The 72089-nt window shown below is 35.3% G+C and overlaps 2 protein-coding genes across 2 annotated transcripts; one reads left to right on the top strand and one right to left on the bottom strand.

Annotated features, from left to right (window-relative positions):
• Window positions 1–30555: 30555 nt before the first annotated feature.
• On the bottom strand, window positions 30556–38776 carry LOC145000222 (pleiotropic drug resistance protein 1-like). The gene is made up of 22 exons (XM_078959417.1): window positions 38375–38776; window positions 38072–38281; window positions 37888–37972; window positions 36392–36551; window positions 36229–36305; window positions 36068–36121; window positions 35888–35978; window positions 35487–35788; window positions 35116–35397; window positions 34713–35029; window positions 34440–34600; window positions 34210–34313; window positions 33965–34121; window positions 33564–33796; window positions 33155–33487; window positions 32713–33003; window positions 32225–32308; window positions 32007–32140; window positions 31700–31927; window positions 31434–31605; window positions 31099–31353; window positions 30556–31008 (listed from the first exon to the last, which is right to left on the bottom strand). The coding sequence occupies exons 1-22, from the start codon at window positions 38695–38697 to the stop codon at window positions 30751–30753; spliced, it is 4311 nt and encodes a 1436-aa protein (XP_078815543.1). The 5' UTR covers window positions 38698–38776; the 3' UTR covers window positions 30556–30750.
• A 4484-nt stretch (window positions 38777–43260) lies between these two features.
• On the top strand, window positions 43261–55122 carry LOC145002382 (replication protein A 70 kDa DNA-binding subunit E-like). Its single transcript, XM_078961669.1, has 13 exons — window positions 43261–43318; window positions 52289–52359; window positions 52526–52681; window positions 52804–53071; window positions 53181–53271; window positions 53340–53461; window positions 53554–53638; window positions 53732–53846; window positions 53926–54128; window positions 54210–54330; window positions 54428–54619; window positions 54716–54784; window positions 54871–55122. The coding sequence occupies exons 1-13, from the start codon at window positions 43261–43263 to the stop codon at window positions 55120–55122; spliced, it is 1803 nt and encodes a 600-aa protein (XP_078817795.1).
• The last annotated feature ends 16967 nt before the right edge of the window (window positions 55123–72089 follow it).

Genomic DNA, 72089 nt, shown 5'->3' with positions numbered 1-72089 from the left:
CAACATTGGGCTCCGCCTTTTGAGCTTTTGTATGGGCGGAGATGTCGTATCCCAATCTGTTGGGGCGATGTTGGTCACAGGGTCATGGGTCGGACTGAGGTGGTTCTGTAGACTATAGAGATGATTCAGCATATCAGATAGAGATTGCAGATTGCTCAGAGTCGACAGAAAAGCTATGCCGATTGGTGTCGATCTGAGTTGGAGTTTCAGGTTGGTGACATGGTGTTGCTGAAGGTCGCACCTTGGAAAGGTGTGATTCGCTTCAGGAAGAGGAGAAAGTTAGCCCCTCGATATATCAGACCATTTTAGATTGCTGCCAGAGTTGGAAAGGTTGCTTATATATCGGATCTTTCAGAGGAGCTCAATCAGATTCATAGCACTTTCCACATTTCGCAGCTACGAAAATGCGTATTGGATGAGGATACAGTTGTGTCACAATATGACATTCAGGTTGATGAGAATGTGAACTATGTTGAGAGGCCCATAGCTATTTTAGAGAAAAAGGTGAAGGTTTTGAGGAGCAAGGAAGTACCTCTGGTGAAGGTATGATGACAGCATCGGAGGGGCTCCGAGTGGACCTGGGAGCCAAAGGCTAAGATGCAGGAGCATTACCCAGAGCTGTTTGCTGCATCAGACTTCGTGGACAAAATCTAGATCAAGTGAGCGGAGAGTTGTAACATCCGTGCTTTCAGGTATTTTCAAATCCTTCCTTGGTTATTATCTTTGTCATTTTAGTCCTTGGGAATAGAAGGTTGTAGCCATAGGATGCCTAATGGCAATTTTGTAATTTTAGTCAGGAGGAGTACTCTAAGGGTACATAAGGGTACACTGAGCATACTAGGGTGTGCCCTAGTACGTTGGGCGCACACTTGTGTACGCTGGGTGTACTCATGTTTGGATGAAAACCCTCATATTTAGGTTTTGGGTGGTATATAAGTGTCTTTATAGCTCATTTCTCCCAACATTTTCAGCCTCCATATCCTTAGGACGTTTTGCAAGACCCTAGCCTTGTGTGTGTGAGTTTGAGTGTGTGCGAGGGTTCTTTGTGTTGACAAGAAGAAGAAGAAGATATTCCTTGAAGAACCTTGGTGTGGATTCAAGCTTTGGATCTGAGATCTTCATCTTGGGAAGCCCTATAAGGTAAAAAGCTTTTACATTTACTTGTATTTTCCCTTAGATCCTGCATGGAAAGTTTTATTTGTCCTTAAGTCCCTTTCTTGGTTTTGATGAGTTGAGCTACTGTAAGATCAAAGGATCCATACTTTTAGAAGATTTAGGGTGTTTTAAGTTATAAAAATGCTATATTTGCCCATTTAGTGGTTGCATGCATGTTATAAAGGTCTTAAGTGGTTAAAACAAGCAAGGCTTTTGAGTATAGGGACTTATTGGGCTTGCATAACCATAAAGTTGGAAGCTTTATGGTTTAGGACACCTTTTTGAGTATAGATCTAACTTGGGATGTCTGGACGTGATGTATTAAGAGCTTAATGAAAACGTGCATGGCCACAACGTACGATGGGCGTACCAAGGACTACACCGGGCGTAGGTGGTCAATGACACGCTTTCTGGTCAAGCTGGGTACGCTGAGCGTACAGCTGAGTACGCCTCGCGTACTCAGCCTATTGGGTTTAGCTACTTTGGGCTTCGAGTATTGGGCCATCTGTTGGGCTTTGATACTTGGACCCTAATTAACCATTTGGATATGTGTGTTTTGGGCTAATTAGAGGACCATATCTTTGGGTGAGGCCCAATAAGGGGTTTGGGCCTAATTTGGAAAATTAGGTCAATAATGGGCCTTAAAGTAAGTTGGGCCTTTTGGATCTAAGACTTGGACTTGTGCCTTGGCCCAATTGGGTAAAGGGTAACTGGACAATTAACTTATGTTTGGGCCCTTAATCAAGAGTGGTATTCAATTGTTAATTAGGTGTTTGTTTATTGTGATAGTTCAGGATTTTCGGTGAGTCAGCAGTCGAGGTTTCAGTTCAGTTCGATATTGTGATGTGAGTCATCCTCATTATACTTTTGGGTTAAAGGCACCAAGGCCGGACCATTGGTTTGATAACGTGATATTGCTGATATGCTGAGTATGATATAGTACATGCTAGTCTTGTTATGCTAGTCTGGTAGATCTGTAGGACTACTGGTGAATTACCTGTTTATATGTTTATGATATTATATGTTATATGTCGACATATTGTGTGGATGGGTTGAGGTAGTACTACTTTTTTCTGTAGCCAACAAACCTTGGAGTATGCCAATATGAGCCGAGGTCCAAGAAGGGCATGCTAGACTTATACCAAGGACTCATGAGCATTCCATATACGAGCTGAGGGCCGGGCAGGACATGCCAAACTCGTACTGAGGGTTCAAAGGTATTCGGTCTGTTGACTGATTAGGCTAGGGTGCAAGCCATACATAAGTTGTGGCCCTGTGGGGCAAGCTAGACTTATGTTGTGGGCTCAGGGGTAATCCAATCTATAAAGTTGTGGACCCATACATGCTGTTTTTATATTTGTTCTATTTGTTATGTATCGATATTTTGGGGGAACTCACTAAACTTTGGGATTACAGTTTTGGATTGTGTTTCAGGTACCTCAGTGGACCGTGGGAAGGCGAAGGTGTGACCGTGCACCTCCTTATGTTTTTGTTTTACGATTTTGGGATTTCGGTGATGTGAAACTTATTTTGAAAACAATTTGTAAACAAATGTTGGTTTGAGTTTTTTTAAAAAGTTTAAAATTTTCAAGAATATTATAAATGCTAAACTAAGAGTCTCAACTAAACGACTACTGAGTCTTGTCCACAAGAATCATACAACCATTGGTTCTCGATACGTCGTAACACCTTCTAATAACTAAAGAAATAAGCTCACGATGCTACACATATCTTGCCGTATTCCCATTAATAGCCTAAGGACTCATGACCAGCACCACCGGGTCTAAAGATACTCAACCATTAACCCACTATCTTGCGGGAAACCCATTCAACATCCCTTTCGACGTTAACTGAGCACAACCCAAGCCATACCCTTTAATCACACACAATTCTCTTCACAACGCAGGCTGCTACAAATGCAAAATCAGATGAAAACATGGTCACACTCAACCAGAGAATGAGATAGGTAGTCACATTATTTTTTCAATTCAAAGGTTGTCATACCCTGTTAAAGCGGAAACACGGGATGCGACAATATAAAGGGTCTCAAAGAAAAAGTTAAAAGACAACACCAACCATAGTATTAAAAGGTTTACAGTTTACAATAAGTTTGAGCAACTTTTAAAAGTAATTACAACGTGGTAAAATAGAACAACACATGTAAATGCTCCTACAAGTGTTGTGTCTTTACGTGCCTCTTACTAGGTGATTTCTGAAAAAGCCTGTAAAACGAGCGTCAACTATAAAAATAGTTGGTGACTTCACAGGTTAAAAATAATATTGGTTTCATGAATCGTAATCAAAGTTTTGCTCGAAGGTTCCATAAATAAAAGTACATTGATAAAATGAGTAAATAAGTTTGCATAAACAAAGTTCGTCGTCATCATGAAAAATAAAGTACGTTGCCAAAATGAGATGCAAAGTTCATATTCTCATGGGAAATAAAGTTCATTGCTAAAACGAGTAAACAAGTTTCATTTCTATAATGAGTAAATAAGTTTGTATGTAATAATCTTTGTATGTGCGTAACAATCAACAATGAGTTCACAACCAAGCCTATTATTGATGCCCTATCAAGATCTATGCTTATCGTTCCATAACTGAACATGGTAAAATGCACTCAAGCAATCGGGCGAGTGAGGCGTTGCCAATTCCTAAAAGTGCTATTCATAGTGACCATTGACTCAAAGAGTCAATGGTTGGAGTAAAGTGTAAGAGACTTAAGACGATAAGGCCTCATGGTTCAATTTGCATACAAATACATAGCAAAATATCGTAAAATATAGTAATTAAGTTTGCTACAATTCAATATAGATACATCAAACATAAATAGTCAGGACATGCTTTTCCACCCCGAAACATTTGAAAAACCGAAAATAGGGGGAGGCATGAGTATTCACAATGCATTGAGATAATGAAAATGGTGTCTTGAACTATCCTCCACTTGTACCACTATCGAATCCTACAACGATGTTACATACTAATGAGTCTCTAATTTAAAACTAATACTAATATACGTACTACTATAATAGAATTATGCCAATATTGTGTCAAAATTTAATATTGTTAAGATACGAACATTTTTTTTTTGTGAAATTTAGATTTCTATGAATCAATTTGGTGTATAACAAATTCAAGTGAAATCCTAATTATTGAAATGTTAAAATTTAACATTTTAGGAGGTGTTCTAATGATTAAATATTCAAAAACTAAATCAATTTAGTTCCAAATTTTTTTCCAAACATTGCATTTCAATTTTAACTGAAGTCAAAGACCTTAAGATAAATTTTCTTGAATTTTTGATTTGTCTAACTATTTTTCAAGATTTTAATTTATTGAATAAGCACAAAATCATGGAAAAATAGTAAATGATCATGAAAAATTCTTAGACTTTTTGTATAAATGTTTCACAGTATCCCGTAAACTGGGAAAATTATTAAATGCTAACTTGAATAATAAAACATGGCTTTTGTAATTTAATTGTGTTTTACATCAAGGAATTCTAATTAAATAGAAAATAGTAACTAAAAATCACACAACTTTTTATTTGTGTTCCAATTGTAGTAAAAGACATCCAGAAAATGTTCATGCATTTTAGATATGCATAACCATTTTTCCTATATTCAATTCTCTAAATCATTACAATTTCTTGAAAAATAGCAATTAGTTAAGAAAATTCCCAAAACTTTGTGCACCACTGTTATGCAACATATATAATCTGGGAAAAATATAAAAACTTATTTTCAAATAGTTTAACACAAATTTTCTAATTTTATGTAGTTATTCTATCAAAATAGAGATAAATAGAAAACAGTTTCAAAAATTTCCCAATTTAGACATATAAAAGATGGGGAAAATATAAAAGTTGGTTTCCAAACAATTTTTAAAAGTTGGTTTCCAAACAATTTAGATATTTTTCTTTGTGTTATTTACTTAAATAAGCATTAATTTGCGAATAATTATTAAACAATTAAGAAAAATTACAAAACTTTTTGTAAAATTTATACACAACATGTATAAGCTGGGAAAAATATTAAAATGGATTTTCAAATAGTTTAACACGATTTTTCTAATTTTTGTGTGTTTGTTCTAACAAAAATGGAGATAAATAGAAAAACGTTTCTAAAATTTCCCAAACTTTTTTACCAGTGTTATTAGGCATATGTAAGTTGGGAAAAATATCAAAGGGGATTTTCATATATAGGAGTCTGATTTTCATAATTTATGTGTATTTAATATAAACAAATTAAAATAAATACTAAACAGTTAAGATAATTCTTAAAAAAATTGTAAAATTATCTGATGTTGTATATAATATGGGAAAAATATCAAGATTCATTTGTAAATGGTGGATTCCAATTTTTGAATTTATGAATGTTTAATCTTAGGAAAATAGGAAGAAAATAGAAAACAATAGAGAAAAGTCACTAAACTTTTTATTTAGCTTCCTACTATAACATACGATGTCCTGGTACATTTTCATGAATTTTGGATATGAGAAACTATTTTTCTTAATTTTAGTCCATTAAATACACAAAAGTCATGGAAAATTAGGAATAAGCTATGTAAAATTCCAAAAATATTTTTCTAAGTATGACACATGACCTAGAAGAAGCGAAAATTCTTAAATGCTCTTTTAATATCTCGAAACTTGGTTTTATGATCTATTTAAGTTAATCATAAAGAAAATTAAAAATTATAGAAAACACTAACAAAAATTGATGAAACTTCGTGAAGGATGTTTATTCATGTTATGGGTCACCCATAATTTTTATAGGATTATTAACCTCAGTAAGTATTTTATCTGATTTATGACCTCATTTTCTTGCAAAAATTACAATAAATCAAGAAAAATGAATAAATACACGAAACTTTCCAGATCATCTTATTATATAAATAGGTTTCTAGGAAAAATTATGTTTGTATAGAAACGAGGTTTTAAATATTTTTCTGGATTAAAATCTTTTATGAACATATTTGAAGCTTTTAACTACTTTGAACATCTAACACCCACGCTTGAAGATCATCACATGCATGTTGGTTTAAAGACCATGCATGGACTTGGTTTGTTCAATATGATGTTTTTCTTAAGAAAACTCGGATGCATTGGTTGATGAACATCCAAAACTTATAAAAACTCATTTTCTTGGACTTGACATAGGTTTAGGTCATTAGTTTTCACCATCTAGCAACATGTAGGATGTTTTTGGTGAAAACCTAGCACCATCGTCATTAAATCTGAAGTGCATGAACATGCATATGAAAAATCATGAAGAATGGTGTAGAAGATAAAGAAAGTGCAAGAAAACTTGTAAAAACTTTCAAGAAAAGTGAAGGAGAATCGATTTAACTTCAAGAACACTACAAGATGATGAAGATTTCGAGTTTAAGGAGTGTTCTTTGGTCTTATTTTCCAGAAATTTCATGGGGTTGTGAAAGGCAAGGAAATGGTGTTGATGGAGACAGAGAGAAATGAGAGAAAATGAGGGAGGCAGTGGAGTGTGAGAGAAAAGATATGATTTAGTGTGTGCTGGGAAGATAATTTTTGAATGAGGAGAGAGGGGGAATTTTTTTTGAAGAGGAAAGAGGCTCCCTCTCTTTCTCTCTCTTCCGTTTTTATTAAATTCCAATTTCTTTATAAAAATATCAAATTTTTATAAAATGTGCATTTTAATCTAGTTTTTATTCATAAAACCTTGATTTTGGCCTATAACTTAAAGGTAATTGGTAATGACCTAAAATTTATTTCCTTGGTTATATTTTGCTAATTTTAATTGCTTAAATTGATATTGTAATATTCATAAAATTTAATGGAGTTTTAGGTGTTAAAGTTTATAATTTGAGTTTTTAGGGCTTTTAGGGTTTTGAGATTTAATAAATCTTTGGATATCAAAATAAATTGAATCCTTGAGACTTCGAATTATTTTTAGGTTTACTAACTCTTAACTCTTATTTAAGTAAAAAATAATGTTTGTAATTTACTTTTGTTGGTTTATTGGCATTTCTATGTAGTGATTCCGAGATTCAAGTGAAATTGAAGAATTTTAACTTCCTTTGAAACTTGGACCTAATTTCTACTACTAGGTAGAGTGCATGAAGTGTCTACATGATTCATCCAAAGATGTTCGAGTCAAAGAATGACTTGAATATGGATAGTTACTAGATTAAAGTAGTTATAGAATTCACATATCAATGTGAAATCTAAGTCCACTATCCTTCGATTCTACTTGTTTCCAAGTTTCTAGTAGCTTATAACTTAGCTTATAGTTACAAAGTCTAGTATGTGTCATGCCTATATGTGCAAATAAGTTTATTCAAATATAGAATTGTCTCAAATTTTGACGGTTGTCACAAAGGCTATAATCCAAATATGAACTATGAATATAACTTGAACCAAAGGATCCATTGCTTGTTTGTCCAGACAACATATGTCCCTCACAACAAAATCTAATGAAATTTCCACCATACACACCGATAATGAAACCCATAACCAACCGAATATACTGCATTCTCTTTTCATCACAATCTTACCTAAAGGGTGAAGTACTAGTAAATCTAATGTTTTTTTTGGAAAACTGAACAACATTAACCCAAATTATAGACTCCCAATAACCAATGACATCTCCCAAACTCGAGCAGAACTTGACGATAGGTTGAAGAATCCATTGAATTTCAACTGATACAACTTAACACTTCCAAAGAATCTCTATTTTGATGATGAACGAAATGAACAATGATCGAGAATGTATTGAAACCTAATCCAATGAACCAATACACTACTGAAACAAAACCCACATGGAGTTGAACATATAAATCTCTAAAACTGATTTACCGATCGACAACTGCCCAAACTAGACTATAAATAGCAATCCATACAACGAGCTGACCAATCCCATAACAACCGATACTCAACCTGAGCGATCCAGCGCTTCCTCATCTATTCATTAGCATCCTAAAAGGAACCAATGAATATAACAAGCTCCTATACCAACTACTTCCCACTGCGAGACAAACCCTGTATTTCCTAAACATATAAATCTGATAGCCACTTGTTTCTACACCTCTGAATTAACTAAATCTTGAATTGAAGTGTCGCATACCCACATTAGAGATCCATATGAACCATTCTTTCTACACCATAAAATCAAACAAATTTATGATCCTCCAAGCAGAATACCTATTCTCCCCAACTTAGGGTTCAAACTACCACCCATTGGTGTTACAACCAAAACATATCTCAAACCGGGTACAAATACTGCTTAACTCTTGGAATGTATAACATGCACAAGACGATCTTGCCGATAAGGACCAAGAAAACCCTAAGACATTTTGAATCTCAGATAAAGACCTTAGAAATTTCCAATCATAACCACTTCTAAGATTTAAGAACACTGTGCTGATGTACAAGAAATAATTTTGATAGCCCATTCATAGTACCAATTTTCTATCCCTAAACAAATGGGTTACTACTAACCTCGTCCATAATTCCCTAACCATCAATCAGATACCTGACCTGCCTATATCCAATGAAATTAGAACCTTGATCGCATCAAGGCAACCAATTGAAAAAAATATTGTTGTGTATACCCTTACTGTCATACTGCCAAATATAGTGACTTTCCAATCCATCTACCAATCACTCAACCTCTAGTTGTAACCCTCGATCTGATCATAACAATCACTTCAGTCTTGAGTCCCGCTACTCAACTGGCACTACCATCGAGCAAGGCCCTCAAGACCTGAAATCAACTAACTTACTTAGGTATGCAAGAATCAAACCCAATCTTGTATGGCCACTAAACCCAACCAATCACTAGACTTATCCTCAGCCTGAACAACCATAACCAGAAGATCGATAGAAATAAGAACCCTTCCACAAGTCATGGCTATCCAACCATGCTATCTATCCTCAACCAACTCCTTAGAATCTTCGCGGATTCCCTTGATTCAAGTATAATCTTGTGCTTCCAGTAGTACGGGCCCAATACTACCTTCCACACCTATCCATACATTCCTCAAGAGTCAATCCCGAGTCCCCTATGTTACCTACTTATAATAATACTCCTAATACATGCTAAACAGCGTAGCAACCACACTAAATAACTTCCTAGGCTACCATACATCGTACCTCAGACAATTCTAGCCGACAACTCCTGACGATCCCTACCCTACTACCATCATGCAGTTCTATCATAATTATCATAAGAAAATAATAATGTGGGTATCTTAAGGTACACTTTCTTGCTTCGGTCGATCATACACATCTTATCCTTCTTTGGTTACCTTTAAAAACAATTTGGAAAATAATTTTGAAAACAATTTTGAAACGATTTTGAAAACAATCTTGAAAGCTTTTACAGATCCTTAGTTTGAGACTGGATTCACACTAATGCTCATCAATTTCAATCAAACCAGGGCTCTAATACCAACTTGTAACATCCCAAAATCATGGTAAAATTTTTCATTTTTAAATAAAGAGAAATCATCGTTTTCAAACAAAACCCATATCAAACCAAGTATCGACTACAAATATCCCAAGATCATTGTATCTCAAAATCTTCCAGAAACATTTTATCGAAGGATGTGTACGATCACGCCTTTTGTAACACCCCAAAAATACGAGGCAAAAATTTCGTTTTTAAAACGTGTACTTAGCAAAGCATTTAGGAATAAATCATTCAACGATCATTTCATTTCACAAAAGATATTGCATGTCGGAAAACATTGTCATAATCATAAAAGTGTCAGAGTACAATTTCCCAGGAAGATATCATAATGCGGAATACAAGCAGGTGTGTGATGTACCGCTATCGCACCAGCTCCTTCCCCTTCAAAGAAGAGGTACCTGAAACCAAAACTGAAAACTGTAAGCACGAAGCTTAGTGAGTTCCCCCAACGTACCACATACCATACAATTGTTGGAATAGTGTCTAAGGCTGCAACTATATTAGGCAAGTATTTGATTCGGTTGTGCATGGTCCTTTTGGGTTGCCTTCACCATAGCAACTTGATGGATGATTTGTTAAAAGAGAGTAAATATTATAAGGAATAATATATAGTTATTTGATTAATATAAGTCATAGATTAATTGGAATTAATTTGGTGACTTAAAGAGATTAATTAAATAAGAGGGTATAAACTGTCAATTGTTTGATAGTTACACTTTAGACTATAAATCCTTATCCAAGATAGGATGGACAATTTCTAGGGCTTGGATAAGCCAAAATCGTCGATAGGGTTATCAAGGAAAGGATATGGATCAACTTAAAGTCTAAGTTATCCAATTAGGGTTAAAGCTGTAATCCTTAAGGAGTCTATAAGTATAAATAGACCCTAGGGGTGAGGGAATTCGACACACCATCTAAAGTAGAGATACTCTGGCCGAATTCCTCCCCTATCCTCTCTCCTAAATCATCTTTCTTGCTATTGGTGTTTGTAAGCCATTAGAGGAGTGACATTTGTGACTCTAGAAGCTCCAAGACAACAAGATCAACAAGGAATCCAAAGGTATGGTTCTAGATCTATTTCAATGTTGTTATTTAACCTAATTAGCTATTAGAAGTCTTGGATTCAAAGCATGTTTAATTAGAAAGCCTAGATCCGAGCATTAGGGTTTTGCATGCGCACATAGGAAAGTTCTTATGGCTAAAACCCATCAGTGGTATCAGAGCCTAGCTTGGTTTTCTTTAAATTGTTGCTTGATTAACTGAAACAAACCTGCAAAATTCGATTTTTGGGTTTCTGAGTCATGGACTCGGCGAGTTCCAAAGTGGACTCGGTGAGTAGGCCTGACTCGGCGAGTCCCTTTGTGTACTCGGCGAGTCTGGGCGTCAAGATTAGGCAAAACCGGGATTTTTTCATGTTTATCTTATGGAAACTTACCTTAATCATATTAGATCAACCCTAATCCGATTTTTTGATATATATGACTATAATCTTGATCTAATTAAAGATATTTATCATCTAATAAAATATTTAATTTACTTATATGATAATTGATTAATTATTTTGATAATTATCTTAAAAGAAATCTTGGATAAATCAAATAAAGATAATTAGGATATTAATTGTTAATTGGAATTATTTATTATTTGATCCTCCATGTTTTAAATGTTTAAAACTTGCCCTCAAGTTTTTAAATTTATATTTGTGATTAAAAAGTTTTAATTTAGACAACTTAAATTTCAAACCCTACATTTTAAAAGGTTTAAAACACAACCTTATACTAATATGATATTACTAGAATAATATATATATGTATAACTAAATGCTAGTCCTACCGTTAGTAGGCCTCATTCACGAAACCAATCTATAAGGTGGGTATAAGGTTGCAGCCTATAAAATGGCGCTTAATGGGTGTACACTCACACCCACCGCTTGCTTGATTGGTGGAGGGTCGTTAGCCGAACGGGTAGGATAGGGCAACCTCATCCTCTCATTAAAAGTATAATAAGAAATACAAAGTAACTACACGTTTTAAAAATTTCCCAATCTTAGTTACTTTAGGAAAAGTGAATTGATGCAATCCCATGAAATTACACTTTGCACCCTTGCTAAGAAGTTAGTGGAGCGTGTGTGGTTTACCGGCACACTAATTGGTTCTAAGCAAAGGTGACAAAGGGTGATTCATTGTTTATCATAGTTCGATGGAGCGTGTGTGGTTTACCGGCACATCGAATAGGTGATCGTTACAATGAAGGCACCATGTGAATTTGCATGGTAATTCACACCCGCTTTGTGATCCTCGGCATCCTAGTCACAAACAAGAGGGGCATATCGAGATTTAAACATGCCATTGAATAGTTTCAATGAATCTCATCCGAACCTAGGAATTCTCAATACACTTAGGACTAATAGTCTAGGTTTTGTAATGGAGAATTAGTGAATCGTCATTCATTTACCTTCAATTTATTTTCATGTTAGATTACGGCATCCCTTTTCTAATATGAAAATGTTATTGTTGGATCCTAACCCTAATTTTTCTTATTGGGTGATAATTAGGGATTCTTATTCTAATCTATCTTTGTCCTTTCTATAGATGTCGAACGCAAACAACACTGCTGCTAGTTCTTTCACGTTGATGAGCCTTTGCCAAAAGGTCACCTTCGATGGAACGAACTTTAGCGAATGGATCAGATACATTCGCACCATTACTCGCTATGAGGATAAGGAGTATGTCCTCGATGAAAAGCTTGAGAAAATCAACCCCGAAATAGCTACTCCGGCCGAAATCACCGCTTTTGAGACTCATGAGCGAGATGCAACGAAGGTACATTGCATCATGATTGCCACCATAAACTCTGAATTCCAAAAGTCCTACGAGTACATGTATCCATACGAGATGCATCAAGACTTATTGGAGAGATACCACCAAAACGCGAGACAAGAGCGTGATGAGATTTTCACTAACATGATTTCCGCCAAGATGGTCATGGAGAATCTCTTATCGTGCACCTGCAAAAGATGCAAAGGTATGTCGATCGCCTTCGCAAGTTAAATGTTGACTTTGGGGAAGACTTGACGATCGACATGGTGCTTCACTCTTTGCCTCCGATGTACAACCAATTTAGGATGACCTACCACATGAACAAAGAGGAGGTCACCCTAAGCAAACTCCAAGGCCTTTTGAGGGTCGCTGAGAGCAACTTCAAAGACAAGTCTGTTGCACCTACTCCCAATCCGTCTGCTGCTCCTGTCTTGGCAATTGGTCAAGGAAAGGGAAAGAAGAGGAAGGCTTCATCAAAGAACTATCGCAAGGTTAAAGCCCGAGATGGTGCCTCTTCTAGTGGGACCAAAGTTGATCCCTCTAAGCCCTATCCTAACCCGAAGGAGGCAGAGTGCCACCACTGCCACAAGATAGGACATTGGAAGAGAAGCTGCCCAGAATACCTGCAAGCAATCAAAGAAGGAAAGATCAAGCCATCTTTCGTAGGTATATACACAATTAAATCTAACGATTCTAATCATGCTATTCCTTGGGTTCTTGACACCGGTTGTGGTTATCACATTTGTTCAAATGTGCAACGACTAAGAAGAAGTAGGGATGTGGAGCAAGGAAGGATCAATCTAATCATGGGGAACAGAAGATCGTCGCTTGTTACCAAGATTGGAGTGTATTCTTTAGTGCTTAGGAATAATTTATGTTTAGATTTGAACAATTGTTGCTATTCGCCAGAAATGGCTAGAAACATCATTTCATTTCATGGTTTATATAGACAAGGATTTAGATTTTCTTTCAATAATGAGAATGGTTCTATTATGGCTTATCTAAATAGTGTCTTTTACTTTGAAGCTATACCGTGTAATGGAATATATGAAACTGTTATGATTGTTGATAACTTAGGAAATGATGTTTTGAATATTGATTCTTCCACTAGTTTGGATAAAGCATCCTTGTGGCATTGCCGTCTTGGACATGTCAACAAGAAACACATAGCCCAACTCCAAAAGGATGGAGTGTTGGAGTCATTCGACCTTAGGGAAGATGACACATGCGAGTCTTGTTTACTTGGAAAGATGACTAAGTCACCCTTCACGAATACTTGTGAAAGGGGTGAGGGGCTATTGGACCTAATACATACCGATGTATGTGGACCCTTTAGATCAACCACGAAGGATGGGAACCGCTTCTATGTGACTTTTACCGATGATTATAGTAGATATGGGTATATCTATTTAATCAAGCAAAAGTCAGAAACCTTTGAAAAGTTCAAAGAGTTCAAGAATGAAGTGGAGAATCAATTGGGCAAAAAAATTAAGATGCTTCGATCCGATCGAGGAGGAGAGTACCTAAGTCTTGAATTCCACGATTATCTCAAGGAGTGTGGAATAGTTTCGCAATTGACGCCTCCTAGGACACCGCAGTTGAATGGTGTGGCAGAAAGGTGTAATCGAACCTTATTGGATATGGTTCGCTCTATGATGAGTCGTGCTTCACTACCTATCTTCTTTTGGGGGTATGCCTTAGAGACTGCCGCCCATATCCTTAACCGAGTCCCTACTAAGAAGGTTGCCAAAACACCTCACGAGATGTGGACGGGGAAAGCTCCCTTGTTGGCACACATCAAGGTTTGGGGTTGCGAGGCTTTCATAAGACGAGATACTCACGGCAAACTCGAACCTTGAAGTGAGCGATGTATTTTCATCGGCTACCCACAGACATCCTTTGGATATCTCTTCTATAGACCGAAGGACAATCTTGTCTTTGTTGTGAGGAGAGGAGTTTTCCGAGAGCGAGAACTCATAAGCCAAGGAGATAGTGGGAGGCAAATCGAGCTTGAAGAGATTCAAGAGTCGATAGATGAAGGAACCTCTACCGCTGGCATTCAACCCGAGGAGGAAACTCCGGTTGAACCGATTGACGAGTCCTTACCTCTTAGACGTTCCGATAGAGTTAGAGTTCATCCCCAGTTTTATGGTTTTCATATTACTACCGAAGGGGACACGTATATTAGTGATGGTACACTAGTAAATCTTGATGAACCTAATAGCTATAAGCAAGCCATGGCAAGCCCGGAGTCTGCAAAATGGAAAGAGGCAATGGATAGCGAGATCCAATCCATGTACGATAACCAAGTTTGGAATTTGGTTGATTATGTGCCCGGACGTAAGACCGTTGGGTGCAAATGGATCTTCAAGAAGAAGACCGAAGTGGATGGGAACGTGCACACGTATAAAGCGCGATTGGTTGCGAAGGGCTTTACTCAAACTCCAGGAGTTGACTATGATGAGACCTTCTCACCAGTTGCGAAGATTAAATCTATTAGAGTGATGCTAGCAATTGCCGCATTTCATGATTATGAAATTTGGCAAATGGATGTCAAGACCACCTTCCTTAACGGAAAGTTGGCTGATGATGTTTACATGGCTCAGCCAGAGGGGTTTGTGAATCCGAAGCATCCAAATAGAGTGTGTAAGCTTGAGAAGTCCATTTATGAACTTAAGCAAGCGCCTCGCAGATGGAATCTTTGCTTCGATGAGAAAGTCAAAGAGTTTGGATTTGTACGAAGCGAAGACGAATCTTGTGTATATGTCAAAGCCAGTGGGAGTATAGTAAGCTTCCTCGTTCTATATGTCGATGACATATTACTCATAGGAAACGACGTCCCGACTCTACAGGAAGTCAAGTCCTGGCTCGGGAAGTGTCTCGCTATGAAGGACCTCGGAGAGGCTTCTTACATTTTGGGAATAAGGATAGTAAGAGAAAGAAGTAAGAGACTAATTGGACTTAGTCAGAATACTTACTTAGAGAAGGTACTAAAACGTTTTAGTATGGAAAACTCAAAGAAGGGAGAACTATCGATACAAGGAAATGCCAAGTTGAGTAAGACTTAAAGTCCGAGTACTGAAGCTGAAATAGCAGAAATGAGCTGAGTACCATACGCTTTTGGCTCAATCATGTACGCTATGACTTGTACTTGCCCTGATGTAGCCTTCGCTTTGAGCATGGTTAGCAGATATCAAGGGAACCCTGGCAAAGCACATTGGATTACGGTAAAGAACATTCTTAAGTACCTTCAGAGGACGAAAGAATGGTTCTTAGTCCTTGGAGGGAGTGATGACTTGAAGGTGCGAGGGTATAGTGATGCTAGTTTTCAGACCGATAGGGACAACTACCATTCGTAGTCGGGCTGGGTCTTTACCCTGAATGGAGGAGCAGCAACTTGGAAGAGTTCTAAGCAAGAAACCGTAGATGATTCAACGTGCGAATCAGAGTACATCGCAGCAAGCGAAGCGTCGAAGGAGGCAATATGGCTAAAGAACTTCATCGGTGATCTTGGAGTTGTGCCTGCCATAAAGGAGCCCATGGAGATTTTCTGTGATAACGAAGGTGCGGTTGCCTTGACCAAGGAACCGAGGGATCATGGTAGATTAAGACATATCGACAGGAAAATATCACTTCATTAGACATCGTGTAGAACAAGGACAACTCATAGTTAAGAGGATATCATCAGAAGATAACCCAACAGATCCGCTTACGAAGGGACTGAGTAGGGTTAAGCACTTGCAGCATGCTAGGAGTATTGGGTTGAAGGATGATATTAGTATAGATTAGATAGTATTAGAAACATATAATAGATAAATGTAATTAACATTTGATGATTAAATAAAGGAGTTTTATTTATAAGTAAAGTTACTGTCATATGTTAATTGTTTAACTATTGTTTCACTTTGCATGTTTTGACTTCCAGAATAATTGAATTTATTAGGAATAATCGAATTATTCAAATTGTCCACAATCGTTCATATGTTGGAAGTAGATATGAATGAAGATTGTCATGAATTGGTGTGTAGATTGTCTAAATGGTGTTAGACATAGCAAGGGTTGCTGCAACGTTCATGAGTGCTTATGAACTGGTTTTGAGCATTGGAACAAACCCGCGCTTGCTGGAATCACTTTATGGAATACGATATAAAAGGTGATCGCAAGACGATAATATCATATAGTCTTAAAACCTAGATATATGGTTTATTATTTGTTAATTGATTGTACATTGATAATGCGAAAACGCATCAGTAACTTGGTGTTATAAAACGCATTGTTGTGTATAGTTGGTTAATGAATAAGTAAATGCATATAAGTCGAAGTTTATCTGTAAATTTTATCCTAAGAGGGTAGAAGAGATATCTTGGCCACTCGATGATTTGATTTGACTTATGTGCTGGGCCCGGTCAGAACTGAATTAATGTGTTTGATTAAGTTCTATGTCGAATAAATCGGAGATCGAGAAATCAAATGCTAGACTAACCATTCCATAGGATTGTCAGCATGATATCTAACAGAGGACTGTACGATCCCTTATCTAAAGGACAAGATTGATTAGATCAGAGTTTGATAGCGTCTTTGAGAGCTACGATTGCAAACCGAATTGTACTTGTATAGTTACTAGACTTATCCAAGTGGGAGACTGTTGGAATAGTGTCTAAGGCTGCAACTATATTAGGCAAGTATTTGATCCGGTTGTGCATGGTCCTTTTGGGTTGCCTTCACCATAGCAACTTGATGGATGATTTGTTAAGAGAGAGTAAATATTATAAGGAATAATATATAGTTATTTGATTAATATAAGTCATAGATTAATTGGAATCAATTTGGTGACTTAAAGAGATTAATTAAATAAGAGGGTATAAACTGTCAATTGTTTGATAGTTACACTTTAGACTATAAATCCTTATCCAAGATAGGATGGACGATTTCTAGGGCTTGGATAAGCCAAAATTATCCATAGGGTTATCAAGGAAAGGATATGGATCAACTTAAAGTCTAAGTTATCCAATTAGGGTTAAAGCTGTAATCCTTAAGGAGTCTACAAGTATAAATAGACCCTAGGGGTGAGGGAATTCGACACATCATCTAAAGTAGAGATACTCTGGCCGAATTCCTCCCCTCTCCTCTCTCCTAAATCATCTTTCTTGCTATTGGTGTTTGTAAGCCATTAGAGGAGTGACATTTGTGACTCTAGAAGCTCCAAGACAACAAGATCAACAAGGAATCCAAAGGTATGGTTCTAGATCTATTTCAATGTTGTTATTTAACCTAATTAGCTATTAGAAGTCTTGGATTCAAAGCATGTTTAATTAGAAAGCCTAGATCCAAGCATTAGGGTTTTGCATGCGCACATAGGAAAGTTCTTATGGCTAAAACCCATCAACAATCACATAACATGCATATATCGTTAGGCATATCTGGGTGCCCGACGTACCCCTTCGGTCCTCTCGACCGAATGCTGTCTAGCATAACTGGGAGCTTGCCTCCCCTTCAGTCCTCTCGACCGGATACTGACTAGCATATCTAGGTGCTGGTCTCCCCTTCGGTCCTCTCGACCGGATACTGGGGACTATTTCACCCCTACTACTACCACATAACACACATATCTCATAATCTATCTAGCATGGTTGGGCATGACCGCCCCTTCGGCACTATCGACCGGTAATCTGGGGACTATCTCCCCCTACTGTCACTAGCACATATCAGCTTATCATACTAGCACATAAACATATCACAGGTAGTAGCAACCTTAGATGAATATCACAGAGATAATCATCCATCATACAACTCCTACTGGTGGGCTGACATTGTGGCCGTAGACCCACCGCTACTGGAAGGTAACTCACCTCGTAGTAGTTGCTGATCTGTGTGGGAATAGTCTGTCTGCTGCTACTGCTCCGGAAATCCTCCAGCTGTAATTCCCACCACACACTTAGTCAAATACTGCTAACCACCCTCAGGGTAAATTGTCCATTTACCCTTAACAAGTCATGAGTCAAGTCACAGTCAACTGCCAGTTGACCAGACTCGCTGAGTTGGCTTGCCAACTCGCGGAGTCCCTTTCTCTATACCCAAGTCCAATAGTCCTTCATCTTACACGCTGAGTTGTATGAACAACTCACGGAGTTCGCCTTCATCCGAAGAACACTCTAAGCTGTGACTCGCCGATTTGTATGAACAACTCGTCGAGTTGTTCTTGAGACAAGAAGATTGCCATGAACTTGCCGAGTCATGGCACTGACTCATCGAGTGACTTCATGAGTGAGTCTGGCTTCCAACCCACTGAGTCATACCCTATGACTCACTAATCCAACTCGCAAACACAAAAGGGAACAACCCTGGGACTCGCGACCCGACTCGCCGAGTCTGCCTCATGCAAAAACCATACACACGATTTTGCTTGAATCCAGTCCATGCCATTCATAGATCTGGGTTCCTAGGGCCTGGTTTACAAATAAAGTTTCCAACTTTATGTGTAGATAATCACCAATGAAGGTTTTAGTGCTCAAAGTGCACCAAAAGGGGTAGATCTAGGACTTTCATGCAATATGACTCCATAAAGGCAGTAGATCCAAGCTCCAGGGACTAAATCATGCCTAGATCTAAAGGCTAACAACTTATTACCACTCACAAAGCACAAAAAAGCTTGGAGAATGGCTCAAGAAGGACTTTCATGAAGCTATTAGGGACTACAAGCTTGAAAACAGAGGGGAAACGAGCTATACCTCAAGGAAAATGTTGAGATGTCACAAAAATGCTTGGCCTCCTTCTCCTCTTCTTGATCTACTATTCTTTCTCCTCAAAAACAGGAACCAGGTGCTACACCTTTTCTTTTCCCCGATCATCTGAAGTACTTGAAACGATAACAATTAAACTATAAGCACGAACATAGTGAGTTCCCCCGTAAGTACCACACATAACCAAGAAAAAAAAGTATACACATTTCATGTTGGGTCCGCAACCGCCCGGTTGGATTACCCTAGGCCACAACCTCCGAGTTGGATTACCATACATACTACATACTGGGTTCACAACCTCCCGGTTGGATTGCCCTGTTCCGCAACCTCCCGGTTGGATTGACTTAGGTTTATTGAGTGGCAACACAAAGCAATAAAGTCTCAACCCAACCACACTATGTTAAGATATGCATCAAATAAACATATAACCATTCTACAGAAAAAAGTCATATCTATAGATCAGGCCGCATAACACATCCTATATACTAGGATAAAAATCTATCAGATCACTATAACATAACAACATCCTATATACCAAGATGCATATTCGAGGGGGTCGACATTGGTACATTCAACCCACTAGTACAGTGAGGAAAACTCACCTGAATCACAAAGTCGACTAAAAACTCATGAAACACCACATTAGACACAACTAACAGCTCTCACCGCCAAAATATGGGTGCTAAACACTTCCTAATAGTACACACATGGCAAACCCTAAGTTTACATTCTAAGAAAAATAGATTGACCAAAAGTCAACCCAAGCCAAAAGTCAATAGTTAAAGTCAACAACTCATGATGTCAACTGTTCAGCCTCATGTCGTGACCAACCCTTGGTCACATCATAAGAGCCCACTTGTCACACCCCCATCTGAGGCAACGGAACACGCCGGGCCGTGCGACTAAGTTCATGGATCGCACATAAACTGAATATATAACACATGTACAACAATAAACAAAATAGCATTCGTGTTCCATCTTGATATTTGAATATAAGGTTTATACATATAATAATAGTACATGAATTTCCTTAACAGATAGGCATATAATACACAACAAGTAAACTAGGTCACTTGTAATCCAATCCGTCTTGAATGTATGTTTAGTGATTTCCTGAGAATACATGTAATTTTGAGGGTCAACACAAGGTTGGTGAGATTTACAATTTTCTTCTAAAAAAGTCTAAAAAGTATTATCTTTGTATGTATAACAATAGTTAAAACAGTGTTTGCAAAGAGTCTTTGAAAGCCAAAATGTATCTTTATAGAAGTAAATCCATACTTAAAACCGTGTTTGTAAAGAACCTTTGAAAGCCAAAGTTTATATTTGTATAAGTAAATCCATACTTAAAACTATGTTTGTAAGAATCCTTGAATATACTTGGAAACCAAATTGTACTATTACATAAGTAATTCCATATTTAAAATAGTTTTAAAAGCAACCAAGCCCATGGTTTGTAGTGAGAGGGAGAGAGATTCGAGTTAATGTTTATAGTGAATCCTATAACCGAACTATGTGACTGAATGTACCCCCTACAATGCTTCATTGGACGTTGTAGTAATAATTATAAACACTTATCAACCGCTTCGATTGATCAATCGAGGTTGTAGGTAGCAACTACAGGTGGAGATGTCAATCCCGTGTAGATCTATACATATGTATCTCGCTCCGAAGATTAACAATTATAGTAGTGTGGGTATGCTAAATGTTTAGACTCAAATAAGGAATATAGTCTCACTAAAAATCCCTTAACCAAAGTGTGTGAATAGTTCTCAACCCTAACTTCATTGTGATTAAGTCACTATACATTATGAATTTCATTGTTTAATGTTTATAAAAGCTGAGTTTGCTTGGTAGGTATGTAGAAGTGTAATGTACCCGCTTTTATAAAGATGTATGTTTCTACATAATGAACATATGTACATGTATAACATCTATGTATTTAAACATATAAATATACATGAATAGTAATAGCTTGAATCCTTGAAATACCACATAGTTTTATAACGTGCTTGTTATAATATACAATATCACATAAAACTCATATGTTTTTGTATCATGTAATATATTTGTTGTGTGGACTAGTTATTTCACAATAAAACAACCATAATACGTATATGAAAAGTTTATACTAGTTTATTTTTAACGATATGTTACATTGTTAAATTACATTTTTATAAACTAGGATTATTGTAATTTCGCACAAAAGGATAATTTGTTTGTATACAAAGTATATAGGCACATGTATACCCCCCTCCTGAAATAATTAGAAATATTAAAAAGGGGCCGTAGGCATTAACCCTTGAAGCGTGCGTTCGAGTTGTTCGAAGTTCGTTTATCTTTGGGAAGCTTGATGTGAGAAACCCCAAAGTCATGTTTCTTGAACTTTAAAATATTTTCGGGACTGTTTCATAAAGAATTTAAACTATTGGGGGCTGTTGGGTAATTTAATTAACCAAAATAGGACCGTTTTGGTTAAAATAAATAAAAGAAGGGACTGAAATGATTTAAATTGAATTAATGTTTGAGTCTTGGACTGATATTGTTAAGAAATCTCCATGGGAGGGGCCGTTTGGTTTAAAATACACCAAAGTTTTGGGGAAAGGACTCGTATTGAATAAAAGGGTTTAGTAGAGGGGTTTAATGTGTTTATTTTGTAAAATCAAGATGATTTGGGGCTTTTATATAAAGAAATCTCATCGACGAACTGAGTGTGTTTAATGGTCCAAAATTAATGAAATTAGGGCTTTTTGTGCCCGTTTCCTTTTGTTGATCAGGCAAATTAAAGGAAGACGAACACGAAGGAATGATATAGACATGAACAACGACGACACCAAGAGGGAGCACGAAGGCTCGTAGGCGGATACGATGATTAGCCGACCGATCCGCGAGGAGAGATCATCTCCGGGATTCGATGAGGCCGAAGGGGAGGAAGGGAGAAGCAGCGAGGTGAGAAGGAAGGGAGAGGAAATGGGTCCGAAGAAGCGATGCAAACAGCAACGGCCGAGCAGGCGAGGCGTCGGCGGTCGTTTGTCAATGGGAGGCGTGAGGGGTGAGGCCAGAAGAGGGTTTCGTCAGTCTCGGTGGGTGCATTGATGGAGTGAGGTGCGAGGCAAGTTGCTCCAATGGAGCAATCAAACGACGAATAGCATCTCCGGTGAGGCATCCAACGACAGTCCAAGTGAAGAAGGGTGGTGTGATGGGGCTATTTGCGATCGGTGGTGACAGGTGCGTGGATGGGGGCTGCTCCAACAGCCTCCTTGCTGCTTCTAGTTTTTTCCTTTGTTCTTGTTTTTATAGAAATCGATGCAGGGTAAAAAGGATTCTTCGTTTGGTGTTTGACAAGTAAAGAAGAAGGAGTCAGTGGGTTTTTGTGGTTGCTTCATTTGACAGGAAAAAGAATGAGGGGGATGTACAGTCACTTGTCCTTCTTCTTTGGTTCAGATCCATAAACGGGAAGGAAAAATAATATATCATTTTTTTTGGATAGATTTTAATGTACTTTTATTTGTTCTTGAAGATCAAAGAAAATCTGATCATATCAAGTTTTTAGATGTGAAGGACATGATTTTGATTGTACAGAATTTGACTGTGAATAGAAAGGGTGTTTGTGTGTAAAATTGGGTGAAGAAAGAGTGCAAGCAATCAAAGATTTTGGACATTTTGTCATCATATTTCATGTACTTTGAGTTCAAGATAGCAAGTCATTTAAGTTATGTAGGTGTATTGTGGGTTAATTTTGTAAGCATTGCATAAGTCAATAAGTATGTATTTTGTATATGTGTTGATGTATATTTCTAATGGATTTTATATACACTTCTAGATTTAATAATATTGTGTGTATTTGTTTGAGACATTTTACGGCAAAATACATACAAAACATTTATAAACTCTCATATTAAAAGTTTTCCATGTATGTTTGTAATATATATACATAAACAAACACACACACACACACACACACACACACACACACACATATATATATATATATATATATAAAAGGTGGCGGAGCTTGAACAATTAATTGGGGGGGGGGGGGGGGGGCGAAAGTAATATAAACTAAAATTAATGTTTTTACATAAAAAAAACAAATTGCTTTCAACAAATAATCACCAAAAAACATAGAAATCTGCAATAACATAATAACTCATTGAAATCAAAATAACAGTGTAAAAACAAATAACAAATAACAGTGTCTAAAAACTGTTCAAAATCAAAAGTGAAAATAATACCTAATGTCCTAATATAAAATTTGTAACAAAGTAACATTAAACAATCAACATTGAATTGATTATTGATTTGATTCTCAAAGGCCAAATCACAACAAATCAACAAACAAGAGCATTTGGATTTTGTCAGTCCTAATTTTTAATCTGAGAAATTGAGACTTAGAGCATATATATATATATATATATATATATATATATATATATATATATATATATATATATATATATATATATATATATATATATATATATATATATATATATATATATTTATAGTCTACAGGAGAAATGGCGTAAATTTCAAGTTACTGGGGGGTCTTGGTAGTATATGAACATACCTGGTTGTTGAATTGATTATTGAATATTGATTCCCAAATCACAACTAAACTACAAGACTACAACCTACTAAACTACAGGACTACAACCTACAGGAATAGGAGAACTGCTGAATCAGAAGCGAAGAAAGAATGACCTAACATACCTGATTTGAGTGATTTCCGGTGACACTGTGACACCTTATTTCCGATGAATGGTGACTGTCGATTGGAAATTTGGCGAGATAGTGAGAGGCGAGACCATGCCACACGCGTCAAGACTCCAACGATGAGCGACCAACGAGGCAGTGAGCGACGATGGGGATTAAGGCGGAAGATACGATCGATTCCACTTTGTGCTTCACTCGTTAGGTTTGGATTTTGGAAATCGGACTATAGACTATGGAGAAATCGGGAAGGGCCATTGCCCAAATTTGAAACTAGTAGGCCTATACTAAATATTTTGAGGTCATATTTGCTATTTATGATCCAAATATCAGGGGGGGCCATAGCCCCTCCTGGTCCTACATATACTCTGCCATTATATATATATATATATATATATATATATATATATATATATATATATATATATATATATATATATATATATATATATATATATATATAAAGAATTTGAGATTTATATATAATAAATATCCAAAGGAAAATGATACATGACATATTCACACAAATATGCATATTTTTAGTGTTGTTATGATATATATATATATATATATATATATATATATATATATATATATATATATATATATATATATATATATATATATATATATATATTGTGATCATTTATAGATACATAAATTATTGTATGATTTATAAAATCTATAATAACTTATCTATTGGTGATCACAAGTTATTAGTTACGTATCAATATAAATAACTATACTCGAAAATAAAAATATAATTTTTTCTCTATTGTTAAAACTCACATTTGTTGGATTGGATAATAATATATTATTTCTATAATATAGTAACAATAATTGAAATCATATCGAAATAAATAGTTGAAGGTTTCACGATTTACTGATTCAAAACGTCTGATTTTTTTTACTTTTATAAATATTTTTACTAAAACTATTTCAATTATGAATTTAAATAATAGAATTTGACTTGAGTCCAAAAACATTCTCGGAATTTCCATCCGAGGTGTTTATGTCCCTTAATGAATATAAACGGTTTTAGCGGTTTTAAGAAAATCAGTATTATACTGCTTTTGGATTATTAAAACGGTCGTATCTTTTGCATATGAACTCTGCTTTGGGCATTTTTTTATATTTTCGAAAAAGGGAAACATGTACTATGAGACTAGAATGTTTGCTTTCCTCAGAACTACTTAATACGAAATTTTAGTTTTTCAGACGCATTAACTATGATTGTAGTTTGAGATGTTTGATTTGTTTGTCAGTTTGCACATTTGGACGTAAGATACCATCTAGTATCTTATAATAGTTGCAATGAACTCATTTATTTCTCGTAAGATGCACTAAAACTCAATTAATCAAATTACAAAGAGATTTACCATGAACTTGACCGTTCACAATCTTTGATCTAAATTTCAGAATGCCACATCGCTCGGTCCAATTCCAACTCATATCGACTCAACTCAGCCAACTCAGACATGAAAAGTCAATGGAATTGACCTCACGACGTGAGCTGCCTTCTCTCATGTCGTGAGCTCCAAGAAGCTTAACAGAAAACACGGTCATTCAATCCTCACGTCGTGAGACCCTATGTCTCACGTCGTGAGTACAAATAAAGCCAAAATTCAAGATTTTAAGACCTTAATCCGTTAATCCTTTTACTCTAACTTTCCAAAAGGTCTTATTACTTCGTATTACACTTAAAAATCGATTCTTTATGAGCATGTATGTCCAATACATGCCTAGATCTCATTTGGGACCAAAATAAAAGAAAAGATCATCCAACTTTCATGCAAGTTTCCAAAACTCAACCATTCACTAGACCTGAACTTCATGACACTCTAAAGACCCTTATAAACCCTCTTCTATTTCCCTCACATGTCTCTTTCCTTCTATTTGTATTATGAATGCTTGGACTTTTATATGGAAAGTCAAACTTTACAATTGAAGGTATATACCAAAAACTCCTTTATAATCAAATATAATCTTGCAAAATTGGTGAAAGCACTTGTTTTTTTCATTTTGGACTATAACCAACTTCATTTTATTACGATCTTGTCAATGGTGTTCAATAGAGGGCATAACACTTTCAATTCCCATCAGTTCATATCCCAAGGCTCTTAATTTTGAAACATCATCACTACTCTGCCATAGAACCACTGGTGACCACCGTGAATCACCACCATTAGCCATAATTTGTCAACCAACAACCCCCTTTCCCTTTCCTGTTCCGACAATCAATCAGCACCTCCATTGTTGTTGATGTTGTTGGATTAGGTCTAAGCCCATAACTATAATTGGTATGTACTTGACCCGATAGTAGCATGGTCGATTTGGGTTGCATTCACCAAAGCAATATGTTAGGAAGGATTTTTGAGTGAGTGGTTAATTATGATTTATTAATATATTATAAATACAATATATTAATTGAGGAATCATATTATTTAATTAGTATTGATCAAGAATTAATTTAGTGATTAAACGAGACTAATTAAATTGATACATATGAGTTGGGCTAATGATCTATGATTTGGTTTGTGATTGGGCTTATGGGTTAATCCATGAAGTGTTTATCCAAATCAAATGGATGGATCATGGGCCAATGTGTATGGATTAGGGTTACACATGACCCTTGACATTCTACACACACACACACACACACACACACATATATATATATATATATATATATATATATATATATATATATATATATATATATAAGTCCAAAACTAGCTACCACTTGTAGTTTGAAGAGTAAGAACCGATTTTAAAGTCTCCATAACCTCTGTATATTCCTCCTAATTGTTCTTGGTGTTTTGTGATTCCATTTGAGGCATCACACTATTTTTGCTAAGCTTTCTTGAGGCCAAGTTATTTAAGCTACTACACAAGGTAATATTCCGACTAGTTTTTATGATTCAAATATCACCTTGCATGCTAGTTTAGGCTTCATGCTTTGGAAAATGTTGATTTCATGTATAATTAGAGAAAACTTAGATTCAAATCATTAGGGTTGTATGTGCACCATAGGAATGCTAGAGTATATGAAACCCAACAGTGGTATTACAGCCTATGATATTTTCAATTGTATTGATGCAACTGCGTAATTTTCAAAGTTGAAAAAACTGCAAAACTGGATTCTGCTAGGGCCTACTCGACGATTCCATATATGAAATCGATGAGTAGGTGCCTTATGATGATGAACTCGTCGATTTCATAAGTGCACTCGACGAGTTGGACAGTCAGTAGGCAGAATCTTCGAGTTTTTGGCCTGTTTTGGATTAGGAAAATTACCACAAACTATTTTGGTTCATAAAATTCGATTGTAAATGATATGGTAATGTTAATCCCCATCCAATAACATGATGTTTGTCAAATTCTAAGATAACTACTTGATTTTTGTGAAATACTAGTTATTCGTAAAATTTGAAACTATCTTGAATATGAATCAAATTAGGTCAAATTGGTAAATGATCACCATATCATAATTGGACTACTTAATTTGATCCATATGTGTTCTTTAAAAGTTCCATAACTTGTCCTCAAGTTATGAAATATGAAATGTCCTTATTTATGAATCCATTAACTAATAATGTAAGTTATAGAATTCTAAGAGTCTTGGAAGGTTTCATAACTTGTACACAAGATTGGAATTTGAAAGGTCTCATTCATGCAACATAAAAATTCATAAGTTATGAATTTCAAAAGTCTTGACAAGTTACAAAACTTGCTCTCAAGTTTTGGAAATTGAAAAGTTACATTATTGAAACTTTAATTCCAAACCCTATAGTTTTAAAAGTTTAAAATTTAACCCTTATACTATTATAAGATTAAAGATTAACACGCACGCGCACACACACACACACACACACACATATATATATATATATATATATATATATATATATATATAAGACGATTCAGTTTTACCGTTAGTAGACCTCATTCACGAAGCCAATCTAAAAGGGGGGTATAAGGTTACCACCTATAAAATGGTGGTTTAATGGGTGTCCACTCTCACCCACCGCTCCCTTGACTAGTGGATGGTCATTAGCTGAACGGGTAGGATAGGATACTAAATCTCATTAATAAGTATAATGAAAATTATTAAAGTAACTAAACTTTTTATAAATTCCTAATCTTAGTTACTTTAGGAAAAATGTGAAAATGGTGCTATTCCATGAAATTGCACTTTGCACCTTGTTAAGTCGTTAGTGGAGCGTGTGTTGTTAACCAACACACTAATTTGGGACTGACAATGTGTAGTAAATGGTAGCTTAGTGTTAATCATATATCAATGGATTGTGTGTGGTTAACCAGCACATTGATTAGGTGATTTGTAACATCAAGAGTACTAAGCTAATTGACATGGTTATTCGCACATTGTTTTTGATTCTCGGTATCACAGTCACAAACTTGAAAGGCATAATCGAGATTTAAACATGCCATTGAAATTTTCAATGAATCTCAAAAGAATCTAGGAATTTCAATTCATTTAAAACCTAATCTTCAATTCGTTTTTCATGGTGGAAATTGGAAAATCGTCATTTACCTACATTCAAATATTTTACAATTGGATTATGGCATCCCTCTTCCAAATTGTAGAATATTGTGTTAGGTCCTAGCCTTGATATTCATTTTTTGGTGTTATATTAATGATCATTATCTAATCTAAACTTTGTCTTGCTTTTCAGATGTCTACTTCAAACAATGCTTCCAACCCAATCCTTTCTGGCTCTTTCTCCCTCATAAACTTATGTGGGAGGGTCATATTCGATGGATCGAATTTCAATGATTGGATTCGAAACAGCCGAATGACTATTCGTTATGAGGACAAAAAATATGTCCTTGATAAAGAGCTTAAGGAGATTGATAAATCTACTGCTACTCCCGAACAGATTGCTGAGTACAAAACTCATGAGAGGGATGTGACCAAAGTGTCATGTATAATAATATAATATTAAATATATGGTATGTAATTATATTGGGAATTGAAAAATTTAAGGGTAATTATCAGTGACAAATCTAGAATCGAAAATCACGTGGTTCGTAATTTAATTAAAACCGAAAAAATGAAAGAGTAAAAAATACTAATGGCGAGGCGGGTCGTATAAATAAAAAAAATTAAACATAACTTCAATAATTATATTAAATTTCTTACAATTATATCCTACTATGTCTTATATCTTTAAATATATTCATTGTATAATTATCGATACTTTCCGAAACATAATTTTTTCAATAACTATTGAACTAACCATGTTAATTGTAACTAAGAACAACATTGATTTCAAAATAGTCTCCAACCATAACTAGCAAACATAACATTAAATTTATATCCAGAACATTTTTCGGTAGCAATATAGCAATTTAATATGCTTATATTTAGTACTTATAATGCATAAACAAAATCATAGGGTAAGTAATTAAGTAATATATTGTTTTGTAATCACCTTCACTTGTGATTGATGAGTAGGGGCATCAGTTTTAAAGGCTAAATAATGAGAATACCAATTTAGAACTTTATAAATAATGTAGGTTTTATTATCAATCAAATATTCTTAAATCTCAAATGATTGTATAAACTTGAAATAGAAATGACACAAAATTATGAAGTGTGGGGTGGAGGAATGGAGGTAGGGCCTTTAAAATTTATACGGTAGTTTATTTTTATCTAGTTATAATTTATAATATAAGTAGGAAAATAAGGTGGGTGCTAGGGTAGTATTATGTACATACACCCCATGGTAATTATTTGGATTTGGATAAAATAAGTAATATTCTATTAATACAACTATGTATACACAATCATTCACTTTTATAACGATAGATTGTGTTTTTAAATTTTTATAGAAATATTTTTATTTTTATATCATCTTGGACCATTTTGGTTAATCGATATAAACCATTAACCAACTAAAACCATTAATCAAAACCAATTTAAATCGCTACCCAATGGTTATCGAAATACATTAACCAATTGTAATGATTATGGTTCGGTTTTGACTAATAACTGAACCAAATCGCCCCGTACACATCCCGAAGATTTGCATGTTACCTTGAGAAATGTTCTTGTCCACAAAAAATATGTTTTTGTCCATTTTAGTTCTTTTTTTTGTTTGAATAATCTTCTACATAAAATAATATACGATTATTTTGCATTACAAAATATAGGTTTTTTCCCTTCTAAAAAGTCATTTCACATGCTGCACTACGGAATTTTCTTGACACTATGAAATAGATTATTTAGTCATTTTAGTTTATTTTTTCTAAATACCATTCTGTATCAGAGACCTTGCAAAACCAATTCCCTATGTTTTCTCCCTTCATCTCCTTCTTCTTTGCTTCATGCGTGCCCTAATCTTACTTTCAATTGTTTTAATCGTCCGGGTTAATTGAAGGCGGAGAATTAATGAAGTCGTTACCATTGTGATATTCTGAATAAGAAGTCATCGATCTTTTACAAAGTTTACACGATCAAAATTAAAGGAAAGAATGTTATTAGGGCTATGCATCGTTCTTATTTACAGTGACGATTCCCATTTTCTCAACTCATACAGACATTATGCTTCTACCCCTATAATCCAGGTATACCCAATTGCCTAAAATCTGAAAGCTTGTTGATTCAAACCATCAATACTTATTTTATACAGTATATTAAAGAACACACACATCACACAACTCAAAATTTCTTCCATTCATTTCGAATACATACATACATTCTACTATTTTCACATATATTTATCAAACGACTCATAACACTCTCTATTCAGTAGGACATAGCTAAAACATGATACAAGTTTGTTGATTTACATACTGCTGATACCCATGAGTTCATCTTCGATGAACCTCATGATCTTTTGATTCTTTTCACTAGCGTCTTTGAAAATTAAACGCCTTGATAGAATACGCGAAAATGAACCCAAAAAGAACAGTGAATCCCACAATAATCACCGCCACATATTTTATAAAATCATATTCAAAACCATAGAAATCATGGATAAACTCTCCAACGGTTTCACCTGAATCAAGTCTATCAGTTATATCCCCAAATTGTGAAGCAACTAACCCGTATAATGTCCATGCAATTGGACATATATAATAATACCATCTCCACCATATGGGTATCCTCTGTTTGAAGTTTGAAGTAAAAAAGTTAGCCACTTTGTATAAAATTCTAATTAAAGATAAACATTATTGTTTGAAGTTTGAAAAACTTACTGTTTTTGGAACAATGAACCCTGAAAAAAGATTCCAAATTGCATAAAATGCTGATGAGATGATAGCAGCGAAGTTGTGATTTGGTGTTACTGCAACCGTCATCATTCCATAAAATGTGAAGTATAGAAAGGTGAAGTACATGAAGAAAAGATACCAAAAGAACTTGACTAGTGTCCACTCGAAACCAATCATTGCATATACAATGATCCCATATACAATAGTTTGAACAAAAATGTATGGGATCTCAATCACAACCTGTATAACACATAAAATGTTATTGTGTAATTTTGCACTTTTTTACTAATGGAAAATGAGTAGAACATTATATGTTATACCTGTCCAAAAGCATATGGTAAAGCTGAATACATCCCAGCTGCTCTTTCCCTATAAAAAACTGTTCTTTCAATAGAAACAACTGGTTGCACTGACGTGGCATTTTGTACACCAATAAAAAGTATAGCAGCATACATAGAACCCATAGCATTGAAAAGATCTTGTTTCTTTTCCCTATAAGAAATAGGAAAAAGTTTAACACAAGGTCTATTGTTATCTTTTTATCTTTTATATCAACTATTAGTTAATTAATTAATTAATTAATTACCTTTTGGACCCCATATCCCAAAAGATTGTTCCAAACATTAATGCTATAAAAGTTGTAAACAAGAACCTCACAGCAGTGTATGGAGGGTTTCTCCAATAAGACCAATGTTGTTTCCATAAACATGCCAAACATTGTGTCCAAAAAGATTGTGAATATTGAGTGTGAAATTGTATATCAGAAGAACCGGGTATTGGTTTGCTACTTTCCTTTATCATTTCTTTGTTTAACCTAAATGGGTCACCAAACATCACAATTAGAAACATAAAAATTTGGTTAAGTGATGCAAAATTACAAAGTTAACCCTTACTTGTATAGTTCTGAGTTTTTGTACACTTCTGCAAAGTCAACCCCTAGAATTGCTTCTTGTGATGCTGATGTCACCTCTAACATCCATGTTGCCGGATTATAACCATCTTTGATTTTATGCACTCCATCAATTTCCTTCGTTAATTAAAGACCATTTGTTAATGTTTTTTTTTTCAAATATGGAAAAATCAAATAGTTTTGTTTGTTCATTAAACTGACCTCAAAGTACTTGATTAAGTGAGAAGAATGTCGCCCCAATGGACCAACGTATATTTCTTCACCTCCTCTTTTCAAAAGAAATAACTATAAAAAACATCAATTATTTGTATTTAAACTGACTATTGTAATAAGAATGACCATTATAAGTCATGAAAAACTAACTTAAACAGATCATTGGGCTAAAGGTTGTGTTTGGCGTGCCACAAATGGTTTATTTTTTAAGCTTTTTTAAATTATCATGTTTAGCAAACCAAAAAGTAGCTGATAAACTAGTTTTTTAAAAAGCTAATTGGAGTAGCTTTTCAGGAGTTTTTTAATGATTTTCCAAATATACCCTTAATTAATTATAAAAAATATATTATTCTAAATGCCTTTTTACGTTATTTTATATCTTTCAGCTAGTTTATCAACTATTTTTTACCAAACGTTATTTTTTGTTAGCTTTTCAGCTAGTCTACCAAACATAAGCTAAGTAAATTATAACTCACCTCATCAAAAGCATCAAAGATGTCAATACTTGGTTGATGAATAGTGCACACCACTGTTCTACCCGTGTCAACCGTGTTTCTCACTGTTCTCATAACGATGGCTGCTGCTCTTGCATCAAGTCCTGACGTCGGCTCATCCATGAAAATTATAGACGGGTTGGCCACTAACTCTACTGCAATTGTCAACCGCTTTCTTTGCTCGGTTGAAAGCCCATTCACTCCGGGTAATCCCACAAGGGCTTCCCTTAATGGAACCAACTCCACTAGCTCCATCACTTCCTCAACAAACATCTTCAGATAGAAAAGAAGAAAAAAAGAATCAAACACTTCAAGTGTATTTAATTACGACACTTTGAAACCAAAGTCTTGGACTTCTTTTACAGGCATTGAGCCTACAGTAACATCAAATATTCCAAAATAGTATTTCTTGAATTATTTTTACCTGTCTGGTTGCCGAATCAACTTCAGGAGGTAAACGAAGCCACGCGGAATATTGTAAGGACTCATAGATAGTGACATGAGGGGAGTGAATATCAGTTTGCTCACAATATCCTGCTATTCGAGCAAATGTTTCTTGCTTTTTTGGATACCCAGAGATAGTAATACTTCCCTCAATGTATCCACCTGTTTTTCTTCCAGCTAAAACATCCATTAATGTGGTCTTTCCCGCACCACTTATCCCCATTAAAGCTGTGAGAACTCCTGGCCTAAAAGCACCACTCACACCCTTTAATAACTCAAGCCTATCTTGTGCTACACCTTCAGCTTTCATTTCCTGATATAAAACAATATATACTTAGTTCCAAATGTTGACAACTTGTAATATGTAAAGTTAGAATTGTGTAAGTTACCTGAGGCATATCCACTGCATATTTGATATTATCAAATGATATGGAAAGGGGGACAAAAGGTAGAACCATTCCACGTTTCTTGTTTTGATCTGTGTCATTGATACTTCCCACTCTTGATGACATTGGTATTGATGATGGAGCTCTAGCTGATGATCCAATTGGTTGGATTGTTTTCATATCTTTTCTTGCAGCCATGCTTTCTTCAGATAGAACTGTTTGAGAGCTCCCAAAGGCTGCATAAAAAACATGTGATTGTATCAATTTATCATATCATGAGTCATGACATGTTGACAATATTGTAACAAGATTTGGTGATTGAATGAGTAAATTTAAGATAGTTTGTTGACATTATATGTCATGAAATCTATACGTACAAAACAAAAAGTGAATTAAATCCTTACGATTAAGGTATTCAAGAGCCAAGGTGAAGAAGATATTGAAGATGAAAACGTATGCAATTGATACACCTACGGCTATCCAATACCATCTTGCCTCTGGGAAAATTCCACGTGACTTGAGGATAGTGACACCTATTGATTCTGTGGTGTTTGGTAAAACCTATAAAACACATATTTTGTAAATTTTAATAATATATGTCTTGTCTTGATTTACACATTTTGCATTACAACCAATTTTTCACACGTACTTTTGACCAACTTTTTCCAAGGAATTCATTAACAGCCACACCATTTTGTCCATACATCATAGGCGAAAACCAATAACACCATATCCACCAACCCTTAATATCATCTGAAGTGAAAAATGGAAGTCAAATGGTTAAAAAAAAAAAAATCGAAACTTTGTTCTTATATATACAAATCTTGAAAATTGAATGCCGATTAAAGAATCTTGAAGTTATTTTCTTCTTTACTTTACCTCTTGCTAAGATGAATCCACCAAGAACAAATATAGTAAGCAACCCAAATGATCCAAATGTGTTTGCAACAATGATATTTCTTCCCAATGCTCCCATGAATCGAAATAAAGCAGACGACATTTGTTGAATGCAAATGAGCAAAAACATTTGTTTGAAGAACCTACAAAAAAGTGGAAAACGAAAATTGCTCATTAGATTGAAATTAAAAAAAAAAAACAGACAATAATGTGCTAATTATTTTTGTTATATATATATAACATATAAAGTATTACCTTCCAGGATCTGAATCAAATCCTATGACATAATAAGTCATAATCACCCACGTGGCAACTTCAACAATTGTCACAGGGATCTTCAAAACCCATGTAGGTATAGAGTATGCCCAAGCGGGAAAGAAGAGAAGGTCTCTTTGTTTGTAAAACACAGGAAGCTTCATAATGCTCAATGCTAACTCTGAGAATCCATTAAATGTAATCATGACTAATATGAAAAACAAAGCACCCATGAAAATTGTCCCATCGACCAATGTATTTTTTGGCATTTCGGTTCTTAAGAACAGTGTCAATGTAATGGTAGCCATGAAAATAAGCTGAAAGAAAAAAAGTTATTTCAGTCAAGATTTATACAACAATAACAATAGTATCATATTAAGAAAACCGATTATTACTCCATCACCTGTGTCATCTTGAATATATACACAAAGGAGTTTCTTTTCATGAGCAAATACTCTCTAGAAGTGCAAGCTTTTAACAATTCCTTTTTGCTAACACCAAACTTTTTTGTTGTTAAAGCAGCAGGGTGACTTTTACTTCTATCAAATGGAGTAGAAAGTTCATCTCCTAAACTTCTTCCAACATGAAATAACTGAAATGCTTCTGCAAACTCTCTTGATGTCACAAAACTGTATCTATGGTCTCTTCGTGTCCAATATTGCTCTTGATCTTTCCTTGATGTCACCTAAAAAATATGATTTCGGTTATAATTATTATTATTATATTATGAAACAAAGTAATGTTATTGACTTAACATATATAAGATTTACTTACTTCTTGCAAGAAGTCTGCAACTCCTTTTCTTTCGGGACATTTGAAACCCATTTGCTCAAAGAACTCAAGAACATTCTCGCGTGGACCTTGGTAAACAATTTGTCCATCTGAGAGAAGGATGATGTCATCAAATAGTTCGTAAGTTTCTGGAGCGGGTTGGAGGAGTGAAATTACAGAAGTGCCCTGAAGAATGTGGATTGATTGCCTAATGGAATTTACAATTTGAAAAGTCGTTGAACTATCTAATCCAGTTGATATTTCATCCATGAACAATGCCCTTGCTGGCCCCACCATCATTTCCCCTACATTTCAATTCATTTCAACAAAATCAAAATTTATTTTACACTAATATTATAATTTTTTCATTAAGTTTATAATAATTAATTAATTAATTTCTTTACCTGTTGTGACTCGCTTTTTCTGGCCTCCAGAAATACCTCTAAACATTTCATCCCCTACTACAGTATCGGCACAAACTTCAAGGCCTAAAATCTGCAAATTAATGTAAATATCACAACGTAAATTTAGTTTTGATATTTTTCACAAGCTTATTTTATATTCATAATTAGTTAAAATCGTACCTTGATAACATACTCGGTGACAACACTAGCCTCTTGTCCTTCTAGTGATGCTGCCTGTAAAATTCACCAAAAGGTATCCAAAAATTATATATATGCAAGTGGATGATATTTTAAGCACATATATACTATTAATTATCATCAGTCTTTTTTTTTTTGGTCACCTTCATGTAGATGTCAAGATCAGGATCTGGCTTAATGTTTGCTTCCTTTTCTCTCCTCGATAATTCTGCCAACATTTCTGAAAAATTTCCACAATCATATGAACGAAATAGTTGAGTTTTAATTTTGTGTTTTGTTAAACGTTTATAATTGTTTTATACTTACCATAACTTGCTCCAACTCCTTGGCATCTAGCGGAGAAAGCTAATGTTTCTCTTACTGTCATTTCTCCAATATGAAGATCATGTTGACTTATGTAAGCAGATGAACGTTGAGGGACAAATTCGTCCATTCCATGCCCATTATAAGTTACTCTACCCGATACCTGTAATTTTATACGTTCATATATTAGTCTATGAAGTTTCATGTCTAAAATTCGATTATATTTTCAACAATAATCTCCTAATTAATCCATTGCAATCTCCAACCCAAAACACCAAATCCCAATTTTACGCTATTTTTGTTGCCCTTCAAGTTTGAGATAATACACTTCTAGTTAATTTAATTTATAGTTATATTTTAAACGTGGGCAATAATTGTTTCTAATAATTTATTTGGTTATAGTTGTTGATAATAATAATTTAATGGTATTGCAGCATAATATGTATAAGACAAATTTGTCAAAAATGAACTAATAAATATAATGGTTGTTTTTGAAAAAAAAAAAAACTAGTATAAAATTAGGGGGACAAAAAGAATATTCCTGGAATAAATTTTTTTTGGTGTAAAAATGAAGTAATAGGTTAGAGATAAATTAATAATTGATTACACAAAATATTACATAACTTTGGTGCAAAAGATTGTGTTATTGGTTAAAGACGATCTAAAGGGAAGATAAAGCTGTGTTTGACGCGTCATAAATAACTGATAAGTTAGTTTATTTTTCGAGTTTTTTATCTTGTCGTGTTTGGTAAGCCAAAAAATAGTTTATAAGCTAGCTTTTTAGAAGTTTTTTAAAATTTTTCCAAATACACCATTTAATTAATTATAGAAACACATACTCTTACATGTTATTTTATGTACTTTTATATATTTTTGCTAGTTTTTCAGTTAGTTTTATCAAACGTTATTTTTGATCTGGTAACTTTTTAGCTATCAGCTAGTTTTTTATTTAACAGCTAGCTTTTCAGCTATCAGCTAGTACGCCAAACATAGTCTAAGTCGTAGATAATCACATCGGAGGGTTATAAAAAGCACACATAGACTAAAAAAGAGTAAATTACATGAACGGTCCCTATGGTTTAGGGTAATTTATGTGTTAGGTCCCTAATATATTTTTTTAACTCGAAAGGTCCTTACTGTTTATTTTTGTTATGCGCTTGTCCATACTATTTATTTTTGTTACACCCTTGATCGCTGTCTTATCTAAAAAGACTATTATTTAAATAGAGAAAAATAGTGAGATAGATAAGGTAAGGTGAGAGGGTGGGTTAGATGTGTGTTTATTTAAATAAATTATTGTATGTGTGTTTATTTAAATAAATTAAAAAAATTAAAGGACAAAGTACTATTTTTAGGTAAGACAAAGACCGAGCGCGTAACAAAAACAGATAGTAGGGACCTTCCGAATTAAAAAAATAAGTTAGAGACCAAACGTACAAATTACCCTAAACCATCGGGACCATTTGTGTAATTTAGTCATAAAAAAATTACTCTCATACTTTTAAATCTGACCCAAGTTTTCCAGCCAAAGCCAAAAGCAATGTAGTTTTTCCTGAGCTTGGTGGACCTAATAGTAACGCCATCCTGCATAAACAGTTGGTATTATGAATTTATGAAAACAAAATGTTAGCAAATAATATGTTACATATGAAATATATATACATAATCATGTCAAATTCTCACCTTCCAGGCTTAATAATACCACTAACATCATGAAGAATTGGTAGAGGGATCTTTCTACTTGGAAAAAGATGAAGATAATTTAAAGATCCCTCTAAAATATTAACCACAAAGTTAAATATGGTTGGCAGTGCCCTCCCTCCAATATAGGCTTCTGCATCAATGTTCAAATTCTCAAACCGAACTTCAATAGTTGGAAGTTGAAGCCCAACTCTACATTCATTCAAATATTAGAAAAAAAAAAGAACATAAGAAAAAAGAAGAAATATTCCATGAAGTTAAAAGTAATAGTTATCAAATATTTACCGGTCAATGCGATTCTTAAGCTTTAACAAGAACTTCTCATTATCTTCTTCTGCAATTTTTACAAGTCTTTCCAAAAGATTCCTTTTTTCAACTAATCCAAGATTCTTGATATCAATCTCTCTTGGGTTCCCTTTTTCTTCGGTTAATATCCCTCTTTCTAATCGAAGATTTGTTGGAAGTTTTTCAATAGCAGCCCATTTCAATGCTTCTTCATCATCTTCATCTAATGAAGATCGTGAAAAAATATCTCTTCCACTATTTCTCCATATGTTGGAACTACTTATCCTTGCACTGCTAACTCTAAACACATCGCTACCTTCCATGCTTTATTACCACATAGAGGAAATAAAACTAGAAGCTCTTTTGATGAGGCAATGAGAATGTGTTTAAGTTTTTTTTTGGTGGAGTTAGCAATTTTGAAGAACTTGATATGTGAGAATGTACGTATATATAGCAACTTAGTTAACAAAAGAAAGCAATTTGTTATGATGATGTCAGGAATGATATCATACGTATGAAAGGTTTATCTGAAGTAGGTAAGTTTAAAATTACTTGGTCTTAAATCACCATCATCATATCATCATCACAGCACACTAGTCCATTTATTCTGGTTTTTTGCATTCTTAAATCTTTAATTATTTAATTATTGTACTAATCATTTCATGTTAATTATATTAATGATGTGTTTATTAAGGTAAATGGGCAACTAGTTGTTTCTCTTTCTCCTATCTTGAAGCATTCTATCTGTGGAATATAACATAGAAATGCATATTAAATTATAAATTAACGCAGCCCTTCATTAATTACTATACCATGTTCTTGGTCGGCAAGAACCAGTTTATTTAGTTTAATGATTATTTAAAAACTCAACGTAAATGCTTTACAATATGAAATTTTAGCATGAACGAAGCTGAACAATTAGGGGAGTCAACTACCAAATTAAAAAACAACAAGAAAGAGGAAAGATTCCATGATTGGTTCTGTTGGCCTTCTACATTAAAGACTCCTTAACATGTATTTCCTGAGGTATTTAATACATAGCCATAATACAGGACTACATTTCTTCATTCATAATAGCAATATGTAACTTTGAAACTCATATTAATTTCTCATCACACCATACACATCGACATATTCATATCACACCTGCATGAAGACACTCGTATCCTACATAAGCATATCATATGGGAAATTGTGTCGAGATTCGTAGACATTGATCGTTTATACACTTTTTTTTCCTCAAAAATACATATATGTACTCGGTCTAACAAATGTAAACTATCAAATTAGATTTTAAGACATATATTTGAGATTTGTTACATGCTTCTATGTTAGAGATATAATAATAATTAATGGATATATGTCATGTGTAGTATCATAATATGTGGGATATGCTATGAACAAAATCCAAGTTATTTAATACAAGTCATTACATATCACATATAGGTTGAGCTAGCTGTGTGGTACAGAGGCAACACATGTATCTTGGAATATAATAATGCTGATGTGCCCTTGACATTTCAATATCTCCATTGATATTTCTGTTATGAGATCTTGATTTTAGGATAAATAATGCATTTTTAATGTCTATTTTTGGGGGGCCTTGAACGGTGATTAACTTTGTGTTTTGTGCATTTCTTGATTTTGCTTCGGTTCGCTACTAAAATCTGTTTTATTTATAAACATGGTATATGATTACTTGAGAAACTAGGTTAATGAAATATTTGAAATTTTAAGAGCTTGCATTACGTGCAATATGTATAAAGCACGAGTTAGTTCATGTCATCTCTCAAAATTTCTAACGTAATGTAATTTTTCGAGAAAATTTCCGATTTATGTAAATTTTATGCAACCCACTACAAGAAATATCAGTATTAGCGGCGACGCCTTTAGCGGCGACACCGATTATTAGCGGCGACATGTGATTGACGCGTTACATGTCGCCGCTAATAATCGGTGTCGCCGCTAAAGGCGTCGCCGCTAATGATGCTACAGTGTCGATCCGCGTCAAATCAACCCTGTCCGTTCGATCTTCTTTTAATCCAACGGTGAGAAATTGAGGAAAAATGGCGCTGTGTTTTCCCTCCAGGGGTGTCGCCGCTAATACCCTATTGTCGCCGCTAAAACCCTAGCGTCGCCGCTAATACGCGTCGCCGCTAATACTCATCGCAGATAACCCCCCAACTGCGTCACTTTTGTGTTCATTCTGCTTCCTTTCACTCCTCCAAAGTAACCGGCGACTGCACCTCCGACCACCTCGTTTGCGCCATAGGACTCGTCTCCGGCAACCATTACCGCCGGCCACTAGTGGAGCTCCATTATTACCGGCGACCACACTCATTTCCGGCGACAAAAGTTCGATTGAAGGTCTGATTTCTTCCGTATTTTCTATTCAACTTCTGTTTTGAAGTTTTCTTTACTAGTTTAAGTGTTTAATTTAATGTTTTTTGCCGCATCTATTGCCGGAATTGTTGCCGGAAAACTGGATTTCTTACCGGAAAATCGCTAAATTACACTACCACAGGTTCCTTTTCATGAATTTTGAGATTATATATTTGATTTGTATGTTTTTGTATGTTATTTGTATTGTTATTATTTGGAATTTGCAATGAATTGTCGCGGAATTTTTTATGTGTTATTTGTATGTTTTTGTGTGTTTTTTGTAAAGTTATTATTTGGAATTAGGTTGCTATAATAGAAAAATACGTATATTTATGTTTTTGTGTATCTATGTATGTAATGTATGAAAAACAAAGTGTGTATATTACAAAGAGTAATTTTCAAATCAAATTCAATATTTATGTGGTATTTTTATGTTTTTGTGTGTTTTTTGTTTGATTATTATTTGGAATTAGGTTGCTATAATAGAAAAAGAAGTACGATGCTATAATGAATATGTGTAAGAAAATGTTTATATGTATTTGTATGTATAGTGTGTGTATCTATGTATGTAATGTGTGAAAAATAAAGTATGTATATTACAAAAGAGTAATTTTCAAATCAAATTTTTATATTTATGTGGTATTTTAGTTTTAAAATTATTCATAATCATAAATTGCTTTGTAAAACTATTAAATTAAATTTTCTATTATTAGTTTAGATATTAAATATAGTTATAAGAAATATTGTTATTTATAATCATAAATTGTTTTGTAACGGAGGTGATGGCCGATATTATGGGCCTTGGTCACGGTGGTGATGGAGCTGGGGATCCACCATCTCCGGGAGGCTTTGGTCGCGGGCAACATGAACAGGATGGTAAGTTTTGTTATGATATATTTAATAGCTATTTTAATTAATTTATTATAAGTTATCGTGACTAATATTTTTAATTGTATTTTTTCAGTCGAGCTTCCAAAGAAAAGAAGGGGTTTGTCAAAGAATATAGAGCTAGGAAAGTGGATAAGGGCAAACAAGGGAAAGACTGTGGATTTGAATTTTGACAGGCAGATCACATATTCCCCTGTCGGGAAGCCTGCTAATTGGTTCACACATGAAATTGGGAGGTATTTGTGGAACAACGTCCCTTTAAACGTATCTGGTTGGGACAATGTTTCCCCCGCGTTAAGGAATGCGACAATTATGCATCTAAAAGTAACTTGAATAATATTTTATTAGAATAATATTTTAAGTTTCTTTGTGATTGTTATTTAATTAACTAACTTTTTTGTATTTGTAGAATAAGTTTGATTTGGATAAGGTTAACTTGGATCCGGAGCGTGCACAATTGTTGCGGAGTATTGATTCGAGTCTTGCAAAAGTTTACAGAGGCCGAAAAAGTAAAGCTCATTCTTATTTTAAGGATATCGGGGGGCCTGCAGATATCCCAATGGCACTAAAGAACACCCCCCCCCCCCCCCCCAATGGTATGTCACCAGAAAATTGGGCGAAGGCAATCGAACATTTTCAATCGCCCAAATTTTTAAGTCGTTCAGCGTCAAACAAAGAAGTCCGTGCAAAACAACTAGTTGTAAACAGAGGGGGGTCGAGCTCGTACAGTAATGCATGCTTCAAAGAAGTAAGTTATGATATATTTAAATGTTTATTTAAAGTATAATATTTTTTTTTTGTTAAATAGGATATCACTCGAATCGAAGCATTCCGTAAGGCTAATTCCAATCGCCAAGGGGTGTTTTATAGTCCTGCAGTCGAGCAACAATACGTAAGTGGTTAATTTGTATTTTCATATACGTTTTTATATCGTCATGGGTATTTAGTAATATATTTTTATGATGTTTATCATTTTTTGAAAATATAGAATGCTTTACTTCAGGAGATCAATCAACAAACCCAAGCTTCTTCTTCAGCAAGCGGTCTAACGCCAAGTGATACAAGAAAATGTTTTGAAAAAATATTGGGTGTTCGACGCGGACATATTAGAGGCATCGGGCGTAAACCCCCTACCATTGTGTCCATGTATGATCAAGAACAACCGATGACACAAGAACCACCACAATCACAGGTAATTGTTTGTTTAAGTTGAAAAGTATAATGCTATAATGCTATAATGATATGTTGGTAGTTTTTGAAAAATATAATACTATTATGATATATTGGTAATATATTTTGATTTCTTTGTAGGTGGAAATGTTGCAAACGATACTGAAGGACCCGACATGTTCTACGGCATTAGAAGAGTGGTTTCGTTCATTGTCATCACCAAATAATGACGAAAATGATGAGAGTGACGGCGAGGAGTAGAAATTTTAGGATTTTATGAAATGTTTGTTTAGAAGAATACTTTAATTAGGTTGTATGGACTAATATTTTTTATTGTGGATTAATATTTTATAATTGTTATATTGTTTTTGGTTGTGTATGGGTTAAATATAGCTGATTTTATAAAATTGTAGATTTATATTCCATAAAATTGTAACAAAAAAAAAATGAAAAGAGTCTTTTGCAGCGACGCTTTTAGCAGCGACAGGTTTTTAGCAGCGACAGGTATGTATTAGCAGCGACGGATTTTTAGCAGCGACAGGTAAGTATTAGCGGCGACAAGAAGGGCATTAGCGACGACGTATTTGCGGAGACGAGTCGCCGCTAATACTTTTAGCGGCGACAAACCTACTTTTTTGCGGCGACGGTTGTCACCGCTAATATCCGTATTTCTTGTAGTGACCCCTAAACATATTGTGCAACCCTTAAGTTTTAATTCTACGCCTCTAACTACATTGTTTCTTTGTTGAGTTGCAAAGTCTACTAGAAAACAAGTCAAATTCCTATAAAAAAATCCACGGAAACAATCCTGTCGGAAATTTACTACGAAATATCTACGGATTTGGGAAAGAAACCCCCTAAATTTGTGAGGGATTTTGCGAGGGAAACAAACGTACTATAGACAATTTAATAATAGAATTAACTTATGTGTCAGAAAACCAATTTAACAGTAACTAGTCGATAAATTAACTAAGAAGTATTATGATGATTTTAAAATATATCAATTTACTCTATAATTTGTTGGTAAGTTACCTATGGATTACCAACACACACAAACACAAACACACACACAAACACACACACACACACACACACACACACACACACATATATATATATATATATATATATATATATATATATATATATATATATATATATATATATATAGAGAGAGAGAGAGAGAGAGAGAGAGAGAGAGAGAGATAGAGAGAGAGAGAGGTTCATATGTGCATAAACATTTATTGTGCGGACGCTTGTGAAAAGTGTTATTATGTGAAATGACTAAGATAATAGGTTGTTTGGTAATATGAATACGTTCAAACTCACATAATTATTGTCATTATCATGCATGTATTCTTGCTACTTAAATCGTCTATAAGGATGACATGTATTTTTTTATTTTTTTATTTTTATTATTTTTTTATGAATCTCATTTTATCAGAATGTAATCAGAATTTATTCTTCATATTCGTATTTTGTAAAAATTAGAACGAGTGAATAACATTGTATGTGAGCAAGAATGAATGAGAAAACATAATAATATCAATAATTGTGTAACGTTGAACGTATTTAAATTACGAAACAAACTATTCTCTTTATTCTTATAGTATAGTATTGTCTACATATATATATATATATATATATATATATATATATATATATATATATATATATATATATATATATATATATATATATATATATATATATATTCATTTTGAGATGATGATATTTTTTTGTGTGACATGTAGACGCAATCCTAATTATTCTAACAAACTGCACATGTAATATTTTATTCGAATATTTTGAAGGATTCTAAAATTGTTTTAAATAGTTTTACGCATGTAACATCCATAAAAATCACGAAACATTTTAAACTTTTAAAAACAACCCGAAATCATATTTGTTTACAATATATTTTTCAAAACATGTTAAATATCAGAGTTTTCCTAAAATGATAAAGCTAAACACAAAGAGGTGCACGATCATGCCTACGCCTTCCAACGATTTCTGAGGTACCTGAAACATAACCCAAAACTGTAAGCCCAAAGCTTCGTGAATTACCCCGAAAATACCAACACAATAAGTAAAACATGTATAATAACAACAGGCAATGGGTCCACAACTAAAATATTGGATTTCCCTTGAGCCTACATCATAAGTCTGGCTTGCCCTTGGGTCCACAACTTATGTCTGGCTTGCTCCCCGACCAAATTAGTCCTCGGACTGAATACCACTAAGCCCTCAGTACGAGTCTGAAATGTCCTTCCCGTCCCTCAGCTCGTATCTGGAATGATCATGAGCCTTCAGTATGAGTCTGACATGCCCTCCCCGACCCTCAACTAATATCTGGATTGCTCAAGGGTTTGTTGGCTACCGCACGGAGCAATACAACCTCAACTGAACCCACACAATATGTCGATATATAACAGATAATAACATATATAGATACTCAAATGGTATCACAGTTAGTCCTATAGGTCTACCAAAGTAGCATATCAAAACTAGCATGCATATCTATTCCATACTCAGTGTATTAACGAATATCAGGTTATCAAACCAATGGGCCGGCTTTGGTGTCTTCGACCTGGAAGTACAGTGAGGAGAACTCACCTCGCATGCTGAACATAATTGATAAGGTCTGACTCCGAGTCTCAGCTCTCTAACCGATACCTAGTTCCATCAAAATACCCAAAATACCCTCAAGGTCAAACTTGGTCAAAGTCAAAGTTAAAGCCTACTGGTCAAACCCACTAAGACAAATTAGTGAACCCGGCCAAGTCAACTCAACCGAGCTACTCACAAAGCTGACTCATGCGATTACGCGAGGCGTATGCCGAAGGTACGCTTATCGCACGTGAAGCCTCATATTGACCACCATCGGGGTGGCTGACTGAGTACGCGGGGCATAACCTCGCAAACCCTAAATCTTCATTAAGTGCTTAATAGCTTAAGCCCTCAAGCCCATATTTCAGATCCACAACTAAAGCACACCCTAGAGTCATAAAGTTTCCAACTTTATGACTTTACACACCTAATAGGAGCTTAACACAAGGTCTTAATCCATTAAGACCTCCTACAAGATTCATGGAGCAAAACTAACCAAAGGGACTTCATTTTTATGGCTAAGGACCCTTCCTAGGGTCTACATGCCATGCTCAAGATGATACTTTTAGGACCAACAAGATGACATAAAACCCCCATGACTACATCTACAAGATTAAGAGACAACGATGCAAGCTTTACACCTTGAAAGGCTTGGAAATGAAAGATAGATCCCAATTCTAAGTTGCTTCTACCTCCAAGTTGAGCTTGATCTTTTTCGTTCCTCTTCAAATCACACAAACATACTCTTTAATGCTTGAAATTTCCTCATAAGGTGCTTCTAGGGTTTCAAATCACGAAGAGAGGGTAGAGGATGGTTAGGTGAATAGAAATGAGGTCATAAAGATGCTTAAATACCACTTAAACCCTAAAAATTAGGGTTTCCATCTTTTTTTAATATGCTCTGTGTACATGAGTGTATGCTCAGTGTACTAGGGCGCGCCCTAGTACGCTCAACGTACATGTATGCTTAGCATACTTCTCATGCCCAAAATTAGAAGAATGCCACTTGGGCCTCAAGGCACATTCTCTTGGACTTAGGGACCAAAATTCCATATAATAAACTTAAAGGGATAAATTCAGAAATACCTAAACATCAGGATGTTACAATTGATGGGTTTTAGCCATAAGAACTTTCCTATGTGCGCATGCAAAACCCTAATGCTCGGATCTAGGCTTTCTAATTAAACATGCTTTGAATCCAAGACTTCTAATGCCTAATTAGGTTAAATAACAACATTGAAATAGATCTAGAACCATACCTTTGGATTCCTTGTTGATCTTGTTATCTTGGAGCTTCTAGAGTCACAAATGTCACTCCTCTAATGGCTTACAAACACCAATAGCAAGAAAGATGATTTAGGAGAGAGGAAAGGGGAGGAAATCGGCCAGAGTTCTCTTACTTTAGATGAGATGCCGATTTCCCTTACCCATAGGGTCTATTTATACTTGCAGACTCCTTAAGGGTTACAGTCTAAACCCTAATTGGATAATCTTCTCTTAAGGCTATCCAAATCCATTCCTAGCTTCAAACCCCAAGGTTTACTCTACTAAAGCTTCATATTCTCGGCTCTTTGGACCTAGAAGGGTCCAGATTCCTAACTTCAAACCCTAAGGTTTACTCTACTAAAGCTTCATATTCTCGGCTCTCTGGACCTAGAAGGGTCCATATCTATAACACAAACTTGCAAGAGGGGTTTGAGGCATTCAAAACCCCAAAGATGAAGTGATTCAAGCCCTAACCCCAAAATGGAATCTACACAATAGGGAAGGAAAAGGGTTCATTTTTGTACCTCAGAATGAAGCTCCTTTCTTGAATAACTCAGAACAATAACCTTCCTTGGTCCCTCTTGCTGGAACTCTTCTCATTTCTTGCAAAATCACACCAAAAAGCTCAAGATAGCTCTTCCTCTCACTCTACACACTCAAGCTCGCTAGGGTTCTCACTTATGGGAAAGGTAGTCGCAATTGAAGGCCATAAGTGCCTTTAAATATGGCTCGGGCCCAAAGATTTAGGGTTTCTGCCAACAGCGCGGACTCTTCGAGTTGCCTCACCGACTCGTCGAGTCCATTCATTAATCCGAGTCATCAGTTGCGACCTTACTCGACGAGTTGAGGCATCAACTCAAAATAAAAATACTTAAATTATAATATCTGAAAAGAAAAATACTTAAATTATGATAACTGAAAATCCAGATGTTACATTTTGTTTTTTTATTTCATAGATTTCTTCATCAACAAATGTTGCTACAATTAAACAAAAATAAATAGTTTGCTAAAACATAATACAATAGGAAGTTTGTTCTCATTTAGCCATTGAACTTTTAGAGGGAAACAAACATTCGATTTTGTTCACATTTAGTCACTAAACTTTTTTTCGTTATCTATTTACCACTAAACTATTGAAACTGTTCACATTTTACACCGGTCATAAGGGTAAAATGTGAACAATTTCAATAGTTCAATGACAAATAGATAACGAAAAAAAGTTTAGTAACTAAATGTGAACAAAATCAAAAATTTGTTACCCTTTCAAGTCATTATCCATTTTTTTGTTACATTGGGCTTATTGTAGCTTATTGCTATGAGAGTGCCCCTCTCACTTTTAATGATATTTGTTTTTTCAAAAAAAAAAGTGGATTATACACAAGCAAATCAACTAGTTTACCGACCAATTTGAATCTACAAGGAAGCAACCACTATCACATGTTTTACCTTGTCTTCTTTGTGTCTTGATATCCCCTTATCCAAGCACCATTTCATATATTAAACACTTTCACCCAGTATATCTAATAATTTATAGAATAATAAATATTATATAACTTAGCTTTAGAAAGAAAAATCGGCCATCTAAGTTATAAAGATCTATATCTAATCTGCCAAAAGTGTACTTCTACTCGAAAATGTTGTAGGCATAGGCATTTAGTCAACTAAAAATATATGTTTTTATATGAAAAAACAATGATACACATAAAAAGAAACTCGAAAGTAAGTAATACTGTTTTCGTTTAATTTATTTTTAAAATCTAAACATCGCTTGTCTTATTTATAAGAATTATAAACGTTTCATAGTCTCTTTGATTATTTCATTTTTTAAAATATATCTAAATATCATCTTTTGGCTTTTAGTGTACAAAGGATCATACTTTTAGGCAAACAGAATTAGAAGTTTCTTAGCCCCGTGAAAACGTAGTATTGACATTTAATATGAAGTCAAAAAAGAAAGGAATCAAATAAATTGACATTCGTTTAGCGTAAGGTTTGTCGTGTAAAATAAATTAATTGATTTTATCTTATATTCAGGCTGTTATAATCATACCAATAATATTATTATTTCTCTTAGCTGAAGCCAATTTAATTAATATGAATGAAATTTTGGGGATAAGAAGTTTACGACAGAATATAACAAAAATTTGACACCTTATATAAATATAAATTATATAATATATAGGGGAAGATCCATTGAGATCATTTTTTTAGATTGTTAGGGTCATTATTTTAACCTTTGTTTTAAAGCTTATATAATTTTTTAGATTGTTAGGATCGTATTTTTAACCTTTGTTTTAAAGCTTATATTATATGGAAAAAAATAATAAAAAATATGTGAATGCATTAGTTTTTTAACCTTTCTATATACATAAAAGTTTTTTTTATTATGTTTTGTTTGTTTGTTTATTATATATATATATATATATATATATATATATATATATATATATATATATATATATATATATATATATATATATATATATATATATATATATATATATATATATATATATTGCAGATAACGTAAAATATGTACCATAAAAATGTTTTATTGAATTCTTTTTCAACGAATCACTTGCTACATTGATGATGTTGCTAAGTGTATAATTTATTATTTATTTATTTATTTTGTATATGTGCACAACACAAAATATAAACATGTACATTTGAGTTTGTGTATATATATATATATATATATATATATATATATATATATATATATATATATATATATATATATATATATATATATATATATATATATATATATATATATATATATATGCATATTTTTAATTTTTTTTAGATATTTAAAAAGACATCTTAATTATCTAACTTAGCTATAAAAGGCGATTCATAAAAAATTGAAAAAAAAAAAAGTTTTTTCAAATGATGTGTATATGGTACACATTTTATGTTATATGCATAAAAACGAATTCTTTTTTATAAGGTTATGTACATTATAGTAAATATGCAAAACTTTTTAATATGTTAAACATTGTTGTAGCAGGTAATTCGTTAAAATTCTAAAAAAAAAAATTCAAGTAAAATGAGCTCTAAAAGGTGATGAAATTATATGAATAAGATTTTTTATTTTTATTTTTATTTAATTTTAAATTTATTAAATATCAATATGGAAAAAGTTTAAAAAATGATAAAGTATGATATTTTTTTTTTTTTTGATAAAGAATAAACCTTAAAACAACCATTGAAAAACTGATCCTAATGATCTTAATAAATATATATATATATATATATATATATATATATATATATATATATATATATATATATATACCCTAATAAATAACAATTTTTTGACACTTGGCACTTTCATATGCATTTAGACAAATGTCATTTTCTACATTTTTCAATTTTTTTTAAAATTCCACATGTAAATGTATTAGAAAGCCACATGGAATGCAGCTAAACCGTTGAAGACACGTATGTCTACATAAATTGTTTCCTCAATTAACTCCTTATACAAAGCAACAAAGATACGTTTGCCAACTGATTAGTCTTCAATCACGGTGGATTGAAGGATTCGATTTCAAAATCATATCGGTTTCTTTTAACCAAATCTTCTCTGTGTATGGCCTCACAATGTACTTACATGATTAGCCTTCAATCACGGTGGATTGAAGGATTCGATTTCAAAATCCTTCGTCTTTTACTTATAGCAGGTAATAATTTCCAAAAATTACTTTCAATTACATCTATAATACATTCATGAGTCGTTTCTTTTCAATTTCGTTTATACATGCACCACTCGTCTTCTTCACGCTGGAATCAACTGTCTTCAACAATTGACATTATCATCCCAATAACTACATAAGGTTAGTATTATGCCCATTTATATATGCACGATGCATTTCCTTTTGTTTTCAATTATCTTTTTTTTTTAACACATTGTAACAAGACCATTTGTATAATGTCCGCCAACTGTTCGATGTAATGTTAATCTCAATTTCTTTGTTTCAAATGTTCAACATATTATGCCTTCTGTTTTCTTTCTTTTTTATGTTAAGAACGGATTTTGAGTCAACATATAGCATTGATGTATCACATAAACTTAATAAAAAGTAAAAGATTGATAAACAGTTAACAACGTTTGATGTCTTAATTACTATTGAATCTATACAATACCAAATATTATTGCTTATATTGAGTGAACATATACGATTCTACTTTGTCGTATATAGCATTGATGTATTCTTTTTTATCTCTCTGTGTCGATATCCCTTTGTGCCTTTTTAATCAACCCGGATGAGGATGAACTGTCGTTTGTGTGTTTGTAATTGTCATTTCTGTATGAGCAGGGGCAGAATGGTAATTTTTGTTAAATTTGACCGTGTATCATACTAACATTACATAAATTATCACTCCCAACAGTTTGATAATTTTGTGCCTTTTTAATCAACTCGGATGAGGATGAACTGTCGTTTGTGTGTTTGTAATTGTCATTTCTGTATGATAATTTTGTGATACAGTTTTTATTGATATATACATTTGAATCCTTTTAGTTTTTATTGAAATATACATTTGATAGTTAAATTTATAAAATGGGATTCATATAAAAAAAATTTAAATATCACCTGTCGCTTTTAATTTATTATCACATTCATAACATTTATGAATTTTTACATTACATATATAGATAGAAGAATTATGTGGCTTTTTAGTTTTAAAATTTAAATAAAAAACTTTGTAAAACTTTTGTACTAATTGTTTAAAAACAGCATATAGCGTTCTACTTTGTCGTATACATCACTCCCAACAGTTTGATAATTTTGTACTTAGTTTTTATTGATATATACATTTGAATCCTTTTAGTTTTTATTCAAATATACATTTAAAATATCACCTGTTGCTTCTAATTTATTATCAGATTCATAACATTTATGATTTTTTACATTACATATATAGATAGAAGAATTATGTGGCTTTTTAGTTTTAAAAATTAAATAAAAATCCCATAAAACTTTTGTACTGATTGTTTAAAAACAGCATATAGCATTCTACGTTGTCGTATACATCATTCATATATTCATGTCTATCGCTCTGTTTTAATAGTTATGTATGAATAGTGGCAAAATCGTCATAAGGGCAAAATTGTCATATATAGCTATCTTAAGTTTCAAAATTTTCATATTATCTTTGCACTCATCTAATGTAACAATTATTATTATAAGAAACATAAGCAGTAAAAATATAAGCCTATTGCAAAACTAAAACAAAAACAACATTAAGCCTATACATAACACAACTAGATAAGCCTTTAGATTTGTTTTCAATTATAAGGACATTCCTGTCAAAGAGCAACTTGTGATTTTTTTTATCAAGCAAATCTGAAAAAACAACCTGGACAGCTAACATCATATGGATTTACATATATACTTTTTGTTCCTTTTTAATAAGGATAATTCATGCAAGTTGTTTGCACCTAGATCTTTTTTGTTATTGACCACACACTGTTTTTTTTATGTCTCTCTGTATCGATATCTCTTTGTGCCTTTTTAATCAACCCAGTTAATCAACCCGAGTGAGGATGCACTGTGGTCTCTGTGTTTGTAATTGTCATTTCTATATGAGTAGGGGCAGAATGGTCATTTTCGTTAAATTTGACCATGTATCATACTAACATTACAGAAATTTTCGATGCAACTGTAATTTTGAAAAGAAATTTTATGAGTTACACAATCAATTATCTAAACAGGGGAATAAATAATAAATTGTATCCTGATTACTTTGCTTATTATTCTCAAATCTAACGTATACTATCATTCTCAATTTTGTTCATTATATAATCAATGTTTTATTTTTATCTTACAGCTCATGGATCCAACACAAATTACAATGATTAATGATTTAGGCCTCTCAAATGACAACTACACAATTAAAGTGAGAATAATCCAGCTTTGGAAACAAACAACTTGGTCGAAACCACATGAGACACGACAAATCGGAATGATTTTAATGGATGAAGAGGTGTTTAAACTTAATTGGTTTAAACATATTTAATGATTTCAACTTATCATATTATTACTTATACACTATTATGTTAATCATATAGTTCTTTATGTCTTATTTATTTAATTGTTTTTTTTAAGGGTAATAAAATTGAATGCACTGTGGAGAAACAATATGTTATACTGGGAAAAGCACTTGAAGAATATGCTGATGTTTACATTCATCAGCCAACACTTGGTTTATATGTTGATGATGCCATGAAGTTTGTTGACATTAAAAACAAATTGTTTTTTCAATATACCACTAGAGTAAACAAGTGCATTGGTTTTAATGGGCCCTTGAATTCTTTCGCTTTTGCAAACTTCCAAGATGTTATCGATAAGGCGATCCCTTCAACTATTTCTTTTGGTAAAGTTCACAACTTTGATTTCACATTTTACTTCTTATAATATATTTATATAAATTGTCCATGCTAACACTAATTATATACTAACATCTTACATAATGTATATTATAGATGTGATCAGTAATGTTTTTCAATGCTATCCACTGGAACCTGCAACCCAAAAACTTGATAAAAGGATTACATTGAAATTGGAAGATTTAGAGTATGTTTCTTTTAAAACTTGTGTATTATTACTTTAAAAAAATGTTGTTTTAATTCATATACATTTAGGGGACGACAAGTGCTTGCTACTTTGTGGGGAGATTACGCTGAACAAATTGATTCCTATGTATCCAAACAGCGGGTGAATTTTGTAATGATTATTCAATGTGCTAGGTGGAAGGATTACCGAGGTCCTTTTATTAATATAATGTTATATCTTTACCATTTTCAATGTTTATCTAAGAAATGATTTAATCCAATATTTTTTTCATTTTCTTTTCAGGTCGTGTATATGTGAATAACACATATTTAGCAACAAAGCTATTCATTGATGAGCAAGTTGAAGAAATTATTGATTTAAAAAAAAAGTTTGATTATGTTTCAATCAAGTCCTTTATATATTACTATTAAAATAAATTTATTTTTAATTGATAGTTTGCTTACACTTTATTTGTAAACAGGTTTAATGAAAAAGAAAGTGGATCGGTTTCTTCATGTTCTCGTGCTACAACGTCTTCTATGATGTATATTGTACATGATGACTTTCAGATTTCCATGATCCACGAATTAGATGAGGTATATTTACATTATTAAATCTTAAATTAGTAATGCTTAATTTTCCTGATTCAACACCATTGGTTATTACTAATAATAGGGGAGTTATGCCATCATTCTTGGAACAATTAATATATTTAAAGATAATCAAGAATGGTACTACCCGACTTGCAAGAACCGTAAGAGAAAGGTTCATAAAATGCCCATTGATCAGGAAAATCTTTTGGATCATGTGGCTGAGAATGAATCTTGGGTATGTACACAACAGAAGTGCAAAAACCAAGTCATAGTTGCTGAACCAAGGTATAATAAGAAATTTAATATTCTTTCATTATTGTATTTATCTAATTTGTATGGTTTTTATTTGATTTTTAAATACCTTAGTTTTATGCTCAAAATTCGAGTACAAGGCTTGGTAGGAGTAGTGACACTTACTCTGTTTGATCGGGATGTTAGAAGTATTCTAAACATTTCAGCATCAGATTTGATAGAAAAGTATGAAAAGGTATATATTATAAAAAAATCCATTATATAAAATTCATAATTTATTCTAATCATTTCTACATTTTAAGTCTAATTTTGTTTCATTTACTTTTTTTTAGATGGATGACACTGTTGCTTTTCCTGTTGAGATCAATGAACTTATTGGTAGAAAAATGGCTTTCAAAATTATAGTTAGAGGCTTTACCGCTGGAAGAAAATACATTCGTAGTTACAACATATTAAAGATAAGTGATGATGTTGACATAATTTCTGCACTCGAGAAGCTTGAAAAAGCAAACCACATTGAACAGGTTTACCTACAAATAAGTCTTAATCCGTCTACAAATTATGTTTTATATACTTGATATTACCAATCTAAATTGCACTTTACAAACTGTTACATATAGGACACTGAAACTGAGTCTGTTAATGTCGTGGTCTCAGATTTCAACTCTCAGGATACAATTGGTTTTAAGGTATAATTTCCTACTTTTTTTGCCCTTCACTCATTTTACATTACTCCTATGTCAATCATTAACATATGTTAATTCTTGCATTTAAGGGTTCTGCTTCCTTCGTTGCTGATAATACTCCTATCTCTACTTTTCCAAATACAATTTCAATGACTCCATCAACCAACCATGACACCACTAGCCTGCTGTCACCAACCACCAATGTGAAACGTAAACTTGTAGATGTTTACGATCTTGAAGATACTGTTTGTCAGTCATCAACAAAACCTTCAAAAAAATCCATTGGAATCAAGGAAACTGTTGTGTCCACCCAACTATTGATTCCTAAAGTCGAGAAGTGAGATCTTATGAACGTTTCAAACGATTTTCAGTTTTTCGTTTTTTATTTATCATTCAAGTCGAACATCAATTTTTAGATTTTATGGTTTGTCAAGAATACTTTTGTTGTTGGTTTCACATATTCCGTTTTCTTTCTTTTTATGTTAAGAATGGATTTTGAGTGAACATATAGCATTGAAAGCCATTTTTTTTTATCTCTCTATGTCAATATCTCTTTGTGCCTTTTTAATCAACACAGGTGAGGATGAACTGTGGTCTGTGTGTTTGTAATTGTCATTTCTGTATGAGTAGGGGCAGAACGGTCATTTTTGTTAAATCTGACCATTTATCTTACTAACATTACAGAAATTGTCACTCCTAACAGTTTGATAATTTTGTACTTAGTTTTTATTGATATATACATTTGAATCCTTTTAGTTTTTATTGAAATATACATTTGATAATTAAATTTATAAAATGGGATTCATATCAAAAAATAAATAAATAAAAAAATTGAAATATCACCTGTCGCTTCCAATTTATTATCACATTCATAACATTTATGATTTTTTACATTACATATATAGATAGAAGAATTATGTGGCTTTTTAGTTTTAAAATTTAAATAAAAAACTTTGTAAAACTTTTGTACTGATTGTTTAAAAACAACATATAGCATTCTACTTTGTTGTATACATCACTCCCAACAGTTTGATAATTTTGTACTCAGTTTTTATTGATATATACATTTGAATCCTTTTAGTTTTTACTCAAATAGACATTTAAAATATCACCTGTTGCTTCCAATTTATTATCAGATTCATAACATTTATGATTTTTTACATTACATATATAAATAGAAGAATTATGTGGCTTCTTAGTTTTAAAAATTAAATAAAAATCCTAGTAAAACTTTTGTACTTATTGTTTAAAAACAGCATATAGCATTCTACTTTGTCGTATACATCATTCATATATTCATGTCTATCGCTCTGTTTTAATAGTTATGTATGAATAGTGGCAAAATTATCATAAGGGCAAAATCGTCATATATAGCTATCTTAAGTTTCAAAATTTTCATATTATCTTTGCACTCATCGAATGTAACAATTATTATTATAAGAAACATAAGCAGTAAAAATATAAGCCTATTGCAAAACTAAAACAAAAACAACATTAAGCCTATACATAACACAACTAGATAAGCCTTTGGATTTGTTTTCAATTATAACGGCATTCATGTCAAAGAGCAACTTGTGATTTTTTTATCAAGCAAATCTGAAAAAACAACCTGGACAGCTAATTGAATGTGTGTTTAGACACTCCAGAAATAATAAGCACAACATAATACAACATCGTGCAAGCTCCCACATTTGCCACACCGACTGTGGCTCTGCTGACCTCTGGACCTATGATCCGAAACATTGGGCTTCTTTCCCGAACTCCCTGTACCCGAAGCCACCTCCGGCTTTCTCTTCTTCTCCATCTCAAGATCAATCTCTCTCTCTCTCTCTCTCTCGCCCTCGCAATCATATCATCCAACGTCTTACAGCTGCATCATCTCACAAACTGGCGGATATCACTCCACAACATCTCATGATAACAGGCCTTCTTCATTTCCTCATCAGCTACGTACCGAGGAACAAGAAGAGCCCTCTCTCTGAACTTGGTGGTAATCTCCGCCACTGACTCTATAGTCTGAGTAAGGTCCTGAAATTCTCTTGCTAACTGTTGCACCTCGATAACCGGTGCAAACTCGGCTCTATATCGGGTGGTAAAATTAGCCCAAGCCATAGCATCAAGTGTTGTGTCATCGCCGATACCATACCCAACCTGCTCCCACCAGTCACGTGCCATGTCCTTCAGAAGACAGGATGCTAATCTGACCTTGTCCCCCTTGAGACATCTGCTGGTGCGGAATGCGTTGGCAACATCTACCAACCACCTAGTACTCGCAATCGGGGTCCCACGCCCCATGGTTGTCTGGAGCTCCACAAGCCCGGAACTCCCTGAAGGTGAGTGTGCGCGACCCCATAATGGCCGCCATCTCAGCACGAAATGTGCTCAACTTCTCATCCATCAACTCCAAAATACCCTCCTTGATCGAACCGAAGATCACAGTAGTCTGCTCAAGTATGATACGGGTAACCTCTAAAGTGAAAAAACTCCTTAGTCTGCTCATCCAACTACTCGGCTCCTGAGCTTGATTCTGATCCCTCCCCGGCACCTGAACTGCCGCTTGCTAGTCTAGGGCGTAAGACAAGCATTCTAAAAACACATCACATTACATGATATAAACACTTATATATCTCGAGGGATCGCTATTATTACAGGTTTCCTGGTTTCGCCTCGGCCTTCCTTGATTCAAGTACAGATCCTCTGCTTTCAGTAGTATGGGCCCCTACTACCTTCCACATCTATCTGTACTTTCCTCAAGAACTACCTCGACTCCACCAAGTCATTGCGACTGCTACTGATCTCTACTACTCTCATCCTAGGCTTGCCCTAGGGAAATCTCTGACTCAACCAAAAACCAGTCCTCAGCTGCTGAAGGCCTCCTTGTAATGCCAATTAGTCATCACCTGAATACCACCACATGTGACGAGGCTCAGATAATCCTTCGAGTAAAAGACTCATTCCTACAATGGTTGGACTCAAACAAGAGCTGCGCAGTAGGGCCAAATCTAGCACTATGAGATTATTCAACCCTGATCACATGTGATGTGACGTATTCACCTAATGACTAACTCCCATCACTCGGAGTCCCACAAAACACAAAGAAAGCAACATTCGTACGCAGGAACTAATCAAGAAACTCTATTCTCATAACAAGAAACTATACTACCGTACAATGCTAAGCTCACAATATCAGGCATAACCTAAACATGCTATCCTACTGCTGTCTACTCAATACTAGCATGCAATTATCATAAAGCTGAAACACATATATCAGGCACATAAGCCATCCTCCTAGATCCTTAGTCCTATTCAAGCATATTGTTCTACTGAAACTGAAACAGTTAATCATAATATAAACTTGTATGGGTAATCTGGGAGTACTTACTTGAGCTTGGCTGATCGCATGCACCACACCCTTTTCTTTTAAGAAAACTCATTTTCTTTCTAAGTTCTTTTTCAAAATTCTTTTCGAATATGTTTCTCTTTTGAAAATCTTTTACTATTTTATTAGTTTGAGTTTAGTCACACCCGTAAGTGTGCCTGAATCCCTCAAACCAAGGCTCTGATACCAACTTGTAACGACCCAAAATACGACCCAAATTTTTTTGTATAAATAGTGCTGAAAGCTAACAATCATCCATAATATATAATGAAACCATACGTCAAAAATCCCAAAAATTTATAATAGATGTGTCATGACAAAAGAAATGTATCAACATATCACAGTATCTGAAACAAACTCCCAGGATAAAAGTAACTAAAGCTGTGGTGTGTGCGATGCCATCAACCCGAGCTCTTCCCTTTGCTAGCGGAAGTACCTGAAACCAAAACTAAAAACTGTAAGAAAGAAGCTTAGTAAGCTCCCCCAAACTACCACATACCATACAATAACATATAAAGCACATACTGGGCCTTGCTCACTGCATCAGACCGTGTCCGGAAACTACATCGGACCAAAGTCCGAAAACTAACCAGGGCCTTGCCCTCTGCATCGGACCAAAGTACGGAACTAATTGCATCGGGCCAAAGTCCGGAACTGACTGCATCGGACAGAAGTCCCGAACTGACTGTAGCGGACCGAAGTCCGGAACTGACTGGGACCTTGTCCCCTGCATCAGAACGAAGTCCAGAAATGACTGAACATAACATGCCATAAACATATCAACTAGCATGAACACATATACTGCATATTGCATCGGACCATGATCTAGAACACATAACACAAAACATGCTTGAATCACAAAGACATCAAGCAATCTAACTACTACATCAGACCGAGGTCCGGAACTACTCCTAACTAAACGGGTCGGCATTGTGGCTGTAGACCCGTTCCTACTGGAAGGAAACTCACCTCGTAATGCTGGCTGTTGAGATGCTAACTCTTAAAGTGGTTGATTGCTGCTTCAGAACTGTCTAGCTACAAATCCCAAAAACACTAGATTAGGTACTTATAAATGTCCTCAATATAAAATGAATGTTTTACCCCTTATCAAAGTCAACTCCCTAGTCAAAGTCAAGTTGCAGTTGACCGGACTCGCTGAGTCAGGGTGCAAACTCGCCGAGTCCCTCCATTACTAACTCTGACTTTAGCTCACCGAGTCCTTTCCCCACTCACCAATTCACCCTGAACTCACAACTCGAAGAAAGACGGTGGACTCACGACTCGATTCGTCGAGTCCAAAGAACAACTCGCCGAGTCCTAACCTGCAGATTTCATACAATCAATTCTAATCTATTCCAGAACATCTGAATTGAAGATCTAAGCTCCTGGGACCATCTGAACACGTGAAGTTGCTAACTTCACGTGTAACTAAAAAGGAATGAGGCTATTTCACTCAAACTCTATTTTAATCGGAAAAACACATCCGACTCGCCGAGTTGTATGAACAACTCGTCGAGTCTAAGGTAATCTTCATCGGACTTGCCAATTTGCTCATCCAACTCGCTGAGTCCACAACTATCTTCATATGACTCGCCGAGTCAACCTTGTGACTCACCGAGTCCATTCAGTCCTTTTCCATACAAACTTGATTTGAGCCATGCAGCGGCTCCAAATCACAGATCCAAGCTTCTAGGGCATGCTTATCACGTAAACTTGCAAACTTTACATGCATGCATGGCTTTAAAGGCTTCAAATGCCAAATCTAGTCTCTTAATGGGGTTCTAAGCTCAAGAGGGACCTCAATCACGACCACAACTGAAACTTTACACTTCTAGAATGCAATGAGGGTCTATATCTGAAGTATAACCCGATCATAAGGCTTCATCACAAAGGATTTGGGGTTTTTGGACTTAAAAGCAACAATTTGGGGTAAAAAAAGATCTACTAGATCAATAAGCAAGATGGAGACTTTATTACCAGAAAAGATGACCACAAATGAGTGTATTCTGGATCTACTTCCTCTTCCTTGAACTCTTCAACCTTCTCCTTCTTCTACTTGTTCCAAAAGTTCCTTCACAAAGTAACAATCACTCACACACTCTATAAGGGGGATATGGTTCGGTAAAGGATGCTCTGAGGGTGATGGAGGCAAAGTTGGGCCGCATTAATGCGTTTAAATAGAGTGCAAACCCTTAAAATTAGGGCTTCATCCAGACAGGCGGACTCGCTGAGTCCCAGCGTATGGATGTGTCGAGTAGGCAACTCAATTTGCATGATCATCCCATCTCTACTCAACGGGTCGGGCTACAGACTCTTCTAGTACCCTTTAAGAAATGAAATTACTTTATTTAAATCACATACCAGAAATGAGGCGTTAAAACTCTCCCCCACTTATCTTAGACTCCATCCTCGAAGTCTGTTGCTGTTGTCGTATCTAAAAATAATTCTGGATAATGCTCCCTCATCTCCCCCTCGGACTCCCACGTCCACTCAGAACCCTTTCGGTGCTGCCACTGCACCTTCACTAACTGAACCACCTTGTTCCTCAAGGTCTTCGTCTTTCGATCTAAGATCGCCACTGGTCTCTAGATATAATTCAGGCTACTATCAACCTGAATATCCTCCAAGGGTACAACTTCTGACTCGTCCACCAAACACTTTTTCAACTGAGAAACATGGAAAGTGTTGTGGATCTGGCTGAGCTCTGCCGGAAGATCCAACCGTTAAGCAACCCGACCCACCCGGGCCAAAACCTTAAAAGGACCAATGAACTTCGGGCCCAACTTGCCCCTCTTCCGAAACCTGATAACACCCTTCCAGGGTGATACCTTCAGGAGGACCATATCGCCCACCTGAAACTCCAAGTCCAAACGCCTCCTGTTGGCGTAACTCTTCTGCCTACTCTGCGTAGTCTGTAGTCTACACGAAGTCTTCTATTCCTTATGGGAGGGATAGTATTGGTGTGGTGCGTAAGGCTCGTTTCAATTTTCAGAACGCCTTCTCTTTTTTCTCTTCCCAGTCAAAGGCCATGCCCTTTTGGGTCAATGTTGTAATAGGTTTCGCAATTCATGAGAAGTTATGTATCAGTCTGCGATAGTAGCCAGCTAGGCCTAGAAATTGGTGAATTTTTGTGGGCATCTTTGGTGCTGACCAGTTCTCAATGGCTTTGATTTTGGATGGGTCCACGTGGATTTCATCCTTGCTAACCACGTGACCTAAGAGTTAGAATCTTCGGATCCAAAATTCGCATTTAGAGAACTTCGCATAGAGCTTCTCTGATCGTAGTGTTCCTAGGACTTGTCATAGATGATCGCTATGTTCCTCCTTACTTCGTATGTAGATAAGTATGTTATCGATGAAGACAATGATAAACTGATCCAAGTAAGGATGGCATACCCTATTCATTAAGTCCATGAATACTGCGGGCACAGTGGTCAATCCGAATGGCATCACTACGAAGTCGTAGTGTTCGTAACGCGTTCGGAAGGCTGTCTTTGGAACATCTTCCTCTAGAACTCATAATTGGTGATACCTGGATCTTAGATCAATCTTTGAAAAGTAGTTCGCCCCTTGCATTTGGTCGAATAAGTCGTCTATGCGAGGTAGGGGATAACAATTTTTGACGGTTAGCTTGTTCAATTCCCTATAGTTGATACAAATACAAAACGATCTGTCTTTCTTCTTCACAAATAAGATCGGTGCTCACCATGGTGAGAAGCTTGTTCTAATAAAGCCCTTGTTGAGCAGTTCGTTAAGTTGACCGGATAATTCCTGCATCTCTGCTGGTGCTTGACGATAAGGCGATTTGGCTGCTAGGGTAGCTCCTGGGACTAAGTCGATTTTGAACTCGACTTGGCGTTGCGGGGTTAATCCTGGTAATTCTTCTGGAAAGATGTCCGGAAAGTCGCGTACTAGTGGAATGTTCTTCACGTCTTTCATTTCTCGGATCGTATCGAAAACGTGATCAAGGAATGAATGATATTCCTTGCGCAAGTACTTTTGGGCTTGAATACTTGAGATGATATGAAGGCTCGTGTCGGGTTTGTCACCGTAGATAATAAGAGTTTCGTTAGACGGAAGATTAAGGTGAACAACTTTTTCATAACACGTGATGTCGGCACGCGGAAGACTCAACCAATCCATTCTGATAATGACGTCGAAACTCTTGATTGACATTGGTATAAGGTCAATTGGAAATGAATGGTTATCTAGTGTGAGGGTACAACCTATGTAAATCTCGTTAGAACTCTCTATCTTTCCATTAGCCATTTCTACGACGAAGGTTTCTTTTAGTGCTTGCGGTGTTTGATTAAGTAAGTGTTTAAATTTTTGGTTCACGAAGCTACTCTCTGCTCCACTATCAAATAGGACACATGCATATGAGTTATTGTGGAGGAACGTACTCGCGACTACTGTGGGGACTTCCCCGACTTCATTGTGGCCAATAGCAATTAGTCTCCCTACTCCTCCTGCATTCCCAATGTTGGGACAGTTTCTTTTGAAGTGCCCTGTCTCACCACACCCGTAGCAGGCCTGGATTACTCCCGCACCAGGGACCTGTGTGATGGGTTTGGATGGTGCTTTGCAAAACCGGATAGTATGGCCCTTTCGGTCGCAGTTGGTGCAGTGCATTTCCCGAAATGGGCCGTTATGATGGAAATTGCACTTAGTGCACTTGGGTAGATTCCCTGCATAAGGTTTTGCTGGTGTAGGGGTAACAGGAGTTGTGGCAGCACGGACAACCACAACCTGTTGGTTCTTGGAAGAGGGTTGATTTGCCTTTCCCTTCTTTTGGTCCCAACGCTTTCTCTTGTTGCCGACCGCTCTGGCTTGTGCTGAGACAATAGTCGTAGTTGTTGTTGGAGAATAAGGAACCTCGTGATCAATAAGCCATTGGGCCAATTTCTTGGCACTATCAAAGCTCGTAGGAATCGATGCTAGAACGTTCCCTCGATACGGGGGTACCAAACCCCAGATGTATCTCAAAACCTTCTTGCTTTCAGAGGGGACCATGTGTAGACATAGAGTCACCAGGTTGTTGAATCTGGCCGTATAAGCCACTATGTCAGAACCCTTCATTTTGAGTCTCCATAGTTCCTCTTTGAGTTTTTGAACTTCGCCCCTCAGGCAATACTCTTTTTCCATTAGATCTTTCAGCATCTCCCAGCCCATGGTGTTAGCTACTACCAACAAGATTGATTTGACATGGCCATTCCAACATGATAGGGCCCTTTCAGTGAAAGTGCAGGCATCAAATTTTATCTTGCTTCCTTCCGGACATGAGCACATATCAAAGATTGCTTCCATTCTTTCGGTTCATTAGGACAATGCAATGATCCATCCGGTTCCATTGAAGAACACCGGTTTGCAGCTGATGAAGTCTTTATAGGTACACTCCGATGTGCAAGATTGGCTTTCACCATGGTTAGATTTGGTGCCCGTTCTAGCTCTACTGGCACCACCAGAGTTTACTTGGGTCATGGCTGCGGTCACCGCAGCCTGGAACATCACCGCATCGAAATGCGGAGGGGGTGGTGGTGGTGGTGGAGTTTGATTCATAGGCGTGCCCCTGTTTGGACGCTTGCGAGGCGGCATCTTTTACTGAAAGTTTATAGAGATGGTGATAATAGTAAGAATCAATGGTAAGTACGATGAGAGTGATCCATGGACTAAATTGCCTTAGTCCAATCATTAGAATGAATGTATGATAGAGAGACAACAATTGAGTAGGGTACACAAGAGTAAAGACTTACCAATAGATTAGATAACTACCAATATTACTAGTATTAATGATGTAAATGAGTTCGGGACAAATGACGTAACAGTAGGTCTTACATCAAACCATATAATGGAAAATGTTGACAGCTTAGAAATCTAGTTAAGTACTTGAGAGATAGGAATATTTTATAGGAAAAGTACTACATAGATCATAGACATGAAGGATATTCCTTACGCCAAAAGGGAAGATGAGTAGAGCATCTTCTATCGGTGACGGGTACCCCTCGGGCCCTCAAGCTTTCCAGTTGAGGCTCCATGTCGAGAAGGTGTCATTCAGAAACACTCTGGCAAACCCGAAGTTCTATGACTTCAGCCCAAGTTGCAGCAAGCTCTTGCTGTAGTGCCTCGTGATCTCTCCTAGACCTCTCACGAGCATCTTCAAGGTGAATGGTGCGAATGGTAGGGATACTCGCAATAGCATCCACTTCAGTGATTCTATGGAGATCTATCCTGCCTTGTATTTCGTTTCGTGCAACTTTGCGGACCAGGATTGGCTGTATCCTGTCTGCTGATCCTCCTTCGCTCAGGTCATAAAAGCTTCGGTCTCCATTGAATGGCATGGGCTGATTATTCTCTTGGATCCATGTTTCCAAGCTTTCCACCCACGTAGGCGTCGAACCTTGAAAAGCTCGACGAGGGTTAGGATTTGGGACAGGGGCCACAGGGGGTAGGTTATTGACTTCAGGATCGGAGTCAGAGCCATACGAAAAGCCTTCTGTGAGGTGATCATCCAAAGGGATTGGATGATCATCTTCTGGTTCAACTTCAAGCCATCCAACATTGCCTTCGTTTGGGAAGTACGGGTCGCGAGGAGGATGGAATCCAGCCATGATATCTACGCAAGAAAAGGGGTATAAGAATCTAATAGAAATAAATGTACTACTTAAGATAATTATAAGACGATCCTTACCAGTTACTTAGTGCATACCAGTTATATGAAACTAAAAACAGGATAGACCTTCGAATAAGTAGCCCTAAGTCCAAATCCACAACCACACAAGGAACAGGAAGTAAAGCAAAGACCACAAATTCTAAGTCTATTACACCTTAATCCCATATAACCTTAGTGTATCCACTTAGCAACTATTGACCTACTAGTAAAGACCTTTTTAGTTCTCAGATAAGTCATTATAGTAACACAAAATACTCCTATAGTATTTTAAGTTCATGTTTTGCTCTAATGTTCTCATTGTGGTAGTGTTGGTAAGTTTATAGACTTGTTGTCACATCACAATCATTCTTGGGCATATACTAATCACTTCTCAGACTAACATAGTTGATCAGGCTATGTCGTTCCCAGAACAGACCATTCATCCCCAAGCCTACTTGTGATGTTCAATAATCGTAATACTTTTGTTTTGTCCTAGTGACACTGATTTTAGTATGTATACTTAGTTAAATATTTTATTATTTAAAAGTATAAACTCTTGGTTAGAGTATTTTAACTGCATTTTGTTTATAGTTTGTATATCTTTTATGGGATGATATACTCGGTTCCATATAGAAAATGCTCTGATACCAATCTGTCACACCCCAAAACCAGAACGGCGGAAACGTTCTAGGGCGGAGGACGTCATGTACAATATCACAACAAAGTATAATAGTAAACAAGCAACAACATCATCCAGTGCATTAATAATATAATTTTAATACAAGTGTGTTCTGTATAGTATAAAGACACCAAAAATATGAATCAAAATGCTATATTTTCTACCGAAATGTAGTCTTGTACTAAGACCCGACTAATTGTACGTTTGTTCTTTTGTAAATGTATGAGTTTTTCCCATGTGAAGCTATCATTATAAAAATATATTTTATGTTATCATTTATGTGAGAAGGTCACAAAGTAAATGCAGTATGGGAAAAGAATGTTTTATCTCAGTAGTGACACTACTGGTTATAAAGTAATAAAATAAAGACTCCAGGTCGTATTAAATGAGCTATACACCTTAGAGAGTCTTATTGCCCTTAATTCCTAGATGGGTAATTAAAGGTTTAGATGTGAATTAGTTTGTAACCATGCTGATTGACTGCTGAATAACTGATGACCTTCCAGGGTTATAAAATAGTGAGGTGACATTTTATCACCCCTTGGCCTTATCGGTTAGGGCTGTAGCTACCAGTCGGGGTGTGGGAGTGTCTGTCCCATATAGATCTATACACACGATGCCCGCTCTCCCTCTAGGAGACTCTGGTTACAATGTGATACAACAATGTGTTGTTGTATCTGAAAATAGTATGTCACATTCTAGTTATCGTATTCTAATGTTTGTATACTATGATCTCATGTATAGTATCGTGTAAGTTTCCTTAGTCTCTCTTCATAGTATGTTCTATTGTATATGTATAGTATGTATTGACTCATGTATAAACTGACTCTTTGTATGTTTCATTATACTAGGAATAGTGAGTAGTATACCTCTAAACTATACCTATTATAGTTTACTAGTACAGTTGTTTGAATGACTTAGTAAATTTATACACCTTTGCTACCCAAAGGTATTGGAACTGAGGTAAAAGCTTTATATCTACACATATATACATACTATATAACTAAGGATCGAATGACACTTGGAATAACAACTGGGTACTCTAAGTCCACAACCAAACAAGGAAAAGGAAATAAAGTGATTTATCAGTCCTAAGTCCTTCAAGCCTAACTTATATAACTATATATGCTTTAGACATAGATTTGACAATATATAAGTTTTAAAAGAGTTAAAGAAAAAGGTTTGGCATATAATAAAAAGTTTGATAGAAAGTTTAGCATGTAAAAGAGTTTGATAATCATTTTGAAATAGTTTGTTTGATACAACAGTTAAAAGTATAGAACCTCCATATGTTTGATAGTTATTAATCACATGTGATTGATATAATAACTATAATGATTCAACTTGTATTCCCCCCCCCCCCCTAAAAAGCATTTAAAATCATTTAAAAGGTTGATTAAGGGGTATGAACTCACCTATAGTGAGTGGTTCTGATGTGTGGTCGGATGAGGATTGTAGAGTGTCAGGCGTAACCTTGAGCACACAATGATCCTAATAGACACATATAGACATATATGTGTATGAATTTAGTGTATAGATGACTAAATAAGAAGGGTAACACCCTTATTGGCTTGGAAACTTGAAGATTTTTGGTGTACAATCACATATGATTGCATAACGAGGGTATATGGCCACCCTATAGAGTTTACAGTCAAAGAGGTATGACCATAAGAGTTTACAGTCAAAGTGGTTCATGGTTTCATGGGTTCACGGTCCTATGTTTTTACGGTCTAATGACCTTACGGTAATGGGGTTTACGGTCTAAGGAGATACACTAGACCGTAAACTCTTTTTGTTCATGGAAAAGTGACGATTTTAAGGCCAAACACAAGAATCCTAGCTAGATATAAGTATAAGAGGATGATAATTATGATATGAAGGCAAATGGGGCTGTTTCGGTCAAAAACACTAAGGTATTCTTGGTGTTCTTGAGGATCTTGAAGATCTAGACTCAAAAGATGAAATCCATGGATGAATCAATAGTGAATCATGGATATAGGAAGGATTAACACCCAAAGGAAGGAATCACTTACTTTCTTGAAGATTTGGAAGCAAAATATTATGATTTTTGAGAGAGAAATTGGCTCCTGTGCTTGAAAAGTGAAGAGAATGGCCGAAATGACCAACCGTTATATATATAGGGAGGAGTTTACGATTACCCTAACCGTAAACTCAAGGTATCGACCGTAAAATCCTTTTTGAGGAGGTTTACGGTTGCTAGGTAGTTTAGAACTTAAACTGACACCTCCAAATACTGATTCCTTTGATGTACTAGGGTTAGAACACTCAAAACAGGTTCCAAGCAGTGATAACTAGAAGCAAAATGAGTCTAACATTGATAGGTTTAATTGATTAAACAAGCTTGGAAATTTCAGGTTGTCACATGATCCCCCCATTAGAGAGAATTTCGTCCTGAAATTAGAGTTTAAGTAATTAAGTTAATACAATAACTAAGAGAAAAGATGAGGATGTTTCAGTTTCATTTGATCCTCGTGCTCCCAAGTGAATTCAGGTCCTCGCTTGGCATTCCAGCAAACCTTCACTATCGGGATACGACTTTGCTTCGTTCGTTTGACCTCTTGGTCCATGATCTATATAGGTTCTTCCACGAAGTTAAGGCTCTCATTGATCTCGATCTCGTCGAGTGGGATAAAGAGTCTCGTCGGATAGGCAGTTTTTCAAGTTTGAGACATGGAAACTAGAATGTACATTACTAAGTTCGCGGGGTAGGTTGAGTTTATAAGCTATAAGGCCGATTCTTGCGAGAATCTCAAAAGACCCTATGTATCTTGGATTAAGCTTCCCACACTTTCCGAAGCATATCAAGCCCTTCTAAGGCGAGCCTTTCAAAAGGTCTTGGTCCCCCACCTTGAATTCCAAAGGTTTCCTTCGTTTGTGTGCGTAGCTTTTCTGTCGGTCTCTAGAGGCTTTCAATCGTTCACGAATCTGAATGATCTTCTCTATCATTTCTTTAATGATCTCCGGAACCGTGAGAGTGCTGTTAGGTACTCGTCCTTTAGCTAGCTGTGTGTCACCCACCTCAACCCAGCATAGAGGGGATTTGCACTTCCGGCCATAGAGGGCTTCAAATGGAGCAGCCTTTATGCTACTGTGATAACTGTTGTTGTAGGAAAACTCGACAAGGGGTAAGTGAGTATCCCATGCCTTCCCAAAGTCGATCACACAAGCTCACAACATATCCTCCAAGGTTTGGATAGTTCTCTCACTTTGTCTGTCGGTCTGTGCATGGTAGGTTGTACTCATGTCCAACCTTGTTACAAGGGAACTTTGTAGTGACTGCCAGAACCTCGAAGTGAATCTAATGTCACTACCAGAGATAATGGATATAGGAACACCATGTAGTCGTACGATCTCGCATGCATCATATAAACCTCATTTTATGGCTTGTTAGGCCAAACACCCCATGCATGGATGTCATGATTGGAACTTTACATATAAATGGACCCTAGGAGGTTAGATCTATGGTTTTCATGCATTAAGACCTATTATAATCGACTGAATAGTTTTGGACAAAGAGGGACTCGATGAGTCGCTTGGGTGACTCGGCGAGTCGAGTCGCATTTTTCTCTGAATGTCTTCTAGAAATGGTCTTTGTTTGAGTGGAAGGAACACTCATCCTGTTAGGGGTTTGTTATGGACTTGAAGATCAAAGGACTCAACGAGTTCCAGGCGATGTCCCAACCATATGAAGATGGATTTGACGAGTTCGAGGATGAACTCGACAAGTCATAGACTGAACACCTTCATACGGATGAAGATGAACTCGACGAGTTCAAGGACGAACTCGACGAGTTGGTTGAAGATAGTCCTATGTGTTGTTAAAGGCGAACTCATCAAGTTCTTTCTAGACTCGACGAGTAGGGACAGGATCGTGGCATTTTGTGGACGTGGGGACTCGATGAGTTGGTGGACCAACTCAGCGAGTTTGGTCACCCAGATGTTGACTTTGACCACGGTTTTGGACTTTGACCTTGCTTGGACTTGAGTGACCCTTGTAAGGGTTATGAGTATGAATTGATAGCTTAGAAAAGTTGTCTTGTAGGGATTGAGGAGTCGGGGAGAGTCGATTTTCACACTGAGGACAGTACAAACATTACACGACATTGATATGAGTTACCTTCTAGTAGAAGTGGGTATAAGGCACCAAGGCTGACCCACTAGTAGTTGATTATAATTGATATGATTGTCTTTATGATAATTGTACGGTTTGATATTACCTGATGTGTTCTATGTGCCAATATGATATGTTATATGTGATAGTGGTAGTAGGAGGGGAATAGTCCCCGGATTCGGTCGTTAGGACCGAATGGTAGGTCTGACACCCCAGACATGTCTGACATCATGTTTATGATATGTTATTATGTGATAGTAGTAGGGTGAAATAGTCCCCGTGACTAGGTGAGATAGAATGGAGGGTAGGCAGGCACTGTAGGGTTTTGAGCATTCTAACACTCCTAAGTGTACTTGCAACCCTAGAAAACCTTGGATCTATGTTTGTCTAAGAATACATGAAAAATACTTTTTCCAAGGATCATAATCCTATCTAGCATACATGGGGAACTTTAATATAAAAGATGGCGAGAATTACATATCTTGTAGTTGATTTGATTCCTTGGAAACCTTGAGAGCCTAGCACCCCAAATGTGATGCGTCAAATGTTTCACACAACACCAAATACTTTTGGAAAAGAACTTTAAGAGAGAATGCCACACTTAGAAATCGGCATGTCCTCTATATTACTTCTAGTGGCCGATTTTGGTGAGCTTCATATCCTTTATATAGTGTGTTACATCTAGGGTTACACCATGTAAACCCTAATGTGACATGACTCTTCATTTCCATGACCCATGAGTTTGTAACTCCCATGGAGCATCCTATGGGTCTTAGCCCATGTTGATAAACCATGAAGCCTTAAGCCCACTATACAAGTTATGGATAATCAACCCTATATTTAATTAGTCTTCTTTTGATCACTTAATTAACTCCAAATTAATTCTTGATCAATACTAATTAAATAATATTATTAATATATTAGAACTTATAATATATTAATAAACCATAAGTGTTATTTCTCTCATTTTAGTCTATCCAAATGCATGATGCCATGCAACCCAAATAGACCATGCCAAACCGAATCAAGTACATACCAGAAATAGTTATGGACTTAGACACCTTATCCAACTGTCTCCCACCTGGATAAGTCTAATAACTATAACTGCAAGTATGACTTCAGGAACCGATCAACAATCGTAGGTCTTTCAAGGTCTCGTGGAACTAAGAAGATCATGATACACCATTTAAGATAAGTGATCATATAATCCTCTATTCTAGATATCAGTCATACAAATACATGGAATAATGTCTTACTTATTATCCATCAGTTTGTTTCTCGATTTCCGATTTGTTTGATAGAGAACTTAATTGAACACATCAATTAAGCTCTGACCGGGCCCGATACATATGTCAAAAAAAATCATCGAGGGGCCCAGATATCACTTCTAATTCAAGAAGGAATAGATAAACTTCGACTCATATGCTTGTTCTACTACTTGTTGAATCACACACAAAAGAACGTTTTATAGCATCGAGTTACCAATGCGGTTTCGTACGATCAATGTATAACCAAATCATAGCTAACAAGTCATATCTCTAGGTTTGAAGACTTATATGATATTACCATCTCACAACCAGTTGAGATAAATTCCATGAAGTGATTGCAGTGAGCGTGGGTTGAGTCCAATACTCATAACTTATGAGTACTCATGAAGTGTTGTAGCACCGGTTTGCTACAAGCCAACCTCATGACAGTCTTGATTCATATCTACTTCCGACATATGACCGACTGTGGAGAATTTCAATACCATGTAATACACAACATAAATATTTAGGAAGTAAAAACATGCAAAAGAAATTATAGTAAACGATTGACAAAAGATAGCAACTATAACGCTCGTAGATCCGGGCTAGTCAATTTAGAGGCAATAAGTGTCGAAAATGACTTTCCTACAAAAGATTATTTAGAATAAATAATTTGAACCAAGTTATAGTATATATCACAAGGTTTCTGTACATATAAAGAACGCCAAAATCCGAGTTATAACGAAGAAGTTATGACCCGTCGAAGTTTTGCTACGGAACCGGCATGACACCGGGAAGCGTAAATAGTGAATTTATGAAAGAGCAAGTTTTAGCCTTAGCAATATAAATGAAAGTCGTAGAATACGTTAAAATAAGAACATCGATAAAAAGAACGCCCAAATCTGACTTCGTATGAAGAAGTTATGATTTTTCGAAGTTTCAGATTAGCAATGTACAGCCCGAAATTCGAATATTAGATCGAGCGATCTTTAGCCAACACGACCTAAACGGGAATCGAAGATCTCGTTAAAAGTAGCTTAACGAGAAAAAGATGGATGAAAACAGACGCCGGATGAAGAAGTTATGAGGCTTTAACGGACAATTCATGTCCCGGCCTGTTAATAATATAAAATTTAAAATCGTGTTAAAATTAGCCGACGGAGTCTAAATGAAAGTTGTAGAGTACGTTTCCACCTTCGCGTGGATATAAAGAACGTCGAAA

This window comes from Lactuca saligna, chromosome 6 (assembly GCF_052625555.1).
Source record: "Lactuca saligna cultivar CGN05327 chromosome 6, ASM5262555v1, whole genome shotgun sequence".
Classification (NCBI taxonomy): Eukaryota; Viridiplantae; Streptophyta; class Magnoliopsida; order Asterales; family Asteraceae; genus Lactuca; species Lactuca saligna.
Note: the sequence above shows the minus strand (reverse complement) of the source record. Positions and strands in the feature narration are given on the sequence as shown.

Bases quoted from the DNA above. Each gene is read 5' to 3' on its own strand.
- LOC145000222 (XM_078959417.1), bottom strand. From the start codon at position 38,697: ATGGAAGGTAGCGATGTGTTTAGAGTTAGCAGTGCAAGGATAAGTAGT. The intron at 35,979-36,067 runs GTACGATTTTAA...ATTAATTTGCAG, and splicing joins TCACCGAGTATGTTATCAAG to ATTTTAGGCCTTGAAGTTTG. The intron at 34,601-34,712 runs GTAATACTTTAT...ACTTTTTTGTAG, and splicing joins TTTGATTCAGATCCTGGAAG to GTTCTTCAAACAAATGTTTT.
- LOC145002382 (XM_078961669.1), top strand. From the start codon at position 43,261: ATGAAAAGAGTCTTTTGCAGCGACGCTTTTAGCAGCGACAGGTTTTTA. The intron at 52,682-52,803 runs GTGTTTAAACTT...GTTTTTTTTAAG, and splicing joins TGATTTTAATGGATGAAGAG to GGTAATAAAATTGAATGCAC. The intron at 54,620-54,715 runs GTTTACCTACAA...TGTTACATATAG, and splicing joins AAGCAAACCACATTGAACAG to GACACTGAAACTGAGTCTGT.